The sequence below is a fragment of the Ruditapes philippinarum genome, unplaced genomic scaffold (assembly GCF_026571515.1).
Source record: "Ruditapes philippinarum isolate M1 unplaced genomic scaffold, ASM2657151v2 ctg647_1_1_1_1, whole genome shotgun sequence".
Lineage (NCBI taxonomy): Eukaryota > Metazoa > Mollusca > Bivalvia > Venerida > Veneridae > Ruditapes > Ruditapes philippinarum.
This window is the reverse complement of record NW_026860743.1, coordinates 501,195-573,283: the sequence shown is the minus strand read 5'-3', so window position 1 is coordinate 573,283 and position 72,089 is coordinate 501,195. Positions and strand designations below refer to the sequence as shown.

At 32.3% G+C, this 72,089-nt stretch overlaps 3 protein-coding genes and 1 long non-coding RNA gene across 5 annotated transcripts; 3 read left to right on the top strand and 1 right to left on the bottom strand.

The window, feature by feature from the left end:
• Positions 1-7,363: 7,363 nt before the first annotated feature.
• Positions 7,364-15,204, bottom strand: LOC132713245 (uncharacterized). 2 transcript variants are annotated; one of them, XR_009623421.1, is made up of 5 exons: positions 14,237-15,204; positions 13,858-13,972; positions 11,365-11,457; positions 8,728-8,795; positions 7,364-8,431 (listed from the first exon to the last, which is right to left on the bottom strand). It is a non-coding gene; the product is annotated as an uncharacterized LOC132713245 (long non-coding RNA). The 2 variants fall into 2 exon arrangements; XR_009623420.1 differs by lacking the exons at positions 7,364-8,431; positions 8,728-8,795; positions 11,365-11,457 and having other exon boundaries at positions 13,548-13,972.
• Positions 15,205-38,997: 23,793 nt separating this feature from the next.
• Positions 38,998-50,242, top strand: LOC132713244 (UPF0739 protein C1orf74 homolog). Its single transcript, XM_060695747.1, has 6 exons — positions 38,998-39,157; positions 40,818-40,884; positions 41,801-41,885; positions 42,354-42,430; positions 44,979-45,057; positions 46,431-50,242. Exon 6 carries the CDS (start codon positions 46,687-46,689, stop codon positions 47,455-47,457), a length of 771 nt encoding a protein of 256 aa, XP_060551730.1. The 5' UTR covers positions 38,998-39,157; positions 40,818-40,884; positions 41,801-41,885; positions 42,354-42,430; positions 44,979-45,057; positions 46,431-46,686; the 3' UTR covers positions 47,458-50,242.
• LOC132713248 (ribonuclease P protein subunit p14-like) lies at positions 41,555-46,493 on the top strand. The gene is made up of 5 exons (XM_060695750.1): positions 41,555-41,577; positions 41,801-41,885; positions 42,354-42,430; positions 44,979-45,057; positions 46,431-46,493. Exons 1-5 carry the CDS (start codon positions 41,555-41,557, stop codon positions 46,491-46,493), a joined length of 327 nt encoding a protein of 108 aa, XP_060551733.1.
• A 2,765-nt stretch (positions 50,243-53,007) lies between the features above and the next one.
• On the top strand, positions 53,008-70,769 carry LOC132713243 (dynein axonemal heavy chain 3-like). The gene is made up of 3 exons (XM_060695745.1): positions 53,008-53,214; positions 58,469-58,561; positions 70,569-70,769. Exons 1-3 carry the CDS (start codon positions 53,200-53,202, stop codon positions 70,743-70,745), a joined length of 285 nt encoding a protein of 94 aa, XP_060551728.1. The 5' UTR covers positions 53,008-53,199; the 3' UTR covers positions 70,746-70,769.
• Positions 70,770-72,089: the final 1,320 nt, after the last annotated feature.

Genomic DNA, 72,089 nt, shown 5'->3' with positions numbered 1-72,089 from the left:
AAACTTTTTAAAGATCTTCGCGATACTGGCTACTTGCATGATGGTGACCCCGTTCATACTGAACGTGTCAGGTTTTGCTTTCTTTCTTTAATCCAGCAAGATCTTGATAAAGTAGGTGAAATGTGGAATCACCACCGAATTCGAAGACAAGTTGAGATTGAAAGCCCAACAGGTGTTTCCCCCGATATGATGTACTATCAGCCACAAGTATTCAATGGTATGAACAGTGCCTGTCCACTTCCGTGTGAACTCAATGATATAGATGTCCTTTCTCAAAGATACACTTCAATGACTCCAAGGCTTGGCTGTAGGGATATGTTTGTACAGCTCTTAGAAGAAGTAACTGATCGGGACAGAGATCAACTTCAACAGCCAAGCACACTTGAAATCGCTACTGTTCTGTTTAAGGAACTAACGGAATACCTTGAAAATTTGTAAAATAATGTTGTTTAATTATGTTATTATTGAAATGCATTTAAACAAAGCCATTTTTATGTTTTTAAGTTTCATAATGCAATAACAGTTGAGGAATTAAAACATTCATACTTTTACTAATCAATCTTTCTTTATTTATTTTTTGTCAAAAAAACTATACTTTCGAATAGAAAATTGCGATTTCCGTATTATATGTATTGTTTTGTTCCATTTTCTATCATATAGATAAACTGGTATAAATCTTTGTAGAACCAACTTGTAATTAATTCATTCAGATGGTCGTGAATTTCCTAATATCTGCTGCCACAAAAGACAATACAGTTTCCCTAAATTGAGAGTTTAATATTCAATTCATGAAGTTGACATCGTGAATAAGTGAATCTTAAATCATGAAGTTCAAGTGAATGTTAAATCGTGAATTTATGAAGTTGAAATCGTAAAATCGTGAATTTCTTATGTTAAAAAACATGAATTTACGATGTTAAAACTTTGAATTCACGAAGATGACATTGGGAATTCACGAAGTTGAAAAGTCCCCACCGGCCTTTCCGTACAGTACCAATCTCATTCATAATATTCTTTAAGTTGTCACTGAGATTCATTTAAGTGTAACAAGTAATTAATAAGTATGTTTCTAAAAAAAATCCGAGTCTTAGTAGAGGAACCAGATTTACATTTTATTACATATTGATCAATATAAACAAGTGTGTATTAATTCAGGGTAGCTGAGTAGCTGATAAGAATCGCCACGGGCACAAATGCTATTTTTATAGTGTTGATAATTAACTTAAAAAATTCACAAGACCACGGCTTTAACAGAAACCTTATTATTTTTAATTTAACACAACGCTTCTTGATTTGGTGTTGCTTTTTTGGGGGCTACATGGAAATGACAAAGCTAAAACGTTCCAGTGTTCCGTGGTATTTTTCATAAAATTCTGCATATCATGTCTCCATGAACATTGCTAATATTTCTGTCAACCGCCAAAGAATGGCCCGCGCATGTGCAAAGAGGGTGCCGTTTCATAATAATACCGATAGGATTACGAATCGTGAATATAAGATGATCGGTTTTGTCTTTTAAATGATTTAGAGATGACTTACTACCAAGACTATCAGGTAGAATGAGGTTATCAATATATTAAACGTATTAACTCAGCCATGATTTTATAGAAGCAGGGCTCCAGATACATGTTTTTTGTCATGAAAATTTTGAAAATGTATTTAAAAAGTAAACATTGTGAAGCGAACAAGTATTTTAATTTGCACATTGCAAACAGAGCTTACAATCCCGTCCAATGCAAAAAAGGGTGTAAAATATACAAAAATAGCCCTTACTCCATTGCTAACGCAGTAGAAATAAAGTGAAAAGTGCACATGACACAACGTCTCATTATTGTGAACATTTGTGCCAAGTATTAACAAAATCCCTTGATTTATGAACAAGTTATAGACCGGACACAAAATATACCCTATAACAGACTATGTTAATTTTTGACCTGTAGGTGTGACCTTGACCTTGGAGGTAGTGGTGCTCGTGTTGCGTATGACACATCATCTCATTATTGTGACTATTTGTGCCAAGTATTTTCAAAATCCATTGATCTATGAAGATGATATAGACCCGACATAAAATATACCCTCTAACATACTATGTTATTTTTTTCCTCTAAGTGTGACCTTGAAAAGGCGGGGGACAATAAACCAAATGATGTCAGGAAACTAACTTCTACGCATATTTTCATCAATTCTTTTTTTTATTAGCATGTTAGAATGGAAATATATATTAATTTTTCTTGCATTGTAGTATAATAATGCACGCTTTATTTAATTTATCCCTCAGGCCTATCGGTCTTCGTGATTATATTCCTACACATTTGAACTCGAACCCTACATTATTCTAAACTTTAAAAATAAATAATGGTACAATTTATATACATCAGAGTGAAACTGTAATAGTATTGTGAATCTCTTTTTAAAACTTCAAATCTTATTTAAGGATATTATATAGTAATAATTGAGGATAAATGTACATTTTTGCATTAGCATCTGCAGAAGCACGAGGAAGTAATTGAAGAACATGATTACGTTCGAGGGCTTTTATAAATTTTTATGCACTTCAAAAAAGTTCATCAACGCTATTCTGGCATTAAAGTATAAGTCTTAATAGGTAATTCCGGGTTTCAATATCCATATCCCCATTGTGCTATGTTTGCATATAGTGCTAGTTTTAAGTCATTTGACAGCTGACTATATACGGGTAGCTATCGCAACTTCTCGGCTCTGTACGTCCGTCAAACTTCATTTTCATCTTCATGCCCATCCAGGGGTATATAGTGAGTGAACGGGTGAAGATCAAAATATGTTTTCATTTTGCCATAATCCCTTTTAATTTAATAATTAAGTTCACATAAACAATAGATAACACCCAACTCAAATGAAATTTTTGTAAATATCCGTTAGAATTTACGAATAACGCTTAGTTTATAAAAAGAGTGGGGCAGTCTTTTTAAATTTTAGGCAGATTTATAATTTTATCCTAAACATTTTACAATATCAACTGTTGGTCAAACACCATTTTGACAGTCAATCTTTAGAAATACAAATACAATTCAGCTCAACTTGACTATGAAAATATGAGAATGTTTATACCTGCGCGCGCTGTTTTTTTTTTTCAAGAATAGCGACAAAATATATCAATAACATTCTTCCTACCAATAATCATTATATTTGTGCAGCTAAAGTTACTACACACATTCTGAAGTACACACATTCTGAAGAGAGCTAAAATCATAAAAACTCTAAAATCTGATTTCTTTTAAGCAGTTCCAAATGTTGAAATAAAAAACTCACAATAAATGTCATTCTTTTTAGGTATATAAAGATGATTATATGTTGTGTACCCGCACGGAATTTGTATAGGTAAACTTTGCAATAGATGTTATTATTTAACAAGAACTGTCGGAGGACAGTATTGGCTCGACTATTCAAAATGTTGTCACAAGGGTGTTTTATTGAGTATAATAATGCTAGTTACCTATGAATACATAAAATTGACCGAAAAGGTACACAGGCTTGTTATTAAGATGTTTTATCAAGTAAATCACTGCTTTATTATTATGAATGCATAAAAATGTCCCAAAAAAGGCACAAACTCTTCAGTAGTTATGAAGAAAACAGCTTACAAGCAAAACTTTACTATGAATTTCTAAGTTGAAAAAGGGGAGAAAAATCAGCCTAAATGCAAGATAGAATTATGGATCTTGGTCAGTGACCTACAATTATGATTTTAAATGCATATGTGAAGTTTTAAATAAATATCTTTAATAGTTATTGAGATATGTAATGCTTGCATGTAAACATTAACTAAGAGACTAAGTAGAAAAGGGGAGATGAATCAGCCTAAATGCGAGTAGAGTTATGGAACTTGGTCAGTGACATTCAATTATGACTCTCCAATTATGACCCTAAGTACATGTGTAAAGTTTCAAGTAATATCTTTGAAGACCTTTAACCTTTAACCAAAATTTCTTAGAGTTTCAAAGGGGCAAATAATTCTGCAAATATTACAGGCAGAGTTATGCAATTTTGCAAACTGATGTACATTGTTACTATAAAACAGTATTGTAAATTTCAATTGAATATCTCAAGCAATAATTGAGATATTTGACTACAAAAAAAAACTTAAACCAAAATTTCTTAGTTATAAAGGGGCATAATTCTGTAAATATTATAGGCAGAGTTATCCAACTTTTCGATTTGATGTACATTGTTACTATAAATAAGTATTGTAAGTTTCAATTGAATATATCAAGCAATAATTGAGATATTTGAATTTACAAAAACTTTAGCCAAAATTGTTACGTTAAAAAGGGGCATAATTCTGTAAATATTGTAGGCAGAGTTATCCAGCTTGTCAATCTGATGTACATTGTTACTATAAATAAGTATTGTAAGTTTCAATTGAATATCTCAAGCAATAATTGAGATATTTGACTTAAAAAAAAACTTTAACCAAAATTTCCAAGTTAAAAAGGGGCATAATTTTGTCAATATATTAGGCAGAGTTATCCAACTAGTCAATCTGATGTATATTGTTACTATAAATAAGTATTGTAAGTTTCAATTGAATATCTCAAGCAATAATCGAGATATTTGAATTTACAAAAAACTTTAACAAACGCAGACGCCGACACGGACGCCTGCGCCGACGCCGGGGCGACTACAATAGCTCTCATATTCTTCGAATAGTCGAGCTAAAAATGATAAAATAAATATCCAAATAAGACTGGTCGCAAACCCATTATGTTGGTTTTGTCGTGACACGGCTCATTTTGCTACTTTTTAAAAATAAAAACAACCTCACATTCATGACTCCTTCCTTTTGGTAATCAACAACCAACATGCTCTAAAATACTCATTTCCTCTCCTTAAAGGGAATTGTTTATTCATTTGTAAAATGGTATGCTAATATATTTAATAACCAACCCTTGACCTTGCACTGTTTTTGTATTTGAAGCAGTCCATTCCTTCAAAGTTTCAGAGATTTCAATCATGGTCAAAATGCACTAGTAAAAGATCCTGGTCAGATTGCATGGATTCTCCGGTTGGCCTCCTGGCCCCATGTTCACTAACACAAGATCACGAACAAATGATCCTAGTTTTCCTAGTGTTGTCCTAGTATTAAATGGTATAATAAACAAAGTGTAAAAAAATTGCTGATTTGCACAAAAACAAGCCTTTTCTGGGATGATGTCGACAAATAACAAATATCATCAGATCAAAATATTAAGGATCAATTTAGGGATCAGGAACAATATTTGGGTCAACTGCCAAAATGCCTATATCTTGTTAAATAACAATATATTTATTCTAAATTTTTATAAACAGGCTATTTAAAGTCCAATTCTATCAAGTAAATATTAATTCAATGAGGATAAACAATGGAAAATAATTGAGATTTTTTAATTTGATCCTGATCATGATCCTAAAATCTTAGTGAACATGGGCCTGGCTCTAGCTTTCCACTTTCAATTTCCAGCAGGGTAAGAGCCCAAACCTCCAAAACTTTTTCCGGAATGTAACCCAGGTGAAACAACTGACTTGACTCTTATGACAATTCAACAATGAACAACAATTAATTTTGTTTGGCCTGCTCAACCATTTTGTCAACTAGGCCTTTTATTAAACAAATAATTTCATATATGATAAAACAAATCAACAATCTTCAAATGAAACATTCTTGTATCAGAAATAGTTGATTTTCAAATTCATGAGAGCAATAAATCTGTAGTGTAACAATTCTACAATTATTTTATGTGTAAAAAGGGAGAGTAATCTCTTTTTTGGAAAATATCAGAAGAGTTGTTTCCCCTTGAAAAATAAAACTTGTACAGTTGTGCAAGAGTTCTCTCCCTTACATCATACAACAATCTCATTTCAAAATAATAGTTTTTTGTTCTTGTTTTTTTTTTTTAATATTGCCAAACTTGAATGTTATCCATGATAAGAAGGCTGAAGTATGAAGTAAATTTGAACCAAAACTTTAATGTTGTTTACAGCTTCATATTGATCCTTTTCATGAAATTGAGTAATAATCTCAAAAAAATTATATTCAGTCCCATTATGTAAAAAAAAACACAGTTGATACCCTTTTACAAGGTAAAGATATTTATATTAGCCATAAGACAAGCATCAATACAAATGTCTGAGGACAAATAATGAGTCAATATAAAATATCACTCATGTTATGTCAATTTAATTAATTTACAACACTGTGTATATATTTCCAAAGTTAATCTCCTTGTTTTGTAGTTGATTAATTAATGTAATGATGACAGGAATTACAGCAGCCTCTGTAGAACTTTTACCTCTTTATAACATTCTTTCCTAAAGTATGTCTATACAATAAATGTAACCTCTGCAGAGCAATCACCTCTCTACAACAACATCATTTCTTTCCCAAAGAAAGATTTTAAAGTTACCTCTGCAGAACAAACACCTCTACAACAACATTATCATTTTTGTCCTAAAGTAAGACTTTACAATAAACCACTGTAGAGCAATCACCTCTCTACAACAAAATTTTCATTACTTTCCCAAAGTAAGACTATAAATTAAATGTAACCCCTGCAAGAACATTTTATTATCATTTCTTTCCCAAAACAAAACTTTACAATAAATGTAACCTCTGACAATATCTCTTGCCTGCAACCAAAATTTTTGTCTCCCATAAGGGTGGTTGCTATACAGAGGTTGTAAATTACTAACAATTAATATATACTTAATCATAATGTCATATTCATCTATATATAAAAAAAAAAATCTGCAGCAGTACTTCATTTGAAAATATTTAAAACAAGAACATATATAATACACATAATTAACTAAAGGAAATATGTGTTGTGTTTCTGTGCAGTTTAACTTGATTTTAAATGATAAATATAAAAAAAATGTTTCATTTTTCTGTTTTAGACTGATATTATAAATCTGATTACATGCCCATTCAATTTTGTTATTGTTCTGATGAAATATTTCTTGGAAACAGAAATAAATATCAAAAATAACAAGCAATTATCAAAGTATTGCAAGTAATATAAAAGTCCCCTACTGGTAAGAACCCAAGCAACATTTTCAATTTAGCCGTTGTGGAAGACATGAATCAACTTCAATCTTTGGAGTTCTTTGTTTATCTGTATCATAGTAATGTGTGCATGATTTATGAGGAAATTATGTTTATACAACAAATCTTAAATCTCAAGTAGATACCATTTATAGAATTTAAGATGAAAAGTGAAAAATCTAACAATTTTCAAATAAATAAAAGTAAAGTTTATTTCTGTAACATAGTACTCCGGCCCAAAATACAACATGACATTGCAATGGAAAATACAATATACCATTAATAGTAACAAAGAAGAAAATTAAAAAAAAATCTAACAATTTTCAAATCAATTCCAAGTTAAAAATGAAAATTTAAGGATGATAATTCTGATTATTATAAAGGTGCTAGAATAATGGACCTAATGCCACATATGAAGTGGGTGTGATAAGAAACATATATTCAATGTTTGAAGTAGGTATGTTAAGAAATAAAGAAGTTGTATAAAAAAAAAAGCAACAACATTTTTTTAAGAAAATTGCAAGTTCAAGGGGGGTAAATCTAATAAATTTGGTGCTAGAGTTGTGAAGCTTGACATGCATAATTTCCATACGGTCATGATGCCATCTTTTTTTATATTTTAAGTTTCATAAAAATGTTTTCTGTACTTTTGAGTAATCACAAATATTGTTATATTTTCCATATTTTAAGTCTTTTTGTGGCCATAGCAACCAAATTTTTCAACATAAGAAGAAAAGAAGATGTTCATAATTTCCAGACTGCTATTTAACTATATTTCAAGCTTCATTAAAGTATTCAGTACTTTTTGCATCACCACGGGATAAGGTTTCGTGGACGGATGGACATACAGAAGGACAGAGGGTAAACCTGGTCACATCTAGTTAAACTGATAAGGGACTAAAAACAATATTAATGTTTCATATAAAAATGTGTTAAAAACATCTAACATTTCAAACTTCTTACACTCGCCCCATTTTCTATACCAATCAAAATGTTTTATTTTTGTATTGGCCCCATTTTCCTTATGTTTCTCAGCTGCCTTGTGGTAAAACAATTAATTTGGCAAAGAGGGTGATCTAATTTCAACAAGCTAATATAATAATGAATGTTTAATAAATTTTTTATCAAAACTGCTCAAGTTGATGGTCTTTACCTGAGTCATAAACAATGTCTTAATTGGTTCTATTATATCTTTGTTTTGCATGCAACACATCAATCAACATGCTAAATCTATCCGTCCCCCTCACGGCACTGCCAAGCACACCACTCTGTATTAATCAGTTGCCATAGATATAAAATGTTTAATGTCACATTATCAATTCACATGTAGATCCTCTATCAAATGTTAAACAACTTGTCCAGCAAGCATCAGTTCTGTAAATAAAATATTTTATTTATAATTCATAATGAAAACTGTCTTTGGGAGAAACAATTTTAACTACTTACATATGTATAGTAGAATTTGAGTCTTGGTTACTTAAGTTATTTTGCTACTCAAAGCATTATACAAATATTCACATATCATATGGAAAAAATCTGATGTCCTTTGCAGAATTCAAAAACAGTGTTGAGGGGAAAATGTTTTGTTTTTTTCACTTGGCCACCAAAGCCCTCTTCCTCCTATTTAAAGTGATCAACAATTTTCTTGAGTAATTGTCTTAAGAACTTACCAAGGTTTGATCTTGGATAATGTATGGGAGGAACTTCTATAGTAAGGCAACAACTGTTTCTTTGTGGCCTAGTAATCAACAAGATACAGATTTATTGTTAGTTTTTAGAATTTCAAAATACTATAGGAACTCGGGAATAGGACAGCATACTGCGGTGCATACTTTCTAACTTTTACCAGGCTTTAACTTTTTTGTTTGTCTGAATTTGAAATATATTTTCATATCAATCCAATTGAAATTGTCTTGAAAGTAAGTAATCTCAAATTTATAATCTGCTAGTTTAAAAAAAATAGGTGAAATCAAGAGCCATAATAGAAAAAGGAACCATAAAATTTGGCCACTTTTTTAAGTAGCAAGTCTAAATGTTAAATGATATTATATTCTTAGAGGTCATACACTCGGATAATATGAAATGATATTAAGATAATTGTGAGAAGCATTTTTAAAAGCTGTTGCAGGATAGGAAAATAAACCGCAATTTGCGGTCCCATTCCCCGAGTTCCTTATAATAGAATATACATGAAAAAGAAATAATTAATATAAATATTTTACTTTTAGGCTCTAAAACAGACACCTGCTTAATATTTTACTTATATCTTTAAAAATGTTTTTTGCAAACCTAAACCCCTGTAAAATACTGAGAATTTCTGCTCTTAAAGGAAGGAATTTCTATCCTTAAAGCAGCTTGCCTCCAGATTTATGCCAATTTCCATGAAAATGTATTTCAAAGTAAAACAGTATTAAGTGGACAAAGAGTGCAGACACTTACAATTCATGTAAATTACCAAAATAAGGACAAAATATGCAAAAATAGCTCTGAATGCTGCAAATTGTAAGCAACACAAAAGAAATATGGTGATAATTACAAGGAAATCAGTCCGTAATTGCACACATGTAAATTATTACTTGAATCGTGATGCTTTTACTTTTCTAAAAATTGTACTGAAAGCTTGATTTTAATGAAAAATATTGACTCATTTGGAGGCAGGTAGCTTTAAATATCAATTTAGAGTAAGGAAAATGCTGATATATATTATTTTCAATATCATTTATAAGAATATCATTTTTCATAATTGATTCTGATTCCAAGATGTTCATGAAAAAGATTACATGTACACAAAGATTATTTTACACTACAAATTTTAGCCTTGATATTAAATTCACTCACAGAAATGATGGTTTAAATATGACGGCAAAATTGACAAAGATAATCTAGCTGTCCTTGAAATGAATCTAGATCCATCTTTACTGGTAACATTTTCATTTGTAATTAAAGGGACTCCGACGTGAAGGGGCCGAAAATACTTTTTTCAAGATTTTTGTATAACTAGATGTGTTACTCTGTTTTCAAGAAACAATCAATTTTATTGTGCAAATTGGTCCAAAAAATGAAAACTGTTGCAACGCTTTTCACTCAAATCGGCCAAAAATGGCATAAAAAATCAATTATCAATTTAATACTGTGTGTATTTATTTATCATCTATTGTTTGGTTTCAAATTTAAGTGTACCAGTTGATGTAAGAAAGAATTTCAAATTTATTATTTAAGGCTATTGGACCTCAGTGGAGTGCCTTTAAGGTTAATCATCATTTATATATGGTTGATAGTGAACAAAGTATATTGCTTATTTGAACCATTTAAAGTAAAATTCCTGGAACTTACCAGTACTTACTGGGTGTAAATTTTTTTATTATCTTTCTGGATTTAACTCTGACTTTAAGTAGTCTTACTGCAATGCTTTCCTGCCAAAAATTGTTTTAACATCAGCCAATATCGTAATAAATCAGTCATTTCAGGAACGTTATTTTTCAAATTTTTTGGTATCCAACAATGTTCAACCATTAATAACCAGAATTTAGTACATAGTGATAAAGGATGATTGATTGTTTATAATCTATTGCTAAAGATTCTGAGAAAATAGTTGGGTAAATAACCGATTTGCTACCATATTGGCCAATGTTAGAATTGTTTTGGCGGCAAAGCATTAAGTTAAGACTACCAAAACATGTTTATGGCCACATCTTGGAGGTTGAACACCATAATGGGTATTCCTGGATAACTAACCAGTTTCTCAACAAGTGAACCGACTACTAATCTCAAAAATGATTTCAGAATCAACAGTGAGAGACAATTAAATGACCAATCGACACAATATCTGAGATCAACAGACTTACTACGGAATAAAAGAATATTTTTGTTTTTTCCCAGCTTAAACAAACTTTTACAGTTACAACTTTGAAAATAGGTGCAATAGGTTGACAATCGTGACCAGTAGTGCACCGTAAAGAAATAACCTTAATAGTTTGTACCGGTAGATTTAAGCTTAGAAAAACTCACATTTGCCGAGTTCCGGATAACATCTATTGCCATGGTGAAATTATGCCATGCCATAGGATGGAACCAGCGGCTCCTAGTGAGGATTACGAAAATGATGCTCTCCCTAATGAGCTAGACAAGCAGACGGACTTGGTGTCAACAGAATAAACATGGTCATGAACATTTGTGGGTCAAATTTATTTATATGCAATTTCAAATGAAATGATTTTGGTGTGTATGTTGATACACAACAAAATTTGTTATAAAAAAAACATGTTCAATATTGTTGGGCAAAATGATTTTTTTTTAATATTGCTTACATAATAAACTTGTCTTTCTTAAGAGAATCAAATAAATTCACACAGCTTTTCCTTGCTGACATATTACATTCACTTCAATAACCGTGGTCAGATCTACAAATGTAAAAAGAACATAATTATCACAACTTGGTTGTTAATATTTTATCCGAGGCTCAAAAACCTAAATCACTCTACACATAATGAATACGATGGGCAAAATGTATAGTGTTTAAAATGTAATAAAACAATTCAAATACAAGACTATTTTCTCCCCCCTCTGCTTTTACCATGGCTTGGGACATGCTAGTAGTTAAAACTGCACACATCCGTGTATGTTTTAATTTTTGAATTCAGGATTATTTTTTTTAATTATACTTTTTTCAATTCGAGTCAAAATCTGCTTTTTTTATGGCAAATAAATAGTATTGATGTACATATTTTACTCTAATATTAATTAAATATTACACACTGTTGCTTACATAAATGGAAACATTGTCTTAATTCTGACTTTTTAAGTTTTCTAAAGAATATTAAATCTAAATATTATACTAAATCATTTAGACATATAATAAAATATTACAGGTTGAAACAATATGAATCTGGGAGTGTGCTGTTTTAAAACTAGGCAGCATTGGGAGAAGTGTTGAGATTGTCAAAACCTTGAAGCTCTGAAATGTTGAATGGATTTAAGTCAGTCACTGTACGTTGTAGGGTTGGTCACAGTTAGTCGTAGGATTCAGTATCTATTCTAGAAATTTAAAAGTACGGGTGAATTCCCACCACCCCCCAAAATTAAAAAATAGGTTTGCAAAACAAGGGGTGCCAGTAAAAGAGTAATTGTGTAAAAAAATTCAATGTTGTTTATATCAAGCCAGAGCTAATCTTTTTATTTTCTTAAAAAATAAAAAGGCAGCTAGATTGGGTTTTTATTCATAGAAACAAATCAGGGACGACTCAACTAGAATATGTCTGCAGCTATTTTTATCATATTACACATTATTATTAATATCGAGTTATGAGTAAGGGTTAGTGTTATGTGTTAGGGTTAGAGTTAGGATTATTGAACATGAATTTTGCTGCAAACAGATTCTAAAAGTGCCGTTACAAACTTTATAGAAAAAGGAGTTGTCAACGAAAAATATTGATTTTATTTAGCAAACTCCTCACAGTGATTACCTCCCTTGGCAGATTGTAATCACTATACTAACAAGGGGAGATCACTGTGTAGGAGATTGTTTATTTAGTACACAATTACCTCCCTTTGACTTCCCCGTGTTCATGTAAACAAAATAAGTTGTCTAGACCTTTATGCTTTTTGAGAAAACTGATGAATTCAGATGCAGGATTTCACACACGCGTTTCCAAAATGTGCGCAATCTTTGAAAAAATAGTGTGAATCCCGCATTAACAAGTCCTAGAATAGACACTGAGGTTTAAGTCACAAGTACACATCTCCCACCATTCAACAGCCGCCAAAGAGCTTCAATAAATGCCAAATGTCTCTGTCTGACCAATAACCGGAAAAAGTTTTGGTCTAAGGTTGCATAGGCCTAGTACTGGTAGTTAAAGTAAATTAGTCAAAAAGCTTCCCCAATTAATAACTATTGGGAAAGCCATGACTGGTTCGTAAAGTCTTGTAAATTGGTCAATGTCATGATCAATGTCATTACAAAAGCTAGTAAGATCAAATGTTTTGATGGAGAGGTTTGTCACAACTGGTATATGTCAATGTTGAATGGTCCGTACCTACATAATCTTGTCTGGAGGAAACTTTGTACAGAAAAGAGTTTTGTAAAGATGGAGATAAAGTTAGATAAGAATAAAGTAGAAAATCTGTCATATCTGCACTTCCCCTTCAAGGCAGAACTATGATTGGGACGTGCAAACAATCAACAATCATGGATGCCAGGAGACCTGAAATTAACTACAGAAAGTTGATCTGTCTAGAAAGCCAAATGTTTTTATATCTTTTTCATCTACATTTTCTCAACCGAATTATCTTCTTTTTTATTCATTCGCTTTCCATACATGATGAACTGTTTTCACTGTCAAATTTCATTTCATTCAACTCTCCTCTAGTTCATTCCATTTCCTTGACTATTATTCAATTGTTTCCATTCCAATCTCCATGTATTCTCTCCCTTTCCATTTATTTTCATTCATTTTCCATTCCAATCTCCATGTATTCTCTCCCTTTCCATTTATTTTCATTCATTTTTCACTTTCACATCTCCATTTTTCAAAAATGTCTATTGCTGACCTCTTGTAGTTACTTCATTTCTTTCATATTTCAACCAACACTTTCCTTTTTTCACTGCACTGACTTTTCATGCCCTTTTTCCATTCTCAAAACTTCACAATGTTTTCATTCTCATTTCTTTCCAGGCAATTCACTATACCCTGTTCTATTCATTTCACAATTTAACACTAACCGAAACATATAATTCATAATGGCATTTATTTATGTCCCTCCCACCACAATAAATACAATATTACACCTTTTCAATATTTTACCTCTCTGTTCTGTACTTGCCTTGTCTTTCACACTGCTGAGTGACTAAAACCACTGCAATTCTTACCGTCTTGATAACTTGATGGAAAATATCATCTAGTACTCACCATTTAACAACTATATTTTAAAAAGAGAAATACTAGTTATTGTACATTATACATTCTTTACAACTAATATATCCAAATAAATTATTTTAACTGATAAATAATTTACTATTAGATATTTTGCAAAATTCTATACTTATTAAAGTTTAAAGATATATCTATGAAAGGTCAGTGGTTCTTCTCGGTCGACAAGGAAATAGAAAAAAGTATAATTTAGTTACAACTTCTACACGGAATAAATGTTAATACATTTTGTAAATCATTTAAACTTTCTTACTATATAATGTAATCATTATCCCGTCAGATTAACATACACACACACTACACCATTTTCCGATGAACCATCAGATCTCCTATAAGAAAAATACAGAAGAATTGGTTAACATGAATGATGACCAATTAGTGAATCAACAAAGAGTACAAATGGCATTAATTTGACAAATTATCAAAAAAGACGTCCGTTAGCTCAATAGGCTATGGTGGACTCAATAGTTGGACTATGAATCGGGCGACCCAATTTTGATTCCGACAGTGCAGGTCACTTTCTTTGTGATTGATGATGAAATCCTTTCTATGGTCATTCACACTGTACTTCTGCTCTGGCATGTTCAGAAGTTATCAGTTCCTTGTGTAAGTGAAGGCAATCAGTACTGGTAAACATGCATGACAGCCTGTCCAGGAACAATGTAGTGGCCAAATTGAACTCTGGTAAATTCAATGTGGCTTATTGCCGTGATCTGGAGTGAAAACTACCAGCCACCAAATTATCAAAATAATAAGACCTGTCAAGACCTGTCCACAGAAGCATGCTCCTATTTAAAAAGAAAGTAGAAAGGGGGGCATAATTCAGAAAAAGTGCCTGGCAGAGTTACTTGTCCTTGATAGCAGCCAAGGATTTCAAGTTTATAGCAAATGTGTATTGCTTTTTGTTTTTAAATATAAAGAAACTATTTTAAATTTAAAGGGAGACAATTAAGCACAACTAGTCAGAGTTATCTGTCAATTAAAAAATCATACCAATTTAATACAGCATTTTTTAAGTGGATACTTACAATTATATGATAGCTTATTGGATATGAATCTTTACAAAAAAGCTGACCGAAATTTTTTTATCAAAATGAGCCAAAAATTGATAGCAAAAGGCAGTAGCATGTAATTCTCTATAATTACAACATGAAAATCATATGCATTCTAATTTGCCATATGTGTAACTGTGACAAATAGAAGCTGTCATCGATAGAGACAATATGAAAGTATTGTTGATATTTTTGTAGATCATTAATCAATACATTTGAAAAAATAAATAATTTTGATTAATTGGAAAGGAAATGGAAATAACTAGAGGAGAATCAATTGTCCACAAATTATGAAAATTCACCCAAAACATATACAAAAGGAAGAGGCCATAATTCCGACACTAAGCCGTTCTTGTATAATGGAAACATTTCTAATGGTCAGATAACTTTACCTTTTTGTTTTATATTTTCATAATTTTCTCAGAATACATCATACATATTCACTTCAAACTAGAAATATTTGTTGAATAACAAGGCTAAACTTCTGCCAAAATGTTTATCAGAATTGTGCCTCATTCTCATTACTATCAAGTACTGAGAAAAGCTGAGCACGAGGCTCTGAGGTGAGTTCTTGATCCTTAAAGGGACTCTACTAAAGTTTTTTGACATAACAGGACTGGATATAATTATTTCTGTGTGTCATTTCATGTAGGTCTAGACCAATAACTTGTGTTCAAACTTTAAGACCATTCTCTCATACACAAAAAGAACCGGTGTAAAACTGCCGATAAAAGGGATAGGGACTACATGTTTATGCGGCTGTCATTTTTTCTCCCTCGATTTAAAAGATATTGTTGCCCTAAAAAAGCTTTGTAAAGTATCGCATTTTACTAATATTTTTCTTAATTATTTTTTTACTTATATGATGCTAAAATAACATAGCGCAAACACTAACGCCGCCGGTTCCATCTATATCAAGTGATAAAATTTATATAAGACTCGTCAGCGTCAATTAATTTTGTAAACAGCATAATGACATCATCCTAAGTACACAACTCATTCATAAAGGTGCTCGAATGACATCATTTTAAACTGACATTTGTGGGGTTTAAAGAATGACTTATCAAGCACTGATGTAAATTCAAAACAATACAGTCTGACACTTAAATTTAAATTGTTGAAAAGTTGATAAAATCATTTGAATAATAAGGTGAAACATTGTTTTCTAATCATTTTTATTTTGTTTCATAACTTTTAAACCTTAGCGTTAGTAGGGTGTGAAATAGAACAATGTTTTACAAAAATTGGCAGCATAGTAATGTCTACTAGGTAAAATAGCATTCGTCATTATGAGAGAAAATTTACCACTCAGGCCTACAGCCTTTGTGGTCAATTCCTATGCTTCAAAACTCTAAGAAGCAGAGGGTGCCAACAAGTCTGTCATATCTTTATATTAGTCCCATGTTTTTAATTGTAGAGATAAAATTTGGATAGATATGTTGAATAAAATATGGTTCTAACCTTTTAACAAATGCTTAACATTCACAATTTCTTTTAAACTCAATATAACTTTGAAAGGAAAAAATATTTTGGATAAAAAAAATGTTATCGGCCAACCTTACCAAAACTCAGGTATGGGTCGCAGAGGGGATACAAAGATAATTTTAAGGCTTGCTGATGTATACATGGATTAATAGCTTGATATTTAAATCTTTTGGAACCTATACAGAAATTTCTCTTCATCCAAGTTATAAATAAATGAAGTAAAGAAATATCTGGCTTTGCACAAGGATTTCTTTTACAGTCCAACCAAAGTTATTCGACAACCCTTTATTCAATACCCAATATTATCCAAAGTAGATCGGCAGTACTGTTTTTATCTCTATATTATTAGTTATAAAGAATGTTGACAGGTTATATGGGCCTATATAAATGGTTGTTTGGAAATACAACGCCGAGCCGCTAGGCGAGGGTTATATTGCAAACAACCATTTATATTTGGCCATATAACCTGTCAGGAATATTTATAAGGAATTTATAATACTGCAAACTTCTTTTTTAGAGAAAAAAGTGAGATTTCTTTATCAATTGACAGCAGCCGTGTATATAAACGTCAACCGGCTCAACTTGTGAAAAAATTTCTAATAACCGCGTGTGTGTATTTAGACAATGGTGATAATTATTCTTGTTTTTTTTTTAATTTTTTTACTAAATTTTTAAAAAAAGTTTTTTTTTTTTATTTCTTTACTTGGAAAAATTTAAAATTAAAAATAATTCCCCTTTTTCATGTCCAATAAAATTTTTAAGGGTTTTTTTAACCCCACCCTTTTTTTTCTTTTTTTCCCGATTTGGATAAAGGGAAAATATGGGTTAAAAACAATTTTTTCCAAATTCAAATTTAACAAAAATTTTTTTTTAAAATTTGCTCCAAGAAACAATTTGTTTTTGTTTTTCAAAAACCCCCCCTTTTTTTAAAAAATGAAATTTTCAAAATTCCAAAAAAGGCAAAAAAAATTTTATCAAAGGATGGATTTTAAAATTTTAAAAAAAACACTGGGGTTACTTTTTCATTTAACTATTGAAAAATTGAGAAAAGTTGTTCCATTCCTTTTCCCCAAAACTAAAATTTTTTCCGAAAAATCTAAAAATCTTCACCCAAGCACAAAACCTTCCCCCAATTCCCAAAAAAACCCATTAAACCAATTCCAGCACCCCAAATTTGCTAAAAACCCACCCAACATGTTGCAAATTTTTCCTAAAATTCCCGGGGGTTTTAACCCAGAAAAACCTTTTGAAATCTAAAAAAAAGTAAAAAAATGTAAACCTAACCAATTTTTTCCCATTAAACAGATACAATTTTTGTTTTTTTTTTTGGGGGCCCTTTAAAAAATTTAAAGGTAGGGGAAAAAATTTTCCCTTTAAAAAGGCATTGTTTCGGACAAAAAACGGGAAACCTTTTTAAAAAAGAGTAAAAACCACCAACTTTCCAAAGAAATAGCTGTTAAAAACCCTAGAAATGGAAATCCCCTTTTTTAAACTTATTTTGTGACTTAAAAAGAAAATTTTTACCTGCCCATCCCAAAAGTTTTAAATCTCTCTCCACACTGAAAAAAAATTTCCAATCTTACAAATTTCCCCAGCCCGGGGTGAAAAGAAACTTTTCCCAAAACCATACCCTTTTTTGCGAGTAAAAAAGTCCCCTGGACCTTTTCGAAAAATTGATAGTCTGGGATAAAAACCTTCCATTTATGCATGTAAAAGAAACTTCTTTTACTCTGCCCAAAAGGTGGTTTTTTACACCCTTTTCCCGGGGAAAAAAATTTTTAACCCATCATAAACATTTAATGCCATTTAAAGCCTTTCCCAGACCCCAAATCCCCCTATAGGTTTACTGAAAAGCCCGGGGTTAACAAAAAAACTTTCCCCCAATCTAAAAATGTTAAAAATTGACCATATTTTAAAAAAACCCTTAGCAAAAACTAGAAAAATTGTTTATTTTGGTTGCCCAAGTCTTTTTGGCGACGGGCCGGGCCCCTCCTTTATTGGTGGGAAAAAAAATGCCCCCAAATTCTCATTTTTTCCCAGGCAAAGGGCGGGTTTTCCAAAAGATTATGGGAAACCCAAAATTTTTTCCAGTCAAATTTAATTTTATAAGACTTTAAAATCTAAAAAAGACAATTAAAAATCTACTGAATGGTAACTGATTTTTACAAAGGGCTATTTAAAAAAATTTGGGACCCTCCATACATTTTTGAAAACTCCAGCTTTCCGGTGACTTACAAAAATTCAAAAATAGATAATTTACCAATGCTCCATCTTTCCCTTTTTCCAAAGAAACAATAAAACACTTCACCAATGTAAATAAAAATAAACTTCCCCAAAAATGTCAAAAACCACCCCACACCCGACAAATAAATCCGGCCAACATGTTGGGGGGGTTTTTCATTTGAAATGTCATGGGGTTAACAGAACAACAATTGCAATCTCAAAAAGTAAAAAAATGAAACCCTTTAAAAATTTTTTTAATTAAAAAAAATAAAAATTCTAAAATTCTTTTTTGGGGTGAGGGTAAAGTTTAAAGGAAAGGGGAAAAATGGGGCCTTAAGACTTTGGGTTTCGGCCCAAGACAGACCACCTTTTAAAAGTAAAAACCCCCCAATTTTCCAATACATAGCTAGTTAGAAACCCAAAAAAAGGGAAAATGGCTTTTATTGAGATTTAAACTTGGGCCCAAAAAGACCAAAAAAACCCCCCTTTTAAAAAGGGGGAAAAAAGGAGGTTAAGGGAAAACCAAAAACCAAAATTTTCCCAAAATACAAAAGCTATTTAAAAAAAACAAAGAAAAGGGAAAAATGCCTTTTTTGGGGAGACTTTTTTGTACCTTAAAAAGAAAATTTTACCTGACCATACAAAGTGTTCATCTCTTCCACCCCTGAAACAATTTCCCAATTTTTAAAATTGCCACCCCCAGAGGTGTAAAAAAGCTTTTCCCATACCAAAATCCTTTTTGGGCGAAAAATAAAGTCGCTGGCCCCTCTTGAAAAAATTAAATAGCCCTTTGATAAACTTCACTATGCATGTCAAAGTAATTCATTCCCCGGGCCCAAGGGTGGTTTTTTCCCCACCAAATTTCCGGACATTTCCCAAATCTTTCACTTTTAAAATGCCATTTTAAAGCCTTTTCCAGACCCCAAATGGCTATGGGTTTTTACTGAAAATTTCACTGGGTTAACAAAAAAACTTTCCCAATCTCAAAATGTTAACATTGCCCATATTTTAAAAAAACCCTTTTAAGCTAAACTGGGAAACAATTGTTTAAGTTGGTTGTCAATCATATGGCGACGGGCCGGGGCCTCCTTTATTGGTAGGAAAAATCCCCCAAAATTTCTTTTGTTTCAGGCAAGGGTTTGGGTTCCAAACAGATTATAGAAACCAAAATTTTCCCCCGCCCTACATAGTTTTAAAAGCCCTTTAAAAATCTAAAAAAAGACAATTAAAAAATCTACTGAATGGGGTAACTGATTTTTAAACAAAAGCTATTAAAAAAATTGAGCCTCCAACATGTTGCACCCCAGCTGTCCTGTAAATTTTAAAAAATTAAAAAATAAAAATTTTTAACCAATGCTCTCATGTAAATTTTCCAGCACAATAAAACACTTCACCAATGTCAAAAAAAATCACTTCACCAATGTCAAACAAACCCAAATCCACATTCCGAAATAAATCCAGCCAACTTTTTGGCGGGGGTTTCCCCCTAAAATGCCCACGGGGGTTTAAACAGAACAACTTTTGCAATTAAAAAGTAACAATGTAACCAAAAGGCAATTTTCAAATTAAAACAGATAAAATTTTTCGTTTATTTTGGTGACTGTCAATTTTTTAAAGGTAGGGGAAAAATGTCCCTTAAATGAATTGTTTCGGCCCAAAAAAAACAAAAAAACCCCCCTTTTAAAAAAAGAGTTGAAAAAAAAAACAAAACTTTTCCAAAATAAAAAAAATTTAAACTAGTTAGAAAATCAAGAATGGAAATGGTTTTTATTGAGACTTACTTGGACAAAAAAAGAAAAAACCACCCTTTTAAGGGGTAAAGGCAAACCCCCAAAAAACCCCTTTTTCCCAAATTTCCATAAAGCTAGTTAGAAAACTAAAAAAAATGGAAAGGGCCTTTATTGAGACTTATTTTGTGACTTAAAAAAGAAAATTTTACCTGCCCAATACAAAGGGGTTTCATCTTCTCCACACTGAAACAACTTCCAATCTTACAAATCTCCCAAAGCCCAGAGGTGTAGAAAGCTATTCCTACCAAAAATCCTTTTTTGGGCGAGTAAAAAAGTCGCGGGGCCCTCTCGAAAAAAATTGATAGCCCTTCGATCAATTTTCCACTATGAAATGTCAAGTCTTTTTACTTTCACGGGGTTGTGTTTTTACCATCCATTTCCCTGAAAATTCTATCCATCATCACTTTTAAGGGCCACTTAACCCATTCAGACTCCATGGCTATAGGTTTACTGAAAAGCCCATTTGGGTTAACAAAAAACCATTCCAATCTAAAAATTTTAAAACATTGCCATATCTTAAAAAAATTTTTAGTTTTAAAACTAGAAAAATTGTTTGGGTTGGTTGTAAGCCCATATGGCGACTGGCCGGCCTCCTTTATTGGTGGGAAAAAAATGCCCCAAATTCTCATTGTTTCGGGCCCAAGGGTTTGGTTTTCCAAACAGTTTAAATAGAAAACCAAAATTTTCCAGTCTACATAGTTATAGATTTTAAAATCTCCCAAAAGAAAAATTCAAATCTCCCTAAAATGTGAAACTGATTTATTACAAAAAGTATTAAAAAATTTGGGAGCCCCCATCATGTTCCCACTCCAGCTGCCCCTGTGCTTACAAAAATTCAAAAAAAGATAATTTCCCAAATTTGCCCCAATAAAGCCCACTTTCCACCCAAAATCACATTTCCCCAAGGGCCATAAAAATCATTTTCAAAAATGTCACACCCCCAAAATCCAAAATTCCCCGACATAAATCCAGCCAACATGTTGAAAGGGGTTCACTAAAAATTTTCACGGGGGTTTAAACAAACAACATTGAAAATTAAAAAAATTTAACAATGAAAATTTAACCCAATTTTTCATTAAACAGATAAAATTTCCCTTAATTCTATTTTGGTGACTGTAAATTTTAAAAAAAGGTGGGGAAAAATTTTCCTTTAAAATTGCCCTTTTTGGGTTTTGGGAAAAAAAAAGACAGACACTTTTAAGGGTAGAACCACCAACCCTTTCCCAAAATACATAGCCCTAGTTGAAAAATCAAAGAAATGGAAATGGCTTTATTGGGAGACTTAAACTTGGGACAAAGACAAGACATCTTTTAAGAGTAAGAACCACCAACTTTCCAATACATAGCAAGTTAAGAAATCAAGAAATGGAAATGGCTTTAATTGAAGACTTTACTTTGGGACAAAGACAGACACCTTTTAAGAGTAGAACCACCAACTTTCCCAAAAATACATAGCTAGTTAGACAAACAAGAAAATGGATGCTTTTAATTGAGACTTTACTTGGTGACAAAGACAGACACCTTTTAAGAGTAGAACCACGCAAACTTTCCAAATACATAGCTAGTTAGAAAACCTAGAATGGAATGCCTTTATTGAGAACTTACTTGTGACTTCAAAAGCAAATTTTACCTGACCAAACAAGTGTTCATCTTCTCCACACTTGAAAAACTTCCAATCTTACAAATCTGCCAAGCCCAACGAGTGTAAAAGCTATCCATACCATATCCTTCTTGCGAGTATAAAGTCGCTGGACCTCTCGAAGAATTGATAGTCTCGACACTTTCCACTATGCATGTCAAGTAGCTTCATTACCGCCCTGTCACAGGTGTGCTTTTACCATCCATATGGAACATTTTTTCCATCATCACAATTTAATTCCAACTTAAGCCATTCAGACTCATGGTCTAATAGGTTTAACTGAAAAGTCACTGGGGGTTAACAAACACACATCCAATCTCAAAATGTTAACATTGACCCATATCTAAACAAACCGCTTAGCTAAACTAGAAACAATTGTTAGTTGGTTGTCAGTCATAATGGCGACTGGCCCGGCCATCCTTTATTGGTAGGAAAAAGTGCCCCAAATCTCATTGTTTCAGGCCAAAGAGGCTGGTACCAAACGATTATAGCAAAACCAAATATTCCAGTCTACAATACGTTATAGACTTTAAAATCTACAAAAGCACAATTTTCAAATCTAACTTGAATGTGTAACTGATTTATCCTATAGATGCGCTATTGAAAATCTGGGTGAGAATGTGGCTGGTGTGACACTCTGGGTTGCACGCAATTACTTTTATTATCACATTGGGTTTGAAGGCATCACTGGGTGGCTCAGGCTGATGCAAGTGACATGCATAATTGACGGAGCATTACTGAGGTAAAACAAATTCAATAAATCTATGTTATTATGGAACCAAATTTTGGCTCCATCATGTTAGGTTACCACAGCATTCAAATCCACAGCGGACTAGCTGATGAAACCCCCCTTTAAATGCATATTAAAAATTAAATCCTTTTTAAACATTGGTACCCAAAAAAATTTCCGCAAAAAAATTTCATCCCCAAAATAAACCCCCAATTTAAAAACCCCAAAGGGGAAAATAAATAACCAAACCCCTTCAATAAACCGGGGAACCTTTTGAAAGGTTTTTTTTACTTGGAGTAAGAATTCTTACCTGAAGGGGTTTTTAATTTTAATTTTTTAAATAAATTTAACATTAAAAACCCCAAGGCCCATTTTAAAAAGCCCCTTGAGGAAAAAAAATTAAATTTAAAATTTTAACTTGCCTTTTAAAAAAACCATAAAAAAAAATTTTTATTTTTTAAGCTTTGGGATCCGGAAGGTAAAAACCTTCTATTTTTGGGGCGGCCCTTTGAACCTTTGATAAAAAGAAGATTTTCTAAAAAGAAAATTAAATTTGGGGGGAAGATTTTTTTTTCTTTAAAATTACCCCAATAAAGGCCCCAGGCCGGTTGTTCAACTTCCCAAAAAAAAAGAAGGGACAGCTTAAACCCCCAACCTGAAAACATTTTCCCCAAAAAAAGGGGTTCCGACAAAACCGTTTGGGGTTAAAAGAAAAGGGTTAAAGAAAAACTCGGTAACTTTGCCACTTTTCCAAAAAACAAAAAATTCTTTTTTTTTGGTGAGAAATTTTAAAAGGGAAAAAGGGGAAAAAGGGCCCTTTTTAATTGAACTTTTGGGGGGACAAAGAAAAGACCCCCCCCTTTTAAGAGAAAAGGAACCCCACCCAAACTTTCCCAAAATACATGGGCTAGTTGAAATAAGAAAGGAAATGGTTTTTATTGAAAACTTATTTGGAAAAAGAAATTTTTAAAGGGGAAAACCAAAGAACTTTAATCTAAATTTAAAAACAAAAAAGGGAAATTTTTAAAACCGGCCCAAAAAACCCTTTTTTCCAAATTTAAACATAGCAAGTTGGAAAAAACAAGAAATGGAAAAGGCCCTTTTTTAAAGACAAAACTTGTGACTTCAAAAGCAAATTTTTCCCCTTTGCCCAAAAAAAAAGTTTTTCATCTTTTTTCCAACACTAAAACAATTTCCCAAATCTTAAAAAATCTGCCACCCCAAAAAGGTGTAGAAACCCTTATTCCATCCAAATTTTTCCTTCTTGGAGTAAAAAAGTCCGCGGGAAAACCTTCGAAAAATTTATAGTCCCCGATCAAATTCCCCCATGAAAATGTAAAGGGTTCCCTTCTTTAACTCTGTCAAGGGGGTGTTTTTAACCTTTTCCATTTTCCCCCCTATAAACATTTTTTGCCACTTAAAGCCATTTCGATCCATGGTCTAATAAGGTTTATGAAAAGTACACTTGGTTAACAAAACACATTCCAATCTCAAAATGTTAACATTGACCATGATCTTAAAACAAACCCTTAGCCTAAACTAAAGAAACAATTGTTTCAGTTGGTTAGTCAAAGTCATCATGGCGACCTGGCCGGCCTCCTTTATTGGTAGGAAAATGCCCCGCAATTCTCCATTGTTTTCAGGCAATGGCTGGTACCGAAACAGATTAAATACAAACCATATTCCAGTCGTATATCAATGTTATGAATGCACTTTGAAAAATCTATCCTAAAAGAATTCAAAATCTACTGAAATGTGTAAACTGATTTATTACTAAAAGTCGACTATCGAAAATTGAGCTATACATGGTTGCAACTCCAGCTGTCCTGTGACTTACACACATATTCAAAAATAGTAATTATACCAAATGCTCAATCATGTCACTTTCCAGCAACAATCAACACTTCACCCAATGTCCATACTAAAAATCACTTTACCATGTCACAACACCATCCACGTTCCCGACATAAATCCAGCCAAACATGTTTGGCAAGGGTTCACTGAAATGTCACTGGGTTACAGAACAAATTGCAATCTAAAAGTAACAATGTAACCTAAGCAATTTTTCTATTAAACAGATACAATTCTAACGTTCTTTTGGTGACTGTCAATCTTTAAAGGTAGAGGAAAATGTGCTTTAATGAACATTGTTTCGGACAAAAGACAGACACCTTTTAAGAGTAAGAACCAACCAAACTTTCCAATACATAATATTTAGAAATCAAGAAATGGAAATTGGCTTTTATTTTGAGAACTTACTTGGGTACAAAAGACAGACATGCTTGTTATAGAGTCACGTAACAACCAACTTTCCAATAATAGCTCTTAGTTAAAAAACAAGAAATGGAAAAAAGGGCCCTTTATTAAATTTTTACGGGGGAACAAAAAACAGACACCTTTTTAAGAGTAAAAAAACCACCCAATTTTCCCAATACATAGTAAGTTAAAAACTAAAAAAATGGAAATCCCTTTTAAATTCCAAGGAATTTAAAAAACTTTTAAATTTTTTTCAAAAGAAAAAATTTTAACCTGACCATAAATTTTTGGGTTGTTTCATCTTTTTTTCCAAATGAAACCCCAACCCTTTCCCAAAACTTAAAAATTTTGGCCAGCCCAGAAAAGTGGTAAAAAGGGCTTTTTCCTTTTCCCATCCCCTCCTTCTTGGGATTTTTTTTAAAAATTAAAGTTTCCTTTTTTAAAACCCCCTCCCCCGAAAAATTGTTTAGTAATCGAACAGCCTTTTCCCTTTTTGAAAATTGTCAAGTTTTTCTTTTTACTTCCTTGCCACAGTCCACTTTCTCCCTCAAATCCATCACCCTATTTGGGGGCAATCCTTTTGGTTTTTAAAAAGATAAAAATCCTTTAAATCTTTTTTTGGGGTGCAATCCATGGCCCTAAAAGTTACGGGGGGTAAAAAACCTTTTTAAATTTCCCCAAAATTTTTACATCTACAATATTTTTACAAATCTACCCAAAAAACAGAAAAATTTCTTGCTTTTAAGGGGTTTTTTATGTGAAAAAATGAAAATATACCTTTAAAAGGGGCAAGGGTAGCAAACTGACATTATTAAAACCCACTGCCCTTTCCCTCTGCTGAAAGACAATCAACGGGGAATTCTAAACTAAATAAAAAAAATTTTTTTAAAACCATTTTCTTTTCTTAAAAACCCCAAAATTTAAAATTTCAAGTAAAATATAGAAAAAATACCCCTTTAAACCCTAAAAATTTGTTTTTCAAAAAAATTTAAAAAATTTTAAAAAAAATGTTACTATAAAAAAACCCTTTAAAAAAAGTTTTTTTGAAAAAACCCAAATTCCCTCTTTTTGCCTCATTCCAACACATAACGTCTATATATTTTGGGGGCAACCCCCTTGGTCTGAAAGATAAACATAAATTATAAATATTTGGTGAAACTCCATGACCCTAAAAGTCACATCCTTTAAATCACATTTGATGCAACCCCAAATGGCCCGGGCAAGAGACATTTCATAAATTTAAAAACCATTTGGGCCAAAACTCCTTTTAAAAAGGTCTGAAAACTTTCATTCAAACCCCCCCAAAATCTTTTGTATTTTAAACAGTTTTTTTTTTTGGTTTGTTGCTTTCCCCCTAACAATTTTCCCTTGAAATAACATCTTGAAACAAAAATTTTTGAAAATAAAGCAAAGAAAAAAACAAAATTTTTTAATGTCATAAAAACCAAACTTTAATTTACGTGAGGGTACTTTTTGGCCCCAAGAAAGATAACTCTGTTAAAGCATATTCTAAAAATTTGTAAAAATTTGCTTGCCTTGGAAAAAATCTAAAATGGAATTTATTTACATGATGTATCAAAGACGCAAAAAAAAAATTTAAATTTAAAAACTCATAAAAAAAGCCAAACAACTAAAATATCGAAAAATAAACAAAAATTTACACAAAAAAAAACCTTTTCAAGATCCCTTAAAACTTTTTTCCGTAATGCAAAAGAAAATGGGTGGGGTAATAGAAATCCGGCCAAAAGGCAAAAAAATTACCCCTAAATCCCAAGGGGCAAAAAATAAAAAACAATCTTTTAAAAAAATTTTAAAAATTGCCCCAAAAGTAAAATCAGAAAACAATTAATGACTAAAAAATTACGTTTTTTTTTCCCTCGAAAAAAACAATTTATGCATGCTTTTACTAAAAAAACTTTACGAAATACGGTCAGCGACTACTAAAATATCGTTTGTCATCTGCTTTTCCAACAACCCTAATAACGTAGGTGGCACGTAAACATGCATATTTGGTGCAAGCTCCATGATCTGAAACGATCACATCCAAATCATTAACATTTGATGCAACTCCATGGTCTGCAAGAGCACATCCCATCATCACATCCTGGTGCACCCAATGGTCTGAAAGAGCAACAATCCATCATCAACATCTGGTACAACTCCATGGTCTGAAAACGATCACATCCATCATCACATTTGGTGCGCAACTCCATGGTCCTGAAAAGATCACATCCATGCATCATAATTGGTGCCAGACTCCATGATCTGAACGATTCAATCCCATCAATCAAACTTTGGTGAAACTCCATGGTCTGAAAGATCACATCATCATCATATTTGGTGGGCAACTCCATGGTCTGAACGATTCACATCCATCATAACTTTTGGGATGCAACCCCCTTTGGTTTTAAAAAGATCAACCCATCTCACTTTTGGTGAAACCCCCAATGGTCTAAAAGGGTCACAGGGGTAACAAAAAAAACATTCTAATCTCAAAATTTTTAACTCTACATTTTAAATTAAAAATTTACTTTCCAACTAAACAGACAACACTTTGCTATTTAAGGGTTTTTAAAAGTTATGTGCCAGATGAAATATCCCAATTAAGTGCAAAAAAGTGGGAAACTGACTTATAAAATAAAACCACTGCCCCTTCCAGCCTAACTAGCTAGACAATCAACTGAATTTCTCAACTAAAATAAAATAATTTTTTTTAACTAAAGTTTTTTTTTAAATTTGAAAAATCCATTTAAACAATAAAATATAGAAAAATTTACTCAATAAAAACCCAAAATTTGGGTTAAAACAATTTACCCCAACACAAATTACAAAAAATTAATGTTTTAAAAAAAAATGTTACTATAAAATAAAGTAATGTTTAGTAAAATACCCAATTGCTCCATCATTTCTCAAATTCCAGGTAATGTATATTAACATAAGACGTACCTGCTCATTCCCAACACACACTTTGGCAAGATCTTGCACAACCATCCCATATCCTCGTGTAATCCACTATAACCATTTTCAATGTAAAGGACGCAGGACCCTCCAAAGGCCTCTTCTATTCAAAGGGAATATATAATTATAAATTTTTGCCAATTAGAAGAACCCTGGCAACTTCCAAATACTGTAGATCTACAAGTAGCAAATATTGGTTATTAAAACAAGCAAACATGATCAGTTTCATAATATGTACAAGACCTTCTAAACTAAAACATAGCATTAAAAGGTGGCTTATAATCAAACAACAGGTTAAAAAAGAGTGGGGGAAAAAGGGGGAATGATGAATACACCCTTATAGGGTATTTTATAGGGGGGTAAGATAAAAAAACAAAAATTCTATCAAAAAACACTAGCAAACAAAAAAAATACAAAAAAGGGACTTGGTTTTTTGATTATAATAATGGAGAAAAAATTACCAAAAATTTAAATCAAAAAATTTGGGAAAGAAACTACCCTCACGATTTTTATCTTTAAAAAGCGCGCGATTAAAAACAGACTGACCAGAAATCGCAAACTAAAACAAATTTACCGCATGAAAAACATTCCCATCCAAAATAAAATAATTTTTTTTACAAAAAAAAAGGGAAAACTATAAACATTTTAACATTTTAATATAGGGGAGCCCTTAAAAGGGGTTTTTTTAAAAGGTGGGTGTGATAAAATTTAAAATTAAAAAGTTTTTTAAAAAGGGATTATGGCAATTTCGGCCCGGGAAACGCCCGTGCGAAACCAGGCAGAATCGCATTTTAAAAAAAAATTGGACCCAAACAAAAGGGCCCCAAATTTTTAATTTCAAACAAAATCAACTAAAAAAAACACAATACTATAAACATTTTGGCGGAAAAAGCCCCCAAAAAAACAATTTTAAATACCACTTTAAAATCACTAAATTACTTTTTCTACTAAACACTTAAAAAACGCAAAAAATTCAATTTTAAAAAAATTTTTTTTTTACTATCTAAACCATTTCAACAAATGTGTAAAAATGCACAAATTTTCACAAAAAAAATAAATTTTTTAGTAAAAAGAGGTAGGAAATATAAAATAAAACATGTAAAGCACCCCAAAATTTTGTAAAATTTTTTACTCAAACACGCCCGGGGGGAAAATTTTTAAAAAAACAAAAAAAACCCCGATTTTATAGAACGTCGCGCCGGGTGGCCAGCTTTAAAAAAACAAATTTTTAAAACCCCCTTTTTAAACCTCAAAAAAATTTTAAAAATAAAATAACATATTTAAAATAAAAAAATTGGGGGACTAAAAGTTTTTAAAAAAGCAATCATTTTAAAGAAAAATTAAACAAATGCAATGGGACGTACCTGGCTGGGAAAAATAACAGGGACACAACAAAGGGGGTAGCTTTGGGAAAAAAAATTAAGAATTTAATCGACCCCTAATTCGTTTAAAAAAACAACAAACTTACTTTCATTTCAGGGAACACCAGTCTTTTCCAAACTTTTTTCGGGACGAAATTTCCCCCCAAAAAAATAAAATTTTCTCAAAAAGGTCACGTGATTTAAAGTGTGAAAATGGAAAAAATTTCCCGGGACTCCTCCGCCGTACTTCGGGAAAAAATTTCCGATTATCCTGACCTTTTTCAATTATTGAACAAGGGGGGTGTCCTAGGGCATAGAAAAATAAAGTGCACGCGGAGCAGGCCAATATACTTGTGTATGAGAAAAAAGTTCTTTTTTCTTTTTATCATAGGCAAAAACTAAAAACACGTTCCCTGTTATCACAACATGAAACCCCAGAAAAAAGTAATCAATGAACGAATCATCTGAATAATGATATTTCTATCGCTATCACCCTTCAGATAAAAGAGGGCCAATTCAATGGACATGCTCTGGAGCGCAGGTAACTTATACCTGCAATCCCAGTTAACGAAATATGCATGTATATAATTATGTACAATGATTTTAAGTCGACACATTTTTCAAGAGAAAGGTCCCCAAAGTAAAGATACAAACGAAGAAATATATTTCATGGTAAGGGGGAAAACTATTGAGGTTTTTTGTTTCTTCAAAAAGCCACGGCAACCTGACAAAAATTTTAAAAAAATAAGCAATAACAAAAATATTGAAAAAGATACTTGAAATTTGTAAAAAACCCAAATTTAAAGTGTTCACTAAAAAAACAAAACTAAAAAATCAAAAAAAAAAGAACGTAAAAAAATTATTCGCATTTATCCCACAAATTTCCGTATTTCTTACTGTACGCAAGAAAATTGGTTCGATAAACTTTAATTTTAAAGAAAACTTTTTTTTCCCCTTAAAGATGATTGGGTTTTGCATGACCGACTGATGCCCGTTTTTTTTTGGGGATTTGGGAAAATTAAAAAATTTTTTCCCGGGGGATAAAGGGGGAAAAAAAAATGAACAATTAAACCCATAGAAAATGCGTATGGTTATATAAAAACCGGTCCAAAATATTATTTTAGCACTCAAAAAATATTATATATAGCACTCGAAAATAAGACAACATTTAAACTTTAGGACAGTTCATACTGGAGAAAAAGTCTTCCCCGATCTGATACGATGGGAAACACTAAATCGACATGTTTTTTCACTGCTCTTCTGTGTGTGTGGTGTGTGGTAACGTGGGTGCGTGCCGTGCGTGCGAGTGCGCGCGGGGTGTGTGTTCTTGACAAAGCTTCATACTAAGGATTGTGGAATGTTTGTTAGCAAAGCCCTGTTTAACGAAAAAGATCCGTTGGACATGGCAGGCAACATTTGCCTTCTTTATGTGTACCATCTTGCCAGAAGTTTTAAGTAATTAAGGCTCGTATGTATTGAAAAAATGTTTGAATAAAAATTTCACCAAGACATTCCACCAGGTAAGTCAGAAATTGAGAGAGAAAACCATATATATAATGTATTAAGATTTTATAATAAGATTTTATAAAATTTTTTTTTAAAAAAAAACATAAACCCCAACAAGGAGGCTTTACAAATTTATTTTCCTAATTTAAAAATAAAGTACATAGTTAGCAAAATTAACATTATAAAGTAAATTCAAATTTAAGTAACAAATATATACGAAACACAGTCGAATTTTAGCACAACAAAATTGCACATCAGAACACTGCAAAAACTATCCGAGCTCTTAAGTTCATATTGCCTTGGATGTTTGTTCAAATCCAAAATGAAAATATTATAAAACTATCAAAATTAAATTTGCTTTTGCACGCCATTGGGTTTTTTATCCTAAAACTAACAACGGCAAAATCTGTCTTTCTGCAACCTTGTAACGCATTCTAGATAGTACATTGCACTCAATTGACGTTTTCCTTTTATTTCTAAACTGCATCAGAAGCTCCTTTCTTTAAGTTCTATGGGAATCAGAAAACATTTTATTGGAATAAAACATTTAAGTGAAGAAGGATAAAAAAATTCAGTTATGATAAATAGTTTCCTATTCAATGCAAAGAAAATGTTCAGGTTTCAGACAATGGGAATTAAATGAAAATTCGGTTTCGCGTTTTCGAAAACTGCATACAATTTGAAGTCATCTAACTTCAGATGTGAAAAAAAGTACAGAAAGTCTACAGGGTGAATAAAAATTTATAACAAACTTTAAACATCAAAGGGAAGTTAAAATCTTGAAAAATAAAGGTGACAAATTATTTGAGTATTTATAAGTATAAGCAAGGTAAATGACGTCAGCCACAAGAAGAAACGGTGAGAACACCCTGAAACTGTTTCAGCATGATCCTATTAAAAGATCAATTAAAAGAAGATTGAATTACGGTTTTAAGTAATAATTACAAATACCAAAATTTTCGAACCTTTTTGCAGCGCACGGTAATCTTATCGTACCAAAACTCATCGTACAGATTAATTTTCAGACAACAAGACGGCAATAAATTATCTTTGCACAAAGCATTTGCTATGCAACGCTATAATGAGTATTTAGATATGTTGCAAGTAGAACTTACGTTCACGGTATGGGATCTCATCTTATCATTTTTTTCACCGACACAAAATCAGTTACAGCCAATTTAACCTTCAACATCTTTTTTTTCTATGATTTTGAGATAATATGTGTAAGGTCAGAGCCCACATGATCTACGTAAAATTTGCGATTGATAGTAAATGACTCTAAGCAATTATATAAAATATACCGACGCCGACGGGTGTTAACATGCTAAAATCCTCCATTACTCCGTATCGTACCTTTTCACCTCGCTTAAAAAGCATCGCATCTCTCTTTACGTTCGACACCCCCCTAAAAATAATAATAGACTTAACCACGCAAATTGACGGTAGTGAAATTCACTCATCTGATAATTCGAACTGGACAGATTAGAACCGTGTGGAGATTTATACACGAGGAAAGTATTCTAACAAACAGATCTCAACTTTGCCTACAGCAAAAGAAACATGTGATATATTGGATTCAAATTACTTTGCATTGAATAGATCAGGTTATATTAGAGTAAAAACTATTCCCGCCAAAATTAAGTCGCATCGTCCTGTTGCTGTGCGGCGACATCGCAATGCCAAAAGCTAATTCATTCTAGTTCTTCTAACATGATGTTTCACTTTCAATCATTGAGGATTATATCTTTACAGACATTTTACAAAAATATACTTTCTTATAAAAAAAAACGCATGAATTCACCTTCAAAATGCGATTAATAACCATTTGAAAGACCCAGTAATGCACAAATACACGGTTTCCGTAGAATGTACAAAATTTACAAGTTCGTCAGATTATTAGAATATGTCGTGCACTTTTTGTAAATGCATGCTTTGCGTCGAAAAACATTATGTGCATAAAAACAAAATTGCATTGTGAATAGTATTTTTCGATTGTTTTTTATAACGACCATGTAAAAACGCGTGAATTTTGTGCAAATCGACTTTCAGAGCATGGGTAACTCTACACGTGCCATAAATGGCATTGTGAACTACTGATATAATTGGTGGCTAAAGCAGCTCCCTTACGAGCGCTTTCATTTAATGTTAGACAAGCAGAAAATATAAACTTTGAAATTTGTAGAAGATATACTTGTTGAAAAAAAAAAAATAACAAAGGCGCATTATGTGTCAAAAATCCATTTTATTTCAATTCTTAAGAATGTCAAAAATGTGTTTAATAATTGTTTAAAAAATAGATTTAGAGCATATTAGGTGTTTAACAACTGAAGAAAGTTGCGCTGGTAGCAAAATGTAAACAAAGTAGTTTTTTTTTAATTCCGTACAAAATACTCATTCACTATGATCATACTCCTTGACAAACAGAGCAAGAAAAAGTAAAAAAAAAAGTTCATCTGGTGGCAAATCAAGTTCTTTTCAAAACTGTAACAAGATATCAACAAATAAAAAACATTTTGCTGAAATAAATATGATAGCATTTCTGAGGCATAATGGGTCTTTAATTGTTTTTACTTGATTAATAATACCGTCTTACTGTAACACACGTACCAAACATAGAATCACTGTTTCATGACATGAGTACATGTAGTGGTCTAAAAATACAAATAAGGGAATTACTATTTTTCAAGTTGTATTCCATATTTTTCACAGCAAGGACATCGGAGTGCAAAAATGTTTTACATGGTGTACACTTAACGGGGATGAGCTTTGAATTACTTCATCTGACTTTAGATTTTTTTTCCTTCAAAAAAAGATGCTGACATTGTCATATGTACAGTATGCAGGCATGATTTCAAATAATATATTGGATTAAAGTAATGCCAATTAAAATGGTTTAATTTTCATCCTTTGTATATCGTGAATCACGATTTCAGCATAAATGTTTTATCACCATAAATGTCTTATCACCATAAATGTTACATCTGATCTCAGGCGTGTTGTTAGCTCTAAAACAAAAAACTGCTAGCAATAAATAATGATATGTACTTTTTTTTTTGCCCTCGAAGGTAAATGCTGAAGGGTTTGGGTATATAATACCAGATTCGGTCTTAAACAATGCGTGTAGCATCAAATTTGAGCATCAACAAATTGCCCATGTTCAGCGACGTTTCTTTGTTATCCAGCAGAACCAAATACAAGTATACAATGTAGATATGACTCTGTATCAAAGACAGTCATTTAAAGCAGCATGCCTCCAGATAAGCCAAAGTATTTCTATAAAATCAAACTTGAGAAAGATGTACTAAGATTTTTGAAAAAAGTAAAAAGGGAATTCAAGATATAATTTACATGTTAAGTGGAATTAATATTTGAATAATCGTTCTGTTTTATGTCTCAATATCGCATTTCGGCGATAATTTTCACTTTACAGTCTCATGTAATGTAAAACATTTACAGTTTAAATACGGCAACGGTTATTATGCCCTTTCCTTAAAAAAGGCTGCATTATTTCAGGCAGAAAACACGGGCACCAGAGTAGAACCACCGACGTTCCGTAAGCTAGGTGATGGATAGCTTCCCTCACATGAATGAATCCAAAGTCCCAGTCAGGATTTGAACACGCAAATGTGAGGAGCTAGCAAGTAAGAACCCAAGAAGTCAAACGACCTAGTCACTCGGCCACGGACGCCACTCTAAAAAATAGTGGGAAATTAACATGTTACATTTCGTTCAAAAAAGTATGATCGGAGACAAAATTGATTTTTTTTTATATTTTCATTCAAATAAGCAAGGAAATAGAGAGACATTGTGAAACAATTTTAGTAGAGAAGCATAAAAATGAGACACAAACATTACATAAAAACCTATTCATGAGGTAATACGAACGTTTATATCACAAACACTTAATACGTAATATATTAAGTAAACAACGTAAGTTATAAATTTATAAAATTGTAATGCATGTGAAATTCAAGTTATAATTCAAGTAAAGGTCATTTAATACATTGTATACATAAAAAATTTATTTACAATGCATTGCATATAGAAATGACATACATTCATTGCAAGATGAGCATATTTTCCGCTTTTGCAGGTATTTTTAACTGCCGAACAATAAATAAATTAAATAAATGTACTAACAAAGACTTCGGATATCTTACATACATCTTAACACAACTTTTTTACTCGTACATTACAGTCACGTAAATTGAAACCGCAATCCACAACTAACAAATTCCAAATAATGTTTATCAAATTCCTCATTCTGTGCCACTGTAAACCAATTTTTCCAATCGCCAACTTTTCCTGAAATATGAAAACCATTAAAGTGACATTATGTTCATTTTTTTCTTTGTAAAGATGAGCTGAACTGACGATATATTTCATAGGATTGACTACTAGTTTACAAATGGTGATTGATCAACTGTTGATTAGAAAATGATGACAACAAATAAAATATAAATAATTTGAACGTAGCATGTAATAATCCTCAAGAATATTTGTAGAAATTTCCTTGGGCCATGTGAGTTATTTTTCGTCCATTCAAATTGCATTATAGAATTAAAAGGAATTATGTCAAAACGTAAACTTTGTTTGATTTTTACATTTTCACTCATTAATTTCTCTTGGATTGGCATAATATCACATTAAGCAAATCATTGCGAATATAACGAAAAGAAATAAATAGCATACAAAGATATTAATGTATTTGAAGGAAATCTCTATATACTTCCTTGTTACATATTATTGTTTTTCGAACAGTAAGCTATATTCATTTCAAATCATTGAAAAATAAATATACATGTACACACAAAAGAATATCATTAGGCCTAAGTAAATATTTGATTTTTTTTTTTAAAAAACAATAAAAACCTTTTCGGTACAATGTGTAACCCCCGTTATATATTTCTCTACGAACGTTGTCCGGGTGCATTTTATCTTTATACATATTACGAAACTGACATTTCTCAGAAATAGCCTGCACAAGTTCTTCACTTGGGTCGAGCCCCAAAAAATTTCGCCAATCGTTTTATTTCTTCTACGTGGTTCAGCAAAAAATCAATAAATAATATACCAATTGTCGGGATATCAAATGAAAAATTAGTCAGAAAGTGTAGCCTTGTCTGGTTTATACTAGTGGTAAAGGTTAATCACCTGGCATATACTGGTGGCAAAGGCTAATCACTTGGCTTATACTGGTGGTAAAGGTTAATCACCTGGCTTATACTGGTGGTAAAGGTTAATCACCTGACATATACTGGTGGTAAAGGTTAATCACCTGGCTTATACTGGTGGTAAAGGTTAGTCACCTGGTTTATACTGGTGGTAAAGGTTAATCACCTGACATATACTGGTGGCAAATGATAATTCACATGGTTTATACTGGTGGTAAAGGCTAGTCACCTGGCTTATACTGGTGGCAAAGGATAAGCACCTGACATATACTGGTGGTAAAGGTTAATCACCTGGCATATACTGGTGGTAAAGGATAATCACCTGGCTTATACTGGTGGGCAAAGGCTAGTCACCTGGCATATACTGGTGGTAAAAGCTAGTAACCTGGCTTATACTGGTGGCAAATGATAATCACTTGGCTATACTGGTGGCAAAGGCTAGTCACCTGGCTTATACTGGTGGTAAAGGTTAATCACCTGGCATATACTGGTGGCAAAGGCTAGTCACCTGGCTTATACTGGTGGCAAATGTTAATCACCTGGCTTATACTGGTGGCAAAAGCTAGTCACCTGTCATATACTGGTGGCAAAGGCTAATCACCTAGCATATACTGGTGGCAAAGGCTAGTCACCTAGCTTATACTGATGGCAAATGTTAATCACCTGGCTTATACTGGTGGCAAAGGCTTATCACTGGCAATATACTTGTGATAAAGGCAAGTCACCTGGCTTATACTGGTGGCAAATGATACTCACATGGCTTATACTGGTGGCAAAGGTTAATCACCTGGCATATACTGGTGGCAAAGGCTAGTCACCTGGCATATACTGGTGGCAAAGGCTAATCACCTGGCATATACTGGTGGTAAAGGCTAGTCACCTGGCTTTTACTGGTGGCAAATGTTAATCACCTAGCTTATACTGGTGGCAAAGGCTAGTCACCTGGCATATACTGGTGGCAAATGATAATCATAGGCTTATACTGGTGGCAAATGATAATCACTTGGCTTATAATGGTGGCAAAGGCTAATCACCTGGCTTATTCTGGTGGCAAATGATAATCACCTGACTTATACTGGTGGTAAATGATAATCACATGGCTTATACTGGTGGCAAAGGCTAATCACCTGGCATATACTGGTGGCAAAGGCTAGTCACCTGGCTTATACTGGTGGCAAATGATAATCACCTGGCTTATACTGGTGGTAAATGATAATCACATGGCTTATACTGGTGGCAAAGGCTAATCACCTGGCATATACTGGTGGCAAAGGCTAGTCACCTGGCTTATACTGGTGGCAAATGATAATCACCTGGCTTATACTGGTGGCAAATGATAATCACATGGCTTATACTGGTGGCAAAGGCTAATCACCTGGAATATACTGGTGGCAAAGGCTAGTCACCTGGCTTATACTGGTTGCAAATGATAATTAATCACATGGCTTATAAATACTGGTGGAAAATGATAATCACATGGCTTATACTGGTGGCAAATGATAATCACATGGCTTATACTGGTGGCAAATGATAATCACATGGCTTATACTGGTGGTAAAGGCTTGTCAACCCGGCCCCTTTAAATGGTGGGGGAAAAATTTTTTCACCTGGCTTATACTGGGGGCAAAGGTAAACAACCCGGCAAATACTGGTGGAAAAGCTAATCATCTGACTTTTAAACTGGTGGCAAAGGTAATCAAAATGGGTTATACTGGTTTGGAAAAATTTTAAACACCTGGCTTTTACTGGTGGAAAGGTAAAACACTGGCTTTTTTCTGGTGGAAAAGGTAATCACGGGGGTTATACTGGGGGGCAAAATAAAAATCAACCCTGGTTATACTGGGTTTGGAAAGCTAATCACCCGGCTTTTACTGGGGCAAAGGTAATCCCTGGATTTTTACTGGGGGCCAAAAAGGGTTTAAACACCTGGATATCTGGTGGCAAAAGGTAAACACCTGGCCTTAAAACTGGTGGAAAGGTAAATCACCTGGCCTTAAAACTTTGGTGGCAATGATAGTCACCTGGCTTATACTGGTGGCAAATGATAATCACATGGCTTATACTGGTGGCAAATGATAATCACTTGGCTTATACTGGTGGCAATGGCTAATCACTTCCGATGCCAGCATGGAAAGAATTTAAGGCAATGAATTTAAAAAGATGTGCATCATCAGCATATACTTCATAAAGATATCTTTACCACGATTCAAGCGTTACCTTAAAAATGTTTTGGGAACACGACCGAATAAATCTTGAATGTACGGAAGCGTATATGGTACATCCTGTTGGCGCGTTCATGTAGGGGGATACTACCATATATACGCTTCCATAGATTCTACATTTCGAAGGATATTCATATCAGTGATATTTAAGGTCTGCATGTATTTTTTTTAGTTTTATAATATTTAATGGTATACATAGATATACATCAATTCATTTACATCAACAAAATTACACAATATGCAAAAGGGTTGGGCCAAAAGTTTTTACAACATTATCGTGGGCCCTTCCCTGTAAATGTTTAACATCAGTTTCATAAGTAAAGATAGTTTTACATTTAAGTAAATATGCATTAAGTTATTATCAATATAGATAAATACTATATCACCAGCTATACTGTAATGTAACTCATTTTTATGACTAAGAATATTTTCGCTCTTCAACGTACTTGGAAATTTTTAATATTTATTTTTTTTATTTTATGTATTAATGTTAATTGTACATGTACTTATTACGTAAATCCCATAGTATTTAAATCTACATGTACCCGTACAGAAATGTCGTGTTAATTATACGACCGAAACCTCGCAATTACGGAATATAGTCTAACCTTACTTGTTCATATTTACTTCCCTTTGAAATACTTACACCATTTGTACAGAATTTAATATTTGGAGCATGTTCATGATGTTAATCAGTTTACGAGTTTCATTGTGTCAACAAATTCTAATATTTACTGTGTAACTTGAACCTTTATTATTATGCTAAGTTGAAATACAGGTAGGTCTTCTATTGAAAAATAATTTGTGACATTAAACATAATTATGTTAGATCCTCCCTAGCTCTCGCTTCCAAAACTTTATAAGCCGCTTTTTAACATTTTTGTTTTTCATCTGATGCGGCATTAAAGTTTTGAATAAGACACGTTACGAAACATAACCAGAATAACATACGTTGATTTAAACTTATTTTTATTTGCAAATACCATCGTCCCAATTAATTATCGTGCATTTTGCGATAAAACAACTATTTTGATATCGTTCTACACCATAAATATTTAAAGTTCCAAAAATTAATACTGTCATTCAAATTACCAATTTAACAGTGAAACATCAATTACTCCGACTACAGGCAGCCATGACATTGAGGAGCTACGCGAGACCTCTTATGATGAATGATGTATGTTGCAGGAACCAACTAGAGTAGAGTCGCATACTATATTTAGAACATCTTTGTTGACATGATTTCAATATTTATAATTCAAGATAATGTTTTTTATTTATTTTCTTTAATTTTTTAGTACTTAAATAAAATTATATTTAATACAAGTTAGTAACTCACCTTTTTAAATATCTTTAAAAAAAAAATAATTTACTAAAAAAGTTGGAAGCACATGACCCATGGGTTCTGCTTTCTGAACCGTCCACACAAATTAACCTGTAAAGGTCAATCTCAAAATCACATGGTCAAACATTTTGGCTATATCGCGGCCAAGTGTTGCATTTTTTACCTGTCGGAAACTATAAGGTGGATTATGTTCGTGATAAGTTTTTTTATATGTCTATCCTTGGCTTATCAACAGATTATACATAGTTTTATCAAGGTATGCTTCACTTTAGTTCATGGCATGCTAGATGTATGGATACGAGCGATTATTGTTGGACTTTCCCTATGGGTCTGTTTTCAGCGTTTACATTATGTCATAGTGTATAAATGGGTATGCTGAAGACCTTAAGCTAGATCCTCCCTTGCACTAACCGACGTCAAACTGTCACTAATTTGTGTGTATTTGAGTTTATCTATACTCCCCAGCAGTTGCCCATATCAGCGAGTTCTCCAGAAGAGTATGAGTCATTTTAGATTTTGAAGGATTGTGCAAGATAAGATACAGAAAGATGCCCAAATTCCAGAAGCTTCTCCTGGTTCTTCAGCGTGCCAAGTGTTAACCTTAAAGCACTCATACACTGGACCTCTATTAAAAGTCTCATCCGAAAGACTGATTAAATAGTAATTTTTAGTTGGCCAGACTTGGAATCTAACCCACAATTTTGAGATTATAAGTTTCGTGCTTTCACCGATTGAGCTATGCTGGCTGGCATGCCACTGTCACTAAGCTATCACAGCGTTGCTTTTATAAAGCATGTACTATGATGTAGGACATTTAACTTCCATCAGATGTAAATGATGTATGTGTATGTGTCACTATGATTTCCTCAATATTTATGCACCACTCAATTGATTAAATATTTGAAATCCATGACCCCAGCCAAAGGGGCAATAGAAATGAAGTGGTCTTCATGTGAAATCTTGCAAGAATTGGAAGAATGTTAACTTAAATCAGAATTGCAGTGATACAATGTAAAGAATTGTATTAAGTTTATGTGAAACAATATTTAATATCAATGTCAGCATCTTTTGGACCATTTATTATTATTTCCAGAAAGTGTGATGTACAAAAAACTTGTAACTAAAGGGACAACAGACTATTGTTATCTGAAAGTAAGACTGTAAGTATAAATGATTTTAGTTTAGGTTAGAACTAAGAAATAAAATTAATATTTGTCAATTTTATAAAGTACATTTAGTGCAATGTTAATTTTATCTTGCTTTTTCCTTTATATAAAGTGTTATTATATTAAGTAAAGTAATATAGTCAATACATTCTCAATTATAGCTGTTTTTATATTTGACAATGTTCCTGCATTAAAAATTATTCTTCAAATTTACTTTATAAAGTGTGAAAATTTAGTAACAGCCATGATTACACATTCTTTAGAACCTGTACTTGTTGTAAGATGTTTTTCTTTTATTTGAAACCTGTGTTTACTCATAAAGAACAATTCATTGTTGCAAAAGTTCCACAAGTCATGTTCCTAAAATAAAAATATGAGACCGCCTCTTGGTCGAGGGGTTAGAGTGGTGACTTCTTATTCAGCTACCTCTCTGGCGTGGGTTTGATCCCAGGGAGATGCTTTGGTAGTTTAGCACGGAGGAAGGTAGTCTAGTACTGGTGTAACTCTCCAGGAACAATGGTTCGGAAACTACTCGCCTATGTGACTGAAATACTTTTGTGAAAAGGCGTAAAATGAAACAAACAAACAAACAAATGTTCCTTAAATGAATTACAATCATAATTTAGTGAATAGGTCAAAGCCTTTGTTATACATTTTAAGCCAAATGGAGATACCTAAAATTTATAGGTATGTATAATTTTAGCCATCTTTCTGTATATATGTAATATCTTTGATGTAAGTTTACAATATTACCAATATTACAGATTATTTTCCAGCTTAACTTGAACTATATAAGATACAAGTAGTGTTTAAAATATGCCAATTTATATTTGTTTACTGTTGATGAATGTATCATTTTAAGCTAAAAATACAAGATCAATGTGCATATTTTTACTTTTGTTTAATTCAGGGATTTTGAAGATGTGGACCTGCAAATAAGTGCATTAGATTTCAAGCAGATTGTTATAGAGGCTGTAACTTCCCTTTTTGGACTGGTAAGGTTACACTTATATTTTCTTACTCATGAAAATGAATGTAGAATAAAAGGAAAAGGTAGATTTATGAGTTCATCACTTAATGCCTTTCAGTCAATCTGTCTGAGAATCTGGATCTGGCAATAACATTAAACAACTATTTCTTATTGTTTGTTGGATCTAATACAAAATAAAAAAAATCAAATCTGCTGAAATTTTTGAAAGATAAATATATACAAAGTGGTAAAAATCATCTTATGAAAATGATATAGTTAGTGTGCTTCATTTTCACCTTAATAGAGAGCTATGTTGTTTTCATGTTTAGTTCAATCTACATTTGCAATGATATATTTTTTTCAAATTACATTTGAAATTATATATTTATTTCAATTTACAATTGAAATTATATATCCCATATGTAACATAGAGTATTAAGCTTTAAAACAGTCATTATTGTTATATCAGAGTTGAATTTTATGTTTTATAAAGGCAGGGGCAGCCACATTGATTGACATATTGAGATATGATGAGCATGAACGTACAGCAATCATTAGAATTTATCACAAGTAAGTAGTTGCAATATAATTCATCTTAGAATGCCTGCAACTGACTTTTCTGCTTTTGTTCTCTGATTGATGTACTTATTAAAGGCACATTATTCCTCAGAAACGAGTAATTTTTTGTGCCCCCACCTTAGTGGCGGGCATTTAGATTTACCCTTGTCTGTCCTTCCGTCCGTCCTTTTGTCCATCCGTCCTTCAGTCTGTCCGGCACATAACTCAAAAAGTATTTGACCTAGAGTCATGAAACTTTACAGGAATGTCGATCAGCATGTGTAGTTGTGCACCTGGGTATTTTCGTCTGGATATTTCTAGTATTTTTAGAGTTATTGCCCTTGACTTAGTAAAATTTTGCAATTTTCAACTTGTGTCACATGTAAATCAAAAAGGATTTGACCTAGAGTCATAAAACTTTACAGGAATGTTGATCAGCATGTTGTAGTTGTGAACCTGGGTATTTTTGTCTGGATTTATTTAGTATATATGAGTAATTGCCCTTGACTAAGAAATTTGTTTGCAATTTTCAACTTGTGTCGCATGTAACTCAAAATGGATTTGACATAGATTCATTAAACCTTATGGGAAGGTTGCTCAGCATATTTAGTTTTGCACCTGGGGTTTCGCTTGTGGATTTATCCAGTATTTGTAGAGTTATTTCCCTTGTTTTAGTAAAAACCGTTTCATTATGTTGTTATTTGTTCCTTGAGTGCTTGAGTTAGAATCAACCAACTTTACAGGAATAATGATCAACATCACTAAATTACAGGAATAATGATTCACATCACTGTGAAGCTATGCACCTGGGACTTTGCATGTGGATTTTTTTCAGTTTTGTTAGAGTTATTGCCCTTGACTTACAGTAACATAAATTTGCAATTTTCAACTTGTTCATGCATAGCTTAAAAAGTATTTTCACTTGTAGGCCTGAAAGTTTACAAGAATGTTGGTCAGCATGTGTACTTATGCACCTTGGGGTTTGCTTGTGGATTTATTCAGTATTTGTATTTCTTGCCCTTTACTTAGCAAAAGATTTTTAGTTTTCAAAAAATATTTGACCTAGAGTCATAAGACTGACAGAACAGTGGCGCGCTGGGGGCACCTGTGTCCTATGTACACATTTCTAGTTCTTCTTTAGAAAGGACAAATATGATTTTTTTATTGTTTAAATAATGTGTTTAGACCATATTAGATGCTTGTAAACCAGAAGAAAAATAGCGCTGTATGTGAAATTATTTGTGGAATTATTTGTCAGAAAAGAAGCAAAATTGTAAACAAAGTAGCATTTTGACTTCCTTTATGGCATACAAAATATTAAAATGGCCAATGAGTAACTTTTTTGAAACTATTGAAGTACACCAAAAATGAGAACCTTTCATGAAATAAAAATATTTTTTTTCTGGTTAATAATGGGCCTTTAACATAATTAAAAGTTTTGTTATTTATTTTCATGCATGTCAGACTTGATTTTGTAGTTTCTCCAAAACTGTTGTAAATATAACTTTGTAATAATATCTGAAATATTTCTTAATTAATTGCACTTGAGTGTTATTAAGAGATTTAATTTTCTGCATGTAAACATTGTTCCTTTTAATTTAATTTTCTTTTATCATTTACATATATTTATAGAAATTACCTGTTGTTGTTGATATATGTTTTGTGTTTTGTAATTATGCCCCCACTTCGAAGAAGAGGGGGTATATTGCTTTGCACTTGTCGGTCCGTCCGGTCCGTCGGTCCGTAGACCAAATGGTTTCCGAGTGATAACTAAAGAACCCTTAGGCCTAGGAACTTCAAACTTGGTATGGTGATTGGTCATGACCAGTAGATGACCCCTATTGATTTTGAGGTCAAGGGGTCAAAGGTCAAGGTCACATTGACCTTGTAGGTAAAAGCTGTTTCCGATCAATAACTAAAGAACGCTTAGGCCTAGGAACTTCAAACTTGGTATGGTGATTGTTCATGACCAGCAGATGACCCCTATTGATTTTGGGGTCAAGGGGTCAAAGGTCAAGGTCACATTGACCTTGTAGGAAAAAATGGTTTCCGGTCAATAACTAAAGAACCCTTAGGCCTAGGAACTTCAAACTTGGTATGATGATTGGTCATGACCAGTAGATGACCCCTATTGATTTTGGGGTCAAGGGGTCAATGTCATAGTGACCTTGTACTTAATGACCGTTTCTAACCAATAACTCAACAACTCAAGTTGCCTTGGTTGATATTTTTATGTGCTTTTGGTATACACATTTGAAGGTCTTATGTATTATTACAACTTGGCTGTCATTAATGAGGCCTATGTGATTCATAAAATTTATGTATATATTATTTGGTAAGATTTTTAATAACTTTAATTGCTGCACACAACCTATGGGGTCACAATAATTATTACCTTTTGACTAGTCATGACCAGTAGATACTAGATAACCCTTATTAATTGCTTGTTCACTGGGTCAGAAGTCATGCATAATAACCTGATCACATGACAAATTGGCTGCCGATAGGGGGCATACATGTTTTACAAACATATCTTGTTTTTGATGATTTGTGTTCTCAGGTGTTTGACAAAGATATGGTCATCCCTAAGTTTCTATGGTAAATATAGGGGACGTGCTTGTGCATTTCGGGTGCTGCAGGTAATTTTCTGATTTCCATTGTTTTGTGTAAGAACATGAAGATAATTATAGTATCAGTGGGGGCGTCAGTGGCTGAGTGGTTAAAGTCCTTGACTTTTAACCACTTGCCCCTCACCGCTGTGGGTTCGAATCCCGACAGGAACTTTGGATTCTTTCATGTGAGGAAGCTATCCAGCTAGCGTACAGAACGTCGGTGGTTCTACTCAGGTGCTGGTTCATGCTTGAAATAATGTCACCAAATTACCTATATTGGGTCGGTGTGACGTAAAACCCAAACAAACAAACAATAGTATCAGTGGAGCATACACGAAGAGTTTAGATATTGTGTCTGTAACATTTACCAATGAATCTTAAATGAAAATGAATCATTACCCTTATTCGAAAATTATGATAAAAATGGGATCATAATAATGGGGAGGGGGATACTTAATTATAAATTTCGAAAAAGAATAAATGTTAAAATCACTTCAGTGACTAATGTTTTGCCAAATTGCCTTATATCTGCAAAAGATATTGCAATCATGACCAATAGAAAATAAATGCTGCTGGAATTTGCACTTTTTCATGTATATTTCCATTTGCTCAGGTAAATGATATAAACTTTTTTAAATAAATTGTACACTGGATTAGAACAGTCCATTCAAATAGTAAGGGATTTCAATATCAAAACAAAAATTGAGCTATCAACAGTAAAGATTCTGGTTTAACTGTACAGAATATGGAGGCTGACTTTGCTCTGACTTTGCTCTACACTGGTGGCCAAGACAAATCACATTCTGTCACAGCAGGATTAGGGTTAAGAACTGTTTATTGGTCAGATGTCCTCCTTTCTGAGTCACAAATATGCATTTTGTTGCAACTTGCATACTGTAGAAGGTTGTAGTGATTGATAGGGAATAATGATGTAAGAGTATTCGTTTTTCTGGTATTGACCTTTGTAATATTAGTCCTAAGATCTAATAACTGTTTACATGTCAGATGTATTTCTTTTTTGAAAAGAAAAACCAACAACCCCCCCCCCCCCCCCCCCCCCCAAAAAAAAAAAAAAAAAAAAAAAAAAAAAAAAAAAAAACAACAACAACAAAAAAAACAAAAACATCTGTGAAGCCACAGTATGTTTTCTATCATGTTATGTAGCCAAACTAATTTGGCATGAATGGTTTAACACATTATAAAGACTCGTTATTGTATTTATGTCAGACTTATGACATTGCCTATAGCTAATTTGCTCAATGTTTATTTTTTGGCAAGTCTAAAATTTGGACTATAATATAAGTGCATTGAATATAAGCCAGATTTAAACGTAAAAATTTTGATATTTTAAAGTTTCATATCAACTTAATTCTTATAAAGTCTTTCTATTTTCATTACAGGTTTCAGCACATCTGATGGCCATGGCATGTAACAGTAGATCTATGAGTTTAGAGTTGGAATAGCTGTTATATAAATGATGGAATACTTGAAACTGAACTGTCTAGTATCTAATAATAACATAGACCTAGTAAGAAAAATATTTGTGACAAAAGCAATTAGCCAAATTTTCATCAAAATTGCAAATTAAAAATGAATATATAAAAGTGAACAATAATCCTACTAGGAAGGTTACTAGTAATCAAATTAGATTTTGAAATGGATATTTGGAAAAATATCATTATTAAACATCTTGGAAGAAAGGTAGCAAGGCATTGGGATAGCTTCATGATGGACATACTGGCTGTTGACAAAGGAATCAAGCCTGCATATCTGTATGATATAGGTCAGCCAAATGGAAAACAACTTGTGGAGTTTCTAAAAGATCTAAAAGAGAAGGAGTTCATTATGAATAATCTTAATGTAATAGAAATTGAAATGGATTGTTTAATAGTGAATACTGATGAATTGAAGCAAATTGTTCCTCTAATTGGCATTAATGAGAGATTAATTGATGTGTCTGAATATCTTAAGGAACCAGAGATATGTGGTATTGGAGATGCTGCTAAAAGTATTAAAGAAAATCTTGAGAATTTGATAGTAGAGCTGGACTGCTGCAAGGTGAAGTTTTTGTCCGGCTGTTGTTTAACATGTAATATATCCAGTCTTTTTGGTGTGTTGTTAAATTACCCAGTTGTCTATTGGTTTGACAGTCAAGATGGCAAGGGAGGCAATTGTTTATCAATGGAAAGACTGACCAATGTAAAGGTTGAAATTTGCTGTGTTCAGAGATATGGACAGAATTCAAAAGAAAGACCAAAAAGTCATTGTCTGTACTCATTTAGTTATCCATCATGTCTTAGCATTATCTGTAGACCTTTTGTTGACCAATGGTTTCATAGACTGAGGGATAGAGTCAATGAACAAGACCTGTTTTCTAATGTAACAATCAAATTTGAAGAAGTTATTCTAGAAGCTGTTTGTTTATGAAAATATATCTGGCTGTTGTGTAATTTCAACATGGGACTATTTTCAATGATGCAAAGTGAACTTTGGGAAGATGTTAGCAATCATTGGTAATACTAGTATCAGGACTGCATAATTACTAAAAACTTAAATATTGTATCAAATATGGTTTAATTATAAATCATAAAATGTACATGATTAAAAAGTTAACATACATTTGGTGTTGATATTATAATACAATGTATAATACTGCATTTTACAGTATTCATGTGAATTACAATGCACTTACATTATTATTATCATCATCATTTTTATTATACGCCCGTTTGAAAAACGGGACGTATTATGGGAACGCCCCTGGCGGGCGGGCGGGCGGCGTCCAATTTTGTCCGGAGCATATCTCCTACATGTATGGAGGGATTTTAATGAAACTTCATAGAAATGTTCACCACTATGAGGAGCAGTGTCGCGCACATGAACCAGGTCTCTAGGTCAAAGGTCAAGGTCACACTTAGAGCTCATTGAAAAATGCTTGTCCGGAGCAAAACTTCCACATGTATAGAGGGATTTCAATATTACTTGGCACAAATGTTCACCATTGTGAGGCGGAGTGTCGCGCGCAAGATTCAGGTCCTTGCGGCCAAGGTCAAGGTCACACATAGAGGTCAAAGTTCAGATAAAAATATGAAAATGTGTATATGGACCATTTAGTCATCATTTATTGAGGGATTGTAACACAAATGGTCATTATCAAGACTATGGCTGTGATACATATAATTTAGGTCAATATATACAAGGTCAAGGTCACTAAAGATGATGAAATATCCAGATTTTGTCCAGAGCATATCTCCTACATGTATGGAGGGATTTTAATGAAACTTCATAGAAATGTTCACCACTATGAGGAGCAGTGTCGCGCACATGAACCAGGTCTCTAGGTCAAAGGTCAAGGTCACACTTAGAGCTCATTGAAAAATGCTTGTCCGGAGCAAAACTTCCACATGTATAGAGGGATTTCAATATTACTTGGCACAAATGTTCACCATTGTGAGGCGGAGTGTCGCGCGCAAGATTCAGGTCCTTGCGGCCAAGGTCAAGGTCACACATAGAGGTCAAAGTTCAGATAAAAATATGAAGATGTGTTAATGGACCATTTAGTCATCATTTATTGAGGGATTGTAACACAAATGGTCATTATCAAGACTATGGCTGTGATACATATAATTTAGGTCAATATATACAAGGTCAAGGTCACTGAAGATGATGAAATATCCAGATTTTGTCCGGAGCATATCTCCTACATGTATGGAGGGATTTTAATGAAACTTCATAGAAATGTTCACCACTATGAGGAGCAGTGTCGCGCACATGAACCAGGTCTCTAGGTCAAAGGTCAAGGTCACACTTAGAGCTCATTGAAAAATGCTTGTCCGGAGCAAAACTTCCACATGTATAGAGGGATTTCGATATTACTTGGCACAAATGTTCACCATTGTGAGGCGGAGTGTCGCGCGCAAGATTCAGGTCCTTGCGGCCAAGGTCAAGGTCACACATAGAGGTCAAAGTTCAGATAAAAATATGAAGATGTGTATATGGACCATTTAGTCATCATTTATTGAGGGATTGTAACACAAATGGTCATTATCAAGACTATGGCTGTGATACATATAATTAAGGTCAATATATACAAGGTCAAGGTCACTGAAGATGATGAAATATCCAGATTTCGTCCAGAGCATATCTCCTACATGTATGGAAGAATTTTTATAATACTTTATGGAAATGTTCACCACCATGATATGTATTGCTCCATGCATGATCCAGGTCTCCAGGTCAAAGGTCAAGTTCACACTTAGAGCTCATTGAAAAACGCTTGTCCGGAGCAAAACTTCTACATTCATAGGGGGATTTCAATATAACTTGGCACAAATGTTCACCATTGTGAGGCTGAGTGTCGCACGCAAAATTCAGATCCCTGCGACCAAAGTCAAGGTTACACATAGAGGTCAAAGTTCAGATAAAAATTTGAAGATGTGTATAGGGACCATTTATTCATCATTTATTGATGGATTGTAGCACAAATGGTAACTATCATGACTACAGGTGTGACACATTTAATTTAGGTTAATATTTGCAAGGTCAAGGTCACTGGAGATGATTAAATATCCAGATGTTGTCCGGAGCATATTTTCTACATGCATGGAGGAATTTTAATGTTACTTTATAGAATTGTTCACCACCATGAGACGTAGTGCCCTGCACATGAACCAAGTCTCTAGGTCAAAGGTGAAGGTCACAGTTAGAGTTCATAGAAAAACGCTTGTCTGGAGCAAAACTTCTACATGCAGAGAGGGATTTCAATATAATTTGGCACAAATGTTCATCATTGTGAGGCTGAGTGCCGTGCATAAAATTCAGGTCCCTGCGACCAAGGTCAAGGTCACACATCCTGTGCATATCTTCCCTACTGATTTGTTTTAAGGTTCATTTAACAACACAGTGCCAAGGATAAAAACTTGCTTGCTAGATAACACTTATCCATAATGCCCCCATCTCCATCTAAAGCTTTCGTAAACGGGCGTATTTTGTGACTATGGCACCCTTGTTATTAATATGAGTAGGTAAAGTATTTTGCAAGGTTTGTTTATAATAATCAAGGTAAAATAAAACGTGCTTACAATATTGTTTACTAACATAGGTTATGTATTTGCAATGCATTTATTTTTCAATAAAAAAGGGTGCATATTGACTATATTAATGTTTTTGTTTTTCTTAGTTTTGAAAAATGACTAAACTTTGGAAAAATATTATTTGTTATAGTTACAGATAGTCTCCATCATCTGAACATCTTTATTTAATTATATATTAACTTACCACCAGAACCAAATGTTTTGTATTATTACTATGAGAGGTGAAGTGTTCTGATGTTGGATGACCATAGTAGTTCACTCTGAACTAGTTAGTGTTGGTGGTTCTACTTAGTTGTCTGATTGTGCCTAAAAAAGTGTAAAGATCTTTCTACACTTTAAATATAACGCCTGTTACGCTGGAATGTCGCCATATGACCTTCATGTGGCTGAAAACCAAATATAACCAAACAAAATAAAAAGACTTTCACAAAAGTTTGCTGTATATTAACCTTGTGACTGTCAAGAAAAAAAAATCTTACTGACCCTTTTTAGGGGACAATACAACTTTAAGTAGAAAATCTTTACATATTTTGTAACAGTATCAAAACACAATGAATGTGCTTCATAAAATCGACAAATCAAAACACAATGACACACAGCGGCTTAAGAACCACAACTAAGGACTGTAACTATATTATTTGTGAAATTGGTTTACCTGCCTTTGCAACATTGGTTCTGGTTGAAGCAATAAAAGTTCAAAAACTTTTTTTGTCGAAATTTTGTTATTTAACCTAGAGATGTAGATCTTTGTTAAACCAACATAGCAAACATTTTCATGGAGATATCTGAGTCAAGAGCTCGGCCCGAAGGTCCTTTTTATACAGGGTCTTTCAAATAGAATTCTATTTGAAAGAGCCTGTTTTTGTATGAATATTTTTCAAATAAAGTCCAAAATCAGTCGTTTAGGCTAAAGAATAAGTTCACTAAAGGAAATTTTAGGACTGCCATAATTATCACACCACATTCTATATGATTCGAATTTCTTGATGCGCTTAAATTGAAGATATTTGGAGAAAAAAAAACAAGAAAAAAGCATGAAATCAAATTGGTTCTTAATACATGTGTTTGGAGTTTACATATATATGATGCAAAACTAGCTAATGTACTTGATAGAGCTTTTTATTAATGTTAAAATATTTTACAAGGCTTAAATGATCTTTCATTAATTTCGCTACTTGCATTTCATTTTCCTTTTTGTTTACAATGTTTTCCCTCTCTGTGTGATCCTCTTATATCTCGAGGATCATCTCTGATATACGTTAACAATAAGATTAACTGAACCCTCGATCAAACGTCAACACCAATATTTTGTTTCCCTTTTACCTGGGACAAAAACGGTATTTTTGTCCTAGCTTTTACTGATTACCTAAAATTACAGAATGAGACAACAAATTGTAACATTTTGTAATCCGTTTTCATTTTAAATGAGATATATATCAATTCAGGATGCATTAAATTTTCTTAACCCGCACAATTGTAAATATCCAAAATGAATACCTTATAAATTCTTCTCAATCTTCATTAAATCGGGCTAAAGTGTTGAAGTACTTTTCAAGTAGAGAATGCATATAATCTGTATTTTTACTGTAATTTAAAATTTATTACTTAATCGGATTTTATATTAATTTGTTTAAAGATTTTTCTACTTGGGCTGCGAATATTTTTTTATCTTTCTGCGAGAGTGTCTCCGGGCCTAAATACAAAATGTAAACAATAAGAAATTTCACTTTAACTATGAAGATCGCCATATTGTTTACAGTTGTCACGGTGAAATAATTTACATAGAACAGGTGTTGACGGGTGGCCGAAAAATTAACCACTCTTGTGAACGTGCTTCGTAAAATTGACGAATCCGTTTGCTTTATGAACATCTAAGACCGAGATTAATATCACCGAGAATATAGTGGATCCAAAAAAGATTAAACGAAGTCAATTTACCCGGTCTTTTACTAAATTTACACCATAATGTGAAAACCAACATTTATTAGATCTATTTAATAGGGAAAATGTCCTAATATACTCAAATATGGACAAAATCAATTTATTTGAAGTTGCTAAAGTTTTGACTTTTTTCTAAAATGCAGAACGACTGACGGAAAACTTATGCACCATTTTACATGAAATTGGAACTTAAGTTAGTGGTAGAGCAATAAATAGATACTTTTGTATGTAGTAATGGTTTGTCGTACAAACGCTACAAGTATGGCTTTATATGCCCGTGCTAGGGGGCGTGAGGGATGTTGCACGTATTCATTATCCCTCATGAACAGACTCAATCAAACCGAGTCTGCAATTCTCTTGTAGTTTTGTTGTGATTAACGCTTCCGAGGGATCACTTTGTTTCCAGATGTTTATATGGCTAACGATTAAACATAATTCGGTAAAAGACATGACACCAGGTGTTAGCACTCCACACTTATCCAGGCTATTACACAGTTTTCATTTATTAGGAATCATTTCGTAGGGCAAGGCTAACATTGACACGTACGAGTATTTGGATTAATTTCGGTTTAGGAAATCAAAATGTATATAATCGGCTACTTCTTTACAAACACCGGTATTAGTTCATGATTGCATAGTACATAAACAATAGATTTATATTTAAGTCATACATTTAAGTCTTAGTATTAGCGTAAGATAAAATTTATCTATAGAAAAAAAAACTATTGTCACTAACGTGTCTATTCAACAAAGACTCTTTTTTTCTAACAATTGTTACATTAAGATTTACAATAAAACGGTAAAATAAGGGAAAAAATATGTGCCATTATGTGCCTCTTTTTCTCAAATATGCATGAGTCATTCAAGAAGTCAAATGGCCATGGGTAACGATATTTTATAGCGACCGGTGTATTATACGGGTACATAATACGGGTATCACATGTTAGATCTATCGATCGATTATTTTACGCGTAGCACCTATGTACAGTGAAATATTGAAAAACAGAAGGTAAAAGTGACAGTAAGGTTTGAAGTGTACAGGATTAATATTCGAATAACTGGGATTTTAAACTTTATTAAATAATATGTGAATTTAAAAAAAAAGTGAAATTTAATTCAAATATAGGATGTGAAGATGCCTCACAAACAGGTACTTAATATTATTTAATAGCGTTTATATATATTAGATATTAAAGAATAATATCGAGGTTTAATATATATCTATTAAGTCTTAAACTTTGGAGTGAGATGTCTTATTATATATAGCAAATCTGGGCGGAAATGAATGCAATAAATAAGAATATATAGGCAATTTGTGGTGTCTTAGTGAAAATCTTAGGAAAATTGTTGTGAACGAGAAAAAATATACGCAAATTTTGGTGTCTTATAAAGTAAATTTTGATAAAAAGAAAAGAAATAGACACCTTTTGAGTTGTGTATTCTTTTATTATGACATTTCAAAAAGCAGAGAGAAAACAAATCCGATCGGAAATCCATTTATCTAAGTTCACACTGGTTTGGTGTGAAATTGATTATTAAATTTCTGAATTAGTAATCTTAAGTAATTTGATATATGTAAAAGGCCTAAGTCTAAAAGAAATGTACACGCAAAATGTGCCAAATGTCGAAACCTTAATTAGTAGCCTTGTACTTTTTCATTCGTTTGGAACAGAGTGATAAAATAGTAATTTGTCATGCTTAAGATCCCTGAATAAAACAGAACATGTAAAATTTTGTAAAATTTATTTTGCCGTACTGGCCATGGGTCAATCTTTGAGATTGCGTTGATGTTGTTTTTCCATTATTTAATATAAAGATATTAGATTTTTTTATTTGTTTTTGCTGATCTTATTTCACTTGGTAGTTTATAGGACACAATCAATTTATGATATAAAGGGGAAAACTTTAATTGGATAAATCATGAGCTTTTCCCTAGCACACAGAAGCCGTGCATTGTCCACTATATTTGTGTATCGGACGTGCCGTACTGTAATATCCGTCGATCAAATTGCTAAATAAAATATGCAAATATTTATTCTAAGAGGAAAGTAAATGTTAGTAATTGTGTAACATTTTGATAAAAGGTCAGAAGTTCCGCAAATGTAGGGTTAATCTCTTGTAAAATTAATGTCCATTCTAAATGATGTGTTATATGGCTGTTTACAGTGTAAATATCTAGCCATAGTAAAATTTGTGCCACCTACGTCATGTCACTCAAGAACACTTGCTTGTACCAAACTATACGGACGATGAACTCCGCTTATATCGAATGCTGCTATTGCGGCTCTTGGCTAACAACAACAATATTTTTTTATCATTTGTAATCCATTTCGAGGAACACACAGATTGCATAAACAAGAATATATAGTGGGCGCATTTTGAATCTTGTCCCAGGGTATGTAAGATCAATCTACCACCAGATTCTTTCCACAGGGACCCAGCACAGTGTTGGGATAGTGTAAAAATGTAATTCTAGAAAAAAATGTATATTAATAAAAATGTATACTGTATATATAATATATATTGATAGTGTAAAAAAGTAATTCTAGAAAAAATATATACTAGAAAAAAATATATACTGTATATGTTTCTAGAATTACTTTTTTACACTATCCCAACACTGTGATTCTTACTATCTATAGACGGTGGGAGCGGGGACTAAATAATTTCTGCCTTGATCTGCAGTCAGGGTACTGTATATTCAGTTTATATGGCACGTAGATTCATTTTAATTGACATGATTTAAAATAGAGTTATGGCATAGTATTTGTAACCGTTAACCGCTTTTCATAAATAAAAAAAGATTATTCGACCCACTTCAAGGAACATTATAGTTAAGCAGTCAGTAGAAGTTATCGCCCCTTTACGCAGAGGCACCATTTCGAGAATAATGCCAGAAAGTGTTTGAGATGAAAAATTCTTGTAACTCCTAATTCATTTTACTGACATAAGATCTGTATATGCCTGAAGTATTGTATTATACACACTATTGTATTGTATTGTACACGTATTTTATTGTCCACAATTTTGTATTGCATTGTAGATCGAAAATACCTTTTCTGTTTTTAACCTGTTTTTATTCCTTTACTTTTATATTCTTTTATTTCAGCTCTTTTACTAACATTCTTGTCAGTTGACGTGCATCAAGTCTAGGTCCCCAACAGGGGTTTTGACTATATGGAAGATAGATATACTAGATAGATAAATTTGACAGGACAAAGTTACGTTACTACCTGTCCAGCATTGACATGTGTTTAATGTTGCACTTTCATTTTACTTTTTAATTTGGATATAGGCCTGAAACTTAACACCTTTTTTCACCTTTATTCAAAAATTCATAGCAGTTTTCCAGATCTTTTTTATTTTTAATATAATTCAGTACCATAAATCAATGTTAAGTTGGTTTTATCAGACAAACAGAACTTCCCAATCTTTCCCATGTCGTCTGCAAAAATATTTTCAGAAGTATTGATTTACCTAAAATTCGGGTCTTAGTTATTGCACATGGATATTCAAACTAGAATTCCCCAGGTGTTGCTTATTTTTGAAAGTCGCAAGTTCTCTTTAAATAACAGGCAAAACTTCAAAACATATAAATCGTTGTACTATTTTAAGTGCTGTTTAGCATAGAAAACAAATGTCTCTCTGATTGATGAAGTAATGTGGATGCCTTACTGTTAAAAATATACTGTACTGGATGGGCAGAAACTGCTAGGGGACGGAAACTGCTAGGAAACCAGTATCCTATTGTATTTAATGTATGTATTGTGTTGTGCAGCATTTTACTATAGAGAATTTTATTGTTATGCATTTAATATATTGTATTGTTTTGTATAGTTCTGTAGAGCATTGTACTGTGTCCTATTGTATTTAATGTATTGTATTGTATTGTATTGTGCAGTATTGAACTGTAGAGAATTGTACTGTAGAGTATTGTGTTGTATTGCATTGCATTCAATGCATTGTATGATAGTCTAATTCTATTTTTATACAGTTGCTTATATTAGATCTAAAAAAAAATTTTCACTTAAATTTCTTCTTTTAAATAAAGACAAGTATTCATATTTTTAGCTCTTGTGATGAAGAAAATTGTTACCCCAGTATAAGTGTTCAAACCTTCAATGCCTGGGTTGAGGTCAGACACCATAATTACATGGCCATCTGTACAGTTTGAACTATTAACTATTTAATGCTAAATTTTCTGAAAACGAAGCTAGTGCAAGTGATATTTTACTTTATACTGTATCTTCATATTTTACATGATTAACATATTTGATTAAACAACTTTTATGTGTACAATAGTTTCACCTAAATCATTAATGCAGCACTGACAAAATAAAGGAATGATATAATTGACTTGGACTTCAGTCTGTAAGAATGAGTAATATGTAGGTATATGAAAAAAATGGTATAAAAGGTTTGTTAAAGTATATATAATAGTAAGTCACACAGTAGAAATTTAATCCGAAGTTTCAATGGATTTTTTTATAATTGAAAACATGATTTACTCTTCCATGGCAAGAACACAGTGTTCACTGGCCAACTTCAGGTGACCTAGACGAAGTGTACCAGACTAAATCGTGTCCTATTAAAGTACATTTAAGTACACACATTGAACTGTTTTCAAATGATTGTGTCACAGCCAATTTACAGTCACAGTTTTTATGTTTTCAATATTCTATTTCAATACTTCAAAAAAAAAAAGAAGAAAAAAAGCATGACTAAAATTCAAAGATATTATATAGATCTTCCTTAGAAAAAAGATACTGTATCTTTCTTTGTTCAATAAATTATTTCAAGATAGTTTTCTTATTGAAAATAACTTATCCTATTTCTTTTAAGATAAACAATTTTGCACAATTCAAAGTAATTAAATTATGCAAACAAAAGAGCATGAAGGAGGATTCAAAAGGTACCAAACACTGCAAATTTCAAAAACTGGGCAAGGTACTTTTTCCCAAAATAGCCAGGGAAAGGCTTTTCTCTGAAGCATGATATGCCTTTTACCTCTCTTTGCCTGGACTATGTTATAATTTACGATGATCTATTTTAGAAATTGCTAATTTAATAATTTTCAGTCTTTTTGTTTCAGGAAAATACCAGTTATTAATGTTTAAAATGTCAGAAATTTTACTATTGTGTTTCTTTTGTTGGTATGGAAGAAAATTTGAATGATATCTGTCATGCCAGTGCATTAGTAAATCATTTAGGGGGGGGGGGGGGTGCTATATATTTTTATGTTACATTATATGGATAGATTGAATCTATAATAAATCTAGTAATGATCGCTGATTTTCTAAACCTGATCGTTATTCGTTAATCAGGTATTGTCATATACTGTCAGGAATCCAATTATTTTTCCTTCTTTTATTGTGATTGAAATTTTTAGAACATCCTGTCGATGACATTGATTAAATAAAATAACATGTTAATGATGCCATGTTTAATTGCATATTGAATTTATAGGAGTTTTCTAATGAAATCTACAGTCCCCTAAGGAAATGGTCTCCCATTTCACTCAGCTAATGATATTGTATTTGCTAATGCCAGACATCAAAACAAATATTGACTGTTCCCGTATAAAACAAGAATGAATAATCATTTCCATTTATAGTTGTAATATTCTAAGGGGCATTAAAATGTTTTACTGGTAATAATATGTTATTTGGAATTTTATAAGAAAGCATCACTAATTAATTGATTTTTTTTTATATAAAAATAAGATACCAAATAATCATTATTATATACCTTTACCTTGACTAAATATCTTAAATGGACTTTCCCATCTTTCAATCTGGACATCACCATTAATTATTTTTAGGGAAATTTCAAAATATATCATATAATATATACTGACTGAAAAGCAAACAGTGTAGATCATGATTAGACGGCCCTGCTCAGGTGGCAACAGATTCAGTAACTTTGCTACCATTGCAGACTAAGGTCAGTTGACACATAAGTTTGACTGGTCATTGTTTTCACTATACACTACTCAGCACATGTTTTGAAATTTTTCCTTAAAAATGATAAATGGTTTTGTCCATATTGAAAAATGGACAAGTCCATGTAAGGTACTGTATTCAGTGAGGGTTAAAGGCTAATGTAAAGAAGAATGCTTATGTAAAAGTAATATGTTTAGGACTTAATGTTTCAAGACATTGTGAAAAATTGATAAGATATACATTTGTAAATAAAAATAAATTAAAGACATAAAATCAATGATGAATTTGAGCTTGATTGTAAGGTTTTCATTCAAATGGTATTTAAAAAAAATATTGATGTCAAAACATGCATTTCATGTTTAAATTATTTATTATTTCAGGGATTAAAAGACATGTTTGATTTGCTCATTCAGGGTCTTGATTTCAGTATGATTGAAATACTTGTTTGATTTACTATTACAGAGGCATGGTTTTACAGTCTCAGAGCCAAATGAGTTTGAGAAGCTGTACAGACCAAGTGTGATTCAACATTTACCTCCGTTGTCAGCCAGAGAAGTAAGTGTAAAGAAATTATACAATTCTTCATTGTGAACAAAATCACTTTCAAACTCAATGATCACATCTAAGTAATGATGATATACTTGAATGAGAAGACTTACCATCTTCCTTTTGACCAGTGACATTGTAAAATTTGACCTTTCAGTGCTTTTTAGGGCCAATTTGGGACTGAAATGCCCCTGCACTTTTGAATCAACGATTAACATATTCAAATGAATTTTTTTAATCTGTTTGTAGATTTCTCCCTTTTCACTCTGTGACACAGTTTTCTCCTCTCCAGAGGCCCGGCCACCATTCCCAAAAAACTGAAAATAAAGCAGTGGCCTTACTTGCAAATTTTTTTCTTACACAATTCATGCATGTGGTTGTTGAAACTCAAGTTTAATTGTTTATATCACAATTTTATTTTTGTTTATTGGTCTATGATTTGTTTGTGGAAAGTGATAATGCTGTAATATATGTAATAATATAATATAATATAATAATACACTTAATTTTAAGTTAAATTTTGGGGATTTTTTTTCAGCCCCCGGGCATATAGTGTCCGTCTGTCCGTACGAGGTTAACCTAGAACGGCAAGTTGGATTTTTCTTAAATTCTACCTGTATCAATGGCTTCTAAGTTTACACACTTACTTATCAACACAAAGTACATGATCTGGGCAAGTTACATAACTCTGGCTTTCATATTTACCAAGTTATTGCCCTTTTCAGCACTTAGAAAATGAATAATGGTTATGACCTAAAACGGCAAATTTGAAATATCTAAAGTTCTATCTATACTAATGGCTTTATAATTTCCACACTTACTTATCAATACAAAGTACATGATATTGCCAAGTTATATAAAGTTCTGTGTCATCCATATTTCCCAGTTATTTCCCTTTTTTCACTTTGAAAATAGGGCCTTGTCTGGTTAACCTATTTCGGCAAGTTGGATTTATCTTAAATTTCTTCTAATTGCTTAATTTCTTTAATGATATCTTTCATATTTAGTAGGTGGATACCTTTGATGGTCCTCTAATTTTTTGTGGAGTAAGCGGTCTCTAGGGTCAAGGTCACTGGTTTAAAAAATAAATATAAACATTTTTGCTCATACAGCCTTTATACTTTATGTGATGTCTTAGTTTACTACAAACATGCCAAGGGAGGTCCTCCTTCTTTGGGTGTAGTAAGGGGTCATTTGGGTCAAGGTCAATGTTACCAATGTCAAGGTCACCAATGTTAAAAATAGATTTTTACAGGTGCATTGACCTTATTCTATAGTCAGATGTTATTTATAATTGATAGAAATATATACTTTGATGGGGTTAGTGGTCAGTTGGGTCAAGGTCACCAGTGCTAAAAATAGATTTTTACACATTTGCTCATACAGCCTTTCTTAAGTAACAGATATATTTTATATTTAGTAGGAAGATAACTTGCATGATATTCATCCTTTTGATTGGGGTAGGGATCAGTGGGTCAAGGTCACTTGTGCTAAAAATAGATTTTTACACTTTTGCCCATACAGCTTTTATTTATTGACAGATGTATTTCATATTTGGTAGGAAGATAACTTGCATGGTATTCTTCCTTTTGATAGAGTAAGGGGTCAGTTGGGTCAAGGTCACCAGTGCTAAAAATAGATTTTTACACTTTTGCCCATACAGCTTTTATTTATTGACAGATGTATTTCATATTTGTTGGGAAGAAAATTACTTGCATGGTATTCTTCCTTTTGATAGAGTAAGGGGTCAGTTGGGTCAAGGTCACCAGTGCTAAAAATAGATTTTTACACTTTTGCCCATACAGCCTTTATTAATTGACAGATGTATTTCATATTTGGTAGGAAGATAACTTACATGGCATTCTTCTTTTGGATAGAGTTAGGGGTCAGTTTGGTTAAGGTCACCAGTGCCAAAAATAGATTTTTACACTTTTGCCCATACAGCCTTTATTTATTGACAGATGTATTTCATATTTGGTAGGAAGATAACTTACATGGTATTCTTCTTTTGGATAGAGTTAGGGGTCATTTGGTTAAGGTCACGGGTGCTCAAAATAGATTTTTACACTTTTGCCCATACAGCCTTTATTTAATGACAGATGTATTTCATATTTAGTAGGAAGATAACTTGCATGAAGTTGAATATTTTTCAACTTCACAAGTCAGAGCAATGACTTGGCAACTTATATTTTTCACAATTACAAAATGCCATGACTTTGTCAAGCTATATAACTTGTGTTTACAATTTTTTGGCAATTTTTCTGTCCATTACTAAGTGAATGGGTAAACATTTTTTGAAATATTGCTACTGACAAGAATCTGAGCCGGGGGCATTTGTGTTTAACAAACACATTCTTGTTTTACAATAGCTATGCACCAAAAAAATCACAGCAATTTTGTCAATATATTCATGCCTTATACTTATGCAGTAACGTAATGCTGGCCACTGGGTACCTGAACCTTCCTGTAAACCTGTTTGTTTGGAGGTTGTCAGTGGCTTTCAAGGGTGATCTTTGCTCCCATGTTTCAAACCAAATAAAAATTTAGCATAGCATTTAAGATAATAAAATTAATTAAAAATATCATTATAGTCTTTTCAGGGATTGAACATTTTTTTAGAGCCATTATCACTATAGGAAAAGTAGCTGCTAAATTTTATGATCAGACTATGTACACTTTACTACTCATCCAAGATCCCTTCGCATACTCTCTCAATTTCTACTCGTAAATTCAAGCAGACAAGTGAAAATTTTGATCCCTGACTTTCAGTACGGTACGTTGATATTAGATGAAGGTAAACATTATACACAGGAGCTGTGTTTGTTCATTATATATATACATTACCAACGGAAAGTGACAGTGCTGTAAAGTCAAAGAAAAGAAGTATAATATAAATCAATTGAAATCGTAAAATCAACTTGACAACACAAAGAAATATTAAATATAAATCTATAACACAAATATTTATTCATATATACTCTGGGCTATTTAATCACTTATTCCTTTCCAACTGCAAATAATTGGAATCATTACATTATAATGAGACCTATTTTCATTTTTTATTTTTTTTTTATTTGTAGATATTTCATTATATATTTATTCTTTTTAAAAAGCCTTAAGGTGTGGAAAAGGGTAATGTTTTAAGTTAGAATTTGTAAATTCTTTCTTATTTGAAAATCAAATTTTGAACTTTTTTTTTTTAATTTTGACATGAAAATTCATACAAATTGATTTCAAACTGAAAATTGAGAAAATGCATTGATTGGTATTTAATTGTAAATGTAATCTCCATATTCTGGTGATAAAAAAATTTGAGCTGAATTTTTTACAAGCTGTCATTGGATAGTTATATACCTTTGTAAGACTTTGTAACGTAAATTGAAGTCAACAAACTTAACACATTAACCATTCGCAAAAGAAATGTGTTTACAAAATTTAACAATTTATCGGCACTGTATTTTAAATGAGAATAGGTATTATTTCACACTTTTCAAGGATTTTTGTCTCGTTTATTTTATCATTATAGGGAACATTTTGACAATACCAGCTTTGTCAACCTGACCAGTAATATGAAATTGTTGTATGTATTATTTCACACAAAATCAATAATAGAATTTTCTTGTTCAAATACGTAATTAAAAATGGAAAAAATATTATTTTTTTAACAATCAAACTTAAGATTTTCAACAATAAGACCTGTAGTGGTACAAAGCACAAGAGGTTTTCTTTAAAACATTTTTTTTGTATTATTCTTTTCTATTGAAGTTAGTTTAAAAGCCTTCAAAGTGGCATTTTCTATTTAGAAAAGGAAACACAAAAAGCAAGTTCTTTTGCTTTGAAAAAATGAGTTACTTATGATAAAAAGAAACACAAAATCTATTGTATTTTTCTTATAAAGAAGTTTTGATTCCTTTCTTTAGGATATTTTTTTCTCATATTGTGTCAATTTAAATCTAAATTATAGATTTATTTTTAGTTGTGACATATAATTTATAATATAATGCATATCATAACTTAATGAGACAGATATTTTGCTCATTATACCATTAAATAGAGGATATTTGTTAGGTTCAGTGTAAGATCGGAATATATTTCACCGAGTGAGCACCAAAAGGTATATTTCACGAGTGGCGCAGCCACGAGTGAAATGTGAACTTTTGGTGTTCACGAGGTGAAATATATTTCGATCTTACACTAAACTTAACAAATTTTCTTTTTATTACATGCAATCAAACGTTAAAAAGGACATTTTTACCTAATATTAAATGAATAGCGCGCCAAATAATTATACAACGTGACGTCATTTACGACGTCACTTTATTAAGTTGGTTTCCAGGTCTGTGTACGCTTGTATTTCACTGAAACAACGTAAGGGGCTTAAATTCAAAACAGTGAAATTATCAAATTGATAATTTCACTGTTTCAAACAGTGAAATTACCAGTTTTAATTCACTGATATATTTCTATAAACCATCGAAAAGCATGTAATAATATGAAATTGTTGTACAAATTTTGAGGTCAGTGAGTGCATCAGGATTTATTATTTTCAGATTTATGTATACAGTGGTGCCTTTTGTTCTTTTGGATATCTTTGCATCATGATAATTACCTTAATTGTACTTATTATCCATTATGGTAATGAACTTTGGGGTCTCTTACTTTTTAAGAAGACATGCTTAAATTTATCTTTAATTTCAGCCTTAAAAAGACATGGACCTATATATAATACTGTCTGAGGAACGGAATTTCCACTATAAAACATTGCTTGAAACAGATAAAATACCTACTTAAAATAGTTTTACAACCTTTTAACAAATTTTATACTGTAAAGAACACAATATTTGTATAAGCCGAGCTTATAAAACGATCTTCTGTTTATATATAATTACATTTGAATTTTAATTTAAAAAATGGGTTTAAAAGAAGTTTCGATATATAGAATGAAGGCTGTAATCCAGTCACTTAAACAAGGCGACTGTTTGTCAAGTGCTTTAAAATAAGACTATTTACCCTAATTGGTACTGTTCCATATTAAACACTTAAAACACTGTTTCCCATTAAAGCAGCACGCCTCCATATGTTTATCAATTTAAGTAGTTAAAATCAAGAGGGCAAATAAAATATTTTATGTTTTTTAAGCTATCATTCATAACTTACTATCCAAATAATGACTTAAAATCTGTAGATATATACAAAAATATCCCTCACGCCTTTAGAAGCATTTGTAAAAATATGGTGATAAAAATTCTGACTTCTAATCTGTGACCAGAATGTGAACAAACTTTAATTATAAAATAAGAAACTGTTTTATTTCTCTGGTCTGAGCTTTAACGTTCTTTAACTTGCCAAAACCTTGAAGCCTTTTTGCACCTCTCTCCAATCTGCTGTCTGGTACCCCGTGCTGGTGTCATTTGAAGTAAGGTGGTCGTCATGATTGTAATAGGGCTTGAGCCCATGTTCCATTGGTTTTGAGACATTAAAACCTTTACCATAACTTAATTAAGGCAAACGATTCACTGCTAAAAATACTGGCCTAACCTTTAACCTAAATGTGAACCAAAACAAATCAGCATTTGCCACCAGTATTATAAGTTAAACCAGTTTTCATCTGACCAGACTCTGTACTGTTGGTTGTCTGTTGAACTTGATTATATATTTCTTTCTTGATTTCCCCAAAATTGATAATGGACAGTACCAAAAATGTAAGCTAAACTAGTCCATTTTAGAAAATCAGCAAGGTAAAGGTTATTTTATTCAGTAAAAGGTAGAAGAGTGAAATATTAAGTCTGAATCACCAGGCTCTTAAGCATTTTTTCTTTTGTTCCATTTTAAACAATGTGTTGAGAAGGGTCTCTTTACTCTGTTTTGTTTTAGTTTGTTTACTATTTCAAAGTAAATGTGATTTGTAAGCTGTCTAAACAGATATTTGAAACCCAGTATTGATATGTTGCTATAATATAATGAATGGCTACATGTGTAGAACTTTTTAACATGAAAATAAAATAGCAAATGTTTTTATGGGTGCAATGATATTTATGGCAGTATAAATTAATGAAATATATATTTGAGTATTATTTTACCTGCATTTTTTTAACAATGATCCGTGTTTTTTCATTATTTTTGTCAGTGTCACATATTCTTTGTCATGAAAAAAAGATGTTTTTTGTCAGTACCAACTAGGACTAAAACTATACTATTATTTTTGATCCCAGGTACAACATATTTTTATCAGATGTACCACAAAAAAAATAGAGGTTTTTTTTCAGTATCAGTAACACATATTACCGGTGATACAGATATTTCACCTTTTATTTATCAATTATATCAGTGCATATTTTGCTAAAATATTCTGTCATTTTTAAACTTTGGCCCACACATGGACAAAATGATTTAGTTTCAAGACAAGATGGCACTGTTTATATGATTATTGTCAACATTATAATATTATAGAAATCGGAGAATCTCTAAATTCCCAAGGTTGTTAGATCTGAAAAAATTAATTGATGTTCAGTTATCGTTTATATTTTATATTGATCTCTTATTGATATAATATTATTGTACTATATAAATTGTTTTGTACATTGTTGACGATCAGAGGAAAGACTGGGCTTGCCCAACTGAGTTGCTTGTTACTTACTTATTTATATTAGTTAGATTCAGTTTTTCTTCAGTTTTTTACCTCCTTTTTCAAATTTAAATCTATTTTTACTAACCTCAATACATGTGTACATGTTATACTATAAATATAGTTAAGAAAATTGCAGTGATAGTGGAAAGAAATTAAAACCATTCTTAAAGAGAGCAACGTCCTCAAGAATTAAGTAGGTTTAATTGTAGGTTTTATTGATATGTTTTTATAACAAATTAAATTCAAGTTCAAAATGGCACCAAAATAATATTCCTTCTTTTATTAAAACATACTTACTGTCTCCTTTTGAAGTGTAAAACATTGGGCTCAAGATTATGGTTCTCATTCTGCAGAAAAGAATGCCCCAATGACTGTCGTTGTTGACCTTTTCTGTATTTTTATTTCTGGTCTAAAGTACTAAATGCTATAAAAAATTATTTATGTTTATGTAAAAGTACTATTAAAAGGATTAACATAATATGATTAACCTCATGTAATTTGTTGGCACATTTTTCTATTAAACAGAATATAGTATGAATTTTGTCCGATCAAAATTAGGGAAAGTTTTTATCGGTTAATAATGTCTACTTGTACTTGCATAAGTGGATTTTCATTTGTCTGGCTTATGTAAAAATATATCATACACTGTGAGAGCAGATTTAAAACTGATATTGTATTATAAATAATAAAATACCTATCCTTTTAATAAGGCTTAAAAGTATTATGCTTGTTTATAAGTGTCACAAGGTATTCCTAGCTGACACTCTACCCAATTTTGATGAACTCCCCAAAGTTAACATTCTATTGTCATTCTATTGTTTCCCTTTCATGGTCAAGAATTAACCAGAATATAATTTGAAGCTATCTATGTCATCAGCTTGAATATTCAAATATAGGGAGAGCTGAATAATATATTCAACCCAGGGTCAACATCGCCATCACTCTATTATTTAGTCTTTGAACATTACGTTTTTGCATGCAAATTCGGGAATCTCAAAAACTTACTGAAGAGTGGGTTGAAACTTCACACACTAGCTTGTTCTTTGTAATTATCATGATGGGCACAGGTCCCATAACTCTCAGTTATTTCAGTTATGCCTCTTTTCTGTATGTCCAGCAGTATAAATAGCCAAAGAAAGAAAATATCTTTTAAAGGAAATAGACATTGTACCAAGTACTAATTCAATTTGTTTGATGGTCAATGCTTTCCAGATTTAATAAACCAAATAGATTTGCTAAGCCTTATTAGGGGAATCATGGAAAATAAATTATTCAAACTGTGACCTTATTGATGGATCCACATTTATTTTTGATTCCTCAAGATTGGTTTAAGGTTAAAGAAAATTAATCACTTGTTAAATGACCTTAAACGAAGGTCTGTCTTCCCTTATTTATAATAATAGTATAATATTTAAGCCCAGAAAATAACCACAGAACTTTGACCTTGAAAGTTGATGTAATTAATACTTAAAGCCTGAATAAAAAAAGCATAAAAATCATGAATAAAGAAAGAACAAAAAGCCTGAATAAAGATTAAAGAAAGCACAAAAAGCATGAATAAAGAAAGAACAAAAAGCCTGAAAAAAGAAAGAACAAAAAGCCTGAATAAAGATTAAAGAAAGCACAAAAAGCATGAAAAAAGAAAGAACAAAAAGCCTGAATAAAGATTAAAGAAAGCACAAAAAGCATGAATAAAGAAAGAACAAAAAGCCTGAATAAAGATTAAAGAAAGCACAAAAAGCCTGAATAAAGAAAGCACAAAAAAACCTGAATAAAGAAAGCACAAAAAAACCTGAACAAAGAAAGCACAAAAAGCCTGAATAAAGAAAGCACAAAAAAGCCTGAATAAAGAAAGCACAAAAAGCCTGAATAAAGAAAGTACAAAAAGCCTGAATAAAGAAAGCACAAAAAAGGCCTGAATAAAGTAAGCACTAAAAGCCTGAATAAAGAAATTAAGCACAAAAAAGCCTGAAAAAAGAAAGCACTAAAAGCACAGTGATTACTGGCATTTTAGTCTTGTACACAAACTTATAAATTTGTCACTGCTTTCTTCTGAGTACAAATTATATTACCTTCATCTTAGGCTGTACAATTAATTTTCTTTTGGTAATAAAAACTCCAGACATTGTCATGTAGGGACAGGTGCTTTTTGTTTTTACATTCATTTTAGTAGGTATGACATGCAAACTTTAAGAATGAATACCCAATAAAATAATTGTAAAGTTAATTGTTTATATTCTTTAAAAATAAGACATGATACAATTTCAGTGCACTTCCCATCATAAATCTATTAGTAGCCACAGAAAATTTGAGGCAGTCTGTTGTGAAGTGCGTAAGTGGGCTTAAGATTAAAATTAACACTTTTTATTGTAATGGTTTAGCAAAAGAAGTCTGCAATAAAAATTTTTTTTGTAGTAGCAAGAAATTTTGCCTGCAGTTGCGGCTTTTTGAAAAGCACTTTGTGCATGCAGAAAATATTTTAATGATTCAGTTGGGCCATTATAAGTTAAAAAAGAAAAGAGTGCATTTTCAATTTGAATATTTTGGCTTTACACACTTTGCAAGGAAATGAATTAATTTAAATTTGAATGCTTTATATAACCTGATAGTGTACAAATTAGAAATATAATTTTGTATTTGTTATCATGAAAAAGCATAAAATACAGCCCATTCTTGGGTGTATGCCACAGACCACTTGTGACTTCTGGTGATTTATGAAAGCCTGTCAGTTTAGAATGAATGATACATCAAAAATGAATGAAAAAATTGAAATATTCAAAATGTACAGGAGTACAGTTTAGTATATTTTTCAACAAATTCTATCAGTTTTACACCATTGTCAAGTCTAATAAGGTAGCAATTATGAATCATTTTCAAGTGTCTTCTCATATGTACCTGGAGCCTGTTTTTCTGTGTAAGTTACAACATGTCACTTTAGTGCAATAACTGGTTAAGTCCTATTAAATTTAGAAGGACTTAACCCATTACTGCACCAAAGTGACAGTTATTTCTGCAGTAGTAGAAGTAAAATATTGGCATAAACAAATTTGGCATCATTCAAAAAATGTTTATGAGACAAAGAGAAATAAATGCTTCATCTCCCATGTTAGATATCCATATATATACATGTATAGAACATTTTTTTTTACACCTTATTGTGAATAAAATGGACAGGCTCTTAAATTAAAGTCTTTTGTGCCAGATTTAATCTCCTTCATTTTTCATAAAGATTGACTTACTTTCTTCTTTCACAAAAACTTACTCACTTTCTTAAATCACAAAAACTTTCTTACTAATACTTGCTCACTTTTTTTGCTTTCACAAAGATTTTTTTCACAGAGTTTCTTGCTTTCTTTATTCACAAAGATTTTTTTGTTATCAACAATATGTCCGATATCACAATTCTTAATTTTATAAAAGTTTGACAATTCCCTTGTAAGCAATTTTTTTTCAGTTTGTGGGAAAAAATCATATAGGTAGAAATTTGAGTTCACAGATCTTATTTGAATACTTTAAATTTCTAAATACAAATAAATCATTGTAAAAATGACAAGACAAGGCAAAAAACTGATGTTGACACTACCTGAATGACACATACCTATCTTTAAAGCAACAATTCTAGATGAGTGTACACATTTTCAAACATTCAAACTTTATACAAATATATTATAACAATAGTTTCAAAGAGTGAATAAATAGTCATAATCTAAGACATACTTACAAAGTTGTAGGGGCGTCCGTGGCTGAGTGGTTTAAAGGTCTTTGACATCAAACTACTTGCCTCTCAGCCCTGTAGGTTCAAGCCTTGCCAGTGTCTTGGGGATGATCTTTATGTGAGCAAGCTATGTAGCTAGCTTATGAAATGTTAGTGGTTCTTAACTCTGGTGTCTTTTTATGCCTGAAATAATGTACAGAGGGGCTTCTGAGGTCTTCCTCCACCAGTAAAAGCTGGAAAGTGGCCATATGAGCTATACTGTGTTGGTGCGATGTTAAACCCAACAAAAAATTAACAAAAAAACATATTAACATTTTGTTGGTCAACTAAGGGAATTGAGTTACTAATTTTATCCTCATATTTCAGTCCATTTACTATTTTAGGCATTGAGATTGATAATTTCGACATATTTTGACTTTTTACGTGAAATTTCTATGGATGGAAAATGACTTTTGATTGGATGAATTTTATTTATTTGCACAAACATTTTCTAAATTAGAGCATTTTAAAAATTTTTTTTCATAAATATCAACATGAATCTAGTGTCATACTGCTTTAACCCTACATTTACGAAATATTTCATGAATGTTGGATTGTACAAATTTCAAGGACTAATTTATTATCCTTAGCCTGAAATTATCTAACATTAAAGGTTAAGATAAAATAAATGACAGCCGGACAGCAATACACTTTTTCAATAAGAAATACTAAAATGTACGTATATTGTTAAGTCGTAATTTGTGAAGTTCAATTTAATTTGATACGAGGAAAATCACTCTGACAGAGGCTCGGACAATTTGTTGACACGTTATTGATAAAAGTTATAATCAATTGCTTTTGCCAATTTAAAGTCGTTGATTGCTAAATACTATACTGCTTTGAAAAGATATTAAAGTTTATGTTGACAAATCAAAATGAAAATATTTGATTGAGATTAAAATGAATAAAATGCACTCTTTAAGAAAGAGTGTACTTTTATATGGGAAATGTTGACATGTTTTGATTCAGTGTTTTTGAAAGACGTTTGTTTATTTGTTGAAAGTACAAATAGGCCTTATCAATATAATGATCAATTATTCTTTCAATATTTATTCTTAACCACCTGAAATTCTTTATTGAACCTTTCCAGCTTTCTTTTTTGGAAGAGTCCATTATCAAGATGAAAACAATTAAAATTTGTCAGTCAGCAGTATCGGCCCTAGTCAGACTACAAAGTTGTGCAGGCAGACCTGGCTCTATACTGGTAGCAAAGGCTGGTCACTTTCGGTTCCATGCTGGTTCCAGCATGGTTAGGGTTAGTTCTTTAAATGTAATATTATTCCATTGCATTTATTCATCTTAGGTTACATGTAAAAGGCTTACATGCAATTAATAGGTTATTCCCTTTATGTTATTCATTGGAGGTAATATTCCTTGGGGGTTATTCATTTGAGGTTTTTCATTAGGGGTTATTCATTGGAGGTTAATTATTCATTAGGAGTTATTCATTGAAGGTTATTCATAAGGGGTTATTCATTGGAGGTTTAATTCATTGGAGGTTATTTCTTGAAGTCTTTTCTGACTTGTTATTTGTTTTAAGTGCTTACTAATAGTTACACTGTCTCAAAAAGAAGCTTCATAAGCAATGCTATATGCATTATAAATCAACTGAAAGTTTTTGTTGTACATTACAGCCTGCATTGAGTGAGAGGCCACAGATATTAGAACGTGGATCATGGACAAAAGCTGCGCCAATCAAGGAAAAGAAACATCATATACAAGTCAGTGACTCTATCGGCAATAACTACAGTCCAACAGCAAGCCATCTTACATCATCGTATATATATGAAAACAATAAAAATAGTAAGTAATATATGGTTCAGTCCAGTTAGTCTATGTTTAATGAGAATCCATCCACCCCTTGAATCACAAATAAGTCTTTACTATCAAGTAAGGACATTGGACATGCCACCAGCCCATATAGGGTTGATTTAAATTTGAAGCACAAAATTGTGATAATTTACCTCCATGCAATTTCCACAGTATTAGCCAGATACGAATTTTGAGCCAAATATTACAGCGGGCAGTCACTGAACACCTAAATGTACAGTAACCAGAGATACTAAAGATAGTTGAGTTTTGAGACAAAATGCGCTGCTGTTTAAGCCATCTGATCATTATACTGAGTGAGGGCTCCTGTATTTTAGTCATACCCTTCCTCGTTGTCTCTGCCTTCTTTGGAGGGCCATCGGTCATTGGCTTAAGTCATCTGGTCTGTAGGTGGTAAGCTTTGGTTTTTTAAACACCGTCCTAAGTTCTTTAAAACTTCTGCCGATACCCTAAGGCCTCTCCATGACATGCACATACTGAAAGAAAGAAGTAATATATGGTAAATTAATAAACAAAATTTAAATGTTATATGATGATTAAGTTTTCAGACTAGCATTGTGTGAAGCTATTTGCTATTTGCTTTAAACTATAACCTGCTCATTTTCTTAAATGGACCAGTTCAGCTTCAGTATCAGGAACTGTCTATTACCAATTTTAGGGACATCAAGATAAAATTTTGAAATAAGTCAGTCTGTTATAATGTCTGGTCAGACTGCAAGGATGTACAGGCTGGCCTGGCTCTCTCCTGGTGGCATATTTATCATGACATTTCTAGGAAAATAATATTTGCAGCCAAATTTAAATATACACTGTATGTTCTTATTTGTTAACAGTTGAGGAATATTATAAAATAAATGATAAGATGAACTTAATGTTGGTATTAGTGACAAAAATATTGAACAAATCTGCCACCAAATATTGGAAGGCAAATAAACTTAGGGAAGTGGGTTGATGTAAGTTGATAAAATATGCAATTTAAAACCTTTGGAAAATGGACCCCCGTCCAAGCTTTAGAGCTATCTTAGTATTCATGAATAATAGTGCCAGGAACTTCTGTTTATATAGGTAGTTGGTATTAAAATCATTGCTTTCAAGTGATGATTGCCATAATAAACCTGTCAAATATAATTTTGTTAATTGATTTATTACTCAAACTTACCTTTTTAAAAGAAAGAATGTTATGACCATGTAAACTTTAATTGGTCAAAAATTATAAACTTGTCAGTATATCATTGGGAGAAATATTTGATTTTAATTGTCGAGGAATTTTTCTCTTATAAACAAAACTTGTGAAAAATGGAATGTGCCACCTGGTACTTAAAAAT

Excerpts from the sequence above, each read along its gene's own strand:
- LOC132713248 (XM_060695750.1), top strand. The coding sequence starts at position 41,555 with ATGGAGATACCTAAAATTTATAG. Across the intron at positions 41,886-42,353 it reads TAACTTCCCTTTTTGGACTG|GCAGGGGCAGCCACATTGAT; the intron begins GTAAGGTTACAC and ends TGTTTTATAAAG. Across the intron at positions 45,058-46,430 it reads GTGCATTTCGGGTGCTGCAG|GTTTCAGCACATCTGATGGC; the intron begins GTAATTTTCTGA and ends TTTTCATTACAG.
- LOC132713243 (XM_060695745.1), top strand. Across the intron at positions 58,562-70,568 it reads CTCCGTTGTCAGCCAGAGAA|CCTGCATTGAGTGAGAGGCC; the intron begins GTAAGTGTAAAG and ends TGTACATTACAG.
- LOC132713244 (XM_060695747.1), top strand. The coding sequence starts at position 46,687 with ATGGATATTTGGAAAAATATCATTATTAAACATCTTGGAAGAAAGGTA.